Raw genomic sequence first — 72089 nt, 5'->3', positions numbered from 1 at the left:
TTGCATGTGACCACATGTAAATGTAAATGTGTATTTTTATGGTCCTGTAATCTCAGTGCTTTTAAATCCCAATTGCCCGAGGGCATACAGGGAGCTGAAGCAGAAAAGCTTGGTCAGTTTGTGATCATTTAGAGCTCGTTTATTTGCTCTTTCTGAGTGGATTCAGTTCCTGTAGAGGTTTTTGCCTTTTGTGTAATAGAGTAAAGATAAGATCTAGGAACCTAATTAACCCTGCAGGGCCTGTGAACAAGGCTCATTAGAAAACAGTCAAACACATTTATATTTAAATACCTTATTTATAGGAATTCATATCATATTTCTGAACAGCAGATATACATGCCACACACTCATACCTTTAACTGCTGTAAACCATTTCCTTAAATAAAGCTGAAAAATGCATCAAGTTTGAGCTCAAAGTCATCTGGATTATACTTGTAAATCGCCTATAGTTTGAAATACTACCTAGTAATAAATTGAAGTCCTGTCTGCAGGACACTGTAAGCTATAGTGTCCTTTCACCTGCACCCAAAAAAAGTGCATGTTCCATAAAACCAGCATTATTGCAGTCCGCATCCTGACCAGTAAACACCATTGCGAAGCAATTTCTCTGGGGACTTACCCATCTGTCCAAGGCTGTGACAATAAGATAGCTGTGATCTGTGATCCATCTCTGAGGACTTCTGGAAAGTCTTCATAAGGAGTCAGAATAAGGTTATTGAAAACTTCATTCTGAGGTTACTTCATATTGCTGTAAACATTCTGGGTCACACAGTAGCAAAGCACAGGTTCTGGTACTCAGTGCCTATAAATATATATAGGTGTATATATATAACCTTGTCATACAGGTTCCAGTTATTTGAGAACAAAAGTATCCTCAGCAATTCTGAATTCTTCATCTTTCCCAACCCTTCTTTCCTTCCACCCCCACCCCTCATCACAAAGAGAGCAGAAAAGCCATGCAAAGAGAGATCTTCAGGAATATCTGACCCAATTTTCTTCTCTGAAGAAAGGTGTAGGAAAAGAAATGTTTATTCATGGACACAACTGGTTCACAATTTGTAGTTCAAATCCACGTCCTCAAAGGGCCAGCATCTGACGTAGCCTGTCGATTGAGGACTTCAGGAGCCAACCGCCTGATGCTGGTGATTAATCCCTGCCTCGTATGTTGGTGCATTACTGGGTGCAGCTCTATATATGTACTGTGCACATGGCGGCTTAAAAACCAGAAGAATTAGTCTAGCTTCTCGTGACATCTTGAATGAGTGCCTGAATTCAGAATTAGGCCTGTTCGGTACTTAACTTTGTTGTAAGTGACTGCCTGACCAGTGAGTAGGATAAATGATGCCACTGGGACTGAAATGTATCTTAAAATTAATAATTTGCTTAATGATTTTCCTGGAGAAGGATGGGTTTAAATACAAATTTAAGGGCATTTTCTCCTGCCAGGCTTGTGAGAGTGAAGATCCCGTCACAGAGATTCTAACCGAGACAGACCTACATTGTGTTATGGATATTTTAAAATCAAAAACATTATACATTTAATTTATTTTAAATTCTATCTCCAGACACAACTGGTAAAAGCAACCAAATCTTTATACCGTAAGTTCTTCAGGAAAGGAACTAGTTTTGTTTGGGATTTATACGGCATTTAATAAAACAGGAGCCAGTCTAGGACCGGGGCAACTACACTGTAATGCTATACAAATTAATATAATTGTGTTTTTTAAAAAAATCTTAGCTTAAAATTCTGTTTCAAAGGCCTGAAATTAGTGTTTTATTAGCCAGCTTAAAAGCATGCTGTTTAAAAAAGACAAAACCTCAACTGCTTCTATAAGTAGATCCATCATTTATATTGTGAATCACTTTGGCAAGAGCAGGAAAATCCCAAATCAAGTTACTCTTCAACCTGCACTAATAAATCCTGTGTTGACATGAATTCTTTTTTTCAGTGCTTCATTTTCAAGGAGTCATGTGGTTTTCTAATAATCAGTCTTCTTGTTTCCTCTTCGTTCTGTTAAACAAAGCAGCGATAACTGCAAAAGCATCTTAGGCAACACACAGCAATTCCAATGCAGCACTGAGAAGTATCTCTGTGAAATCAAGTTTAATGAGATATCAAAATACTATGTCTGCAAGTCTTGGCTGCTGGACAGTACTTTGGAAAGCAAAGCCAGTTTCCTTAGTCCAGATTAGTCAACATCAGGTTCATCGGTCTAACATTTCACAAAATATTTTCCCACATTTGTCCGACTGCAGTTTGAAGGGTGTAGCTGACAACATAAATGTGCCCTTAGGTGAAAATCCCTAAATATTTCCCTCGGCGATCTTTTTGTCTGGACATTACCAATGCAGATGTCTGTAATCAAGAGATCTCTATGGACCTGCTAATTATTCCCTAGGCTTTTCCACTGGCAATAAAAATCCCATTTGTCGCAGCTTGTTTGCAGAACTGCTTCCATTTCCACAGTGGTGGCATTAATTAGCAAAAACCTGTGAAAATTGATGGAGTTTATACATTCAAAAAACCCCACTAAGCATTGCTCCTAAATATTCCTATAAATTCAGCCATGGCAACAAGCCCTGAAAGTCCAGCTTTCTCAGTTGGAACAATTTTTCATGCTTGTAGCAATAAGTGGGAAATAATGGGGGTCTCAGATTCACATTAGGAAAGTTGCTTCTGTGACCTCTTCATGCAGATGGATGGTGAATTTCTCAGATAATAAATCAAAGTTTCCTGATGGTACAGTGGCATCTCTTGCTGAGGCCCGTAGAGCTGCTGGCTGCCCTCTATTCAAAGGCAGCAGGCCTCTGCCCTGCAGGATGCTTTCTCTACAAATCCTTCAGACATGATCAGAAGATATTAGGGCCTCTATCAACTGCCCAGGCATTTTGGGGAACAGCCAGCATCCTGCTGGGAAATGGACACTTTTCAACTTCATTGACATCTGTCACATATACAAAGAATAGAAAGTGATCAGGAAAAAAGCCACATTATGACTTTCCCATCAGCAGGGCCAGTTAAGTCTTTGTTCTTAAAATATATTTAAAAGGCCCATCAGAGCTACCTTGCTTAGTAGTATCTTTATTAAGAGAATCTTACCTCTGGGTTTTAATGACCATAGACCGTTTCTCTGTTTCTTGGCGCTTTTTGGATTCGGCTGACTTTCCTGTAGGAATTTCAAACAAAACCAAAACAAAACAAAAAAGCAGCTGTGATGCTAGTTTTTCCATGCAGTTTTTATTAACTTTCTTCCGAATAAGTCCCTGCAAGGAAAACGACACCAATTTTTATTATCAGAAATATATTTATTAAGTGACAATCTAACTCCCAGAATAGCAATGCATTCATTTTTTTGGAGTTAAAGCTTTTTCCCAAATGACCCTAAAATAAGCATGGGAAAGCAGTACTGTAAATACAGTAATGAACTTCAAGCGAATATACTTTTTTCTGTCAACATATTACCTATAGGAGAAACCACTTGGGGATAGGGCTGTCAATTATTGTACTTATATAACACAAGGATAAAACTTAAAGTGATGCTCTCTTGCTATTTATAATCATTTTCAAGTGTCTTATATGCAGACCACGAAACTTCAATAAGAATTTCCCCCCCTCTGAATGCAATGCATATGCACAACTACTTTTTCAGTTCCTTCTTTATGCAAGTATTTCCCTCAAAAAGCAAGAGAATCCAGTAGGTAAAGGCACCTGGTAGGGAAACAAGTATGTTCAACCATAGCTCTGACATGCTATGGGACGATGGGCAATTTCTGGGACTCCATTTCTTCAAAAGCTGATAATGCATAATGTAAGTGCTTTCATACAGCATTGTGATGCCTAATGCTAAAAGGAAATTTTAATTGCTTTTGCACTTATCACAGAAGTCAATATAATCTTTCATTCTGGGTTTTCTCTATTGACTTCAGCAGAGTCAGAGTATTTTATGTCATGGTGACTGAAAACAGTATTTGGCCAACTGGCTTCAGTCTTTTTACTAGTTCTACCCAAGTCAACTGAACTCAACTGTGAGGTGAATGAAGCAAGCAGGACTGGGCTAGAGATCAGTATTTTATACAAAGACAAAATTGAGCTTGATCGGGCAGAAGGATGGGAGATAATGTACTTAACTAAATAAAAACTGGGGGAAAAATCTCAACATGTCTGCTCAGCTGCAGTGACAAAGCCCTAGTACTGCATAGGTGCCTGGGGAAAGGGATTTAGCTGCTGGTGGCTGGACAAAGAGGAGCAGTGGCAGGCTGGGAGCATCAGTCACTGAATGCTGACCATGGTATAATATCTGCAATTTAAGATTAGATGTTAGATTATATGAGTAACGGATAAGGTGGACTTAGTAATGGGTCCTGGCGAGCCTTACAGCAAACCACAAAGCCCAAAGCCAGCTGGTGCACTGGTTTCCCAAAGTAGCATGAGAGCCCAAGAGTCATACAAATGAGTCACACCTGCTTAAAGCCATCGCAACACAGAGTGATGAAGGGCAACCTGGTAATGGAAAGCAGTCTGGAACCCTCCATTAGGTGATAGATTTTTAATAACCTTTCCCCTCCCCTTCTAGTTAGAAGACTTTTTTCTAAAGGCTGAGTCTGACTGAGCAAACTTAGCAGCAATGTCAAATTTAGGAGTCTTCAAAGTTTTAATGGAAAACACTATCAAATCCTGTTGGGCAGAAAATGTGCTTTTCATGAAGAAAACTTCTTTATTAAAAATTAACATACTGAAAGCATTAACATAGTGTTTAAAAGACTAGGCTCATTCCAAACACCTTAAAACAAAAGTAACTACAACATTCCAGAACTAGGTTTTCATTCAGTCAGGAGTTTAACAGTTAAATACCTTTAAAGGTCCAAAGTTTAATGATTCAGACCCTGGAATGACTTTTTAAAACTGCCTAATTCTACTAAAGCATGCAATGTTTTATAGGAAACGGCCTTTTCTGAAATAAAGCTGCAACTTCCATCTTTCTGATTATGACTTCATGGACTACCCACAGAATGTAGTTCACTGCACACTGCAGTTCTGGGTGTGTATGAACATGGCACAAGGCTGATGGAGCTCAGTTTATCACCATCAGTGCGACCTGTGCTCAGAGCTCCAGTTTGGAGCACAAGATAACCCACTGAAGTATTTAAGCATACACTTCATATTCTAGGATACAAACAGTGCAACCAAAGTCAAAGAGTCCATTCAAATGCTTAAAATACTCACAACCTCAAGCATTTTTCTAGATGAGCCTTAAATAGCCCCTGTCTTGCTGGATCAAACTCTGATGTAAGGGCAAAGAGATGTAAAATTGCAACACAGCCAAATCAAGTGGAAGACAGCAGTGAAGTAAGTCAGTGGTCTTCCCAGTTAATGCTAAAGCTAATCCACATAAAACATTTAAAATGTCAATGCTTTAATTATGTATTTACTTTACTTTCAAAAAGGGAAATGATTTGAAATAATTCAAAAATGGTCCTGCTATTTCTGATCACAGCTTAAGTATTGCCAAACTGAGATTTTCAAAGGGTTGTTTTGTTTTCTGTTTATTTTGTAGAAACTGACAAATAAACTATTGTCCTTCTACTCCTTCTATCAGGCTATATCTTATTCTAAACAGCTGCACTTTTTATAACATTATATAGAGGACACTTCATCACCAAGATTTGAAACAATCTAGATATTCTGGAATATAAATACTCAAGAATTGTCCTTATTGCAAATATCTACATATTCTAAAGAAGCACATTTAATCCTAACAATCAGTGCACAGTTAAACTCTTCAGGCAAATAACACAGATTCTGAAACACAGGCACTTATGGATTTTGATTTTATATCATCAGGTTCTTTTTCTACCATTGTAATATAGCTTCAGGAATAATCTGATCCTATTGTTCCCACATGCCCTGTATATAAGAAACTGCCATCCTTCTTTTACCTATTGCCTATTGTCTTATTCCATGGAGGGACTTCTGGTTCTTGGTTTGTTTAGGAAAATCCTACAGAATGCTGAACATGCCTTACTGTCATTAAAGCACATTTAAAAGCTAAGGAATGTCTCTCCTCTCTCTGGACAAAATAATATCCTCCATGTAAATGTGTAACATTTTAAAACTCCTTTTAGATATGTAAAAATCTGGCAATCTTTTCCCCAGGATTCTCTAAAGAAAATGTGGATTCTTCGTACCCTTTTGCTATAAAGGGGAAAATTAATTTGTCCTCTGACATTCACCCTTTGCAATTACTCCAGAAGATAAGCTAATGACCCAAGATTTGCAAGGGGACTGTCCCATAGTGCGCTCCCAGATCTGCAAAGGCCACACAGAAGGTTTCACTTGTCTCATTAACTTCCCCACTGTACCAACCAGAAGTTTATTATACAGTACTTTTCTCTTTCAACTTTTACAGTTCATATACCTCAGCAGGAGCCTGGACACAATGACCCAGGACGCCCCTTCCAGTCCTAGGTTCCTATGAGATGCATGAAAACAAATCACAAAGGTCCAAAGCAGTATTTTTAGAAACTTTAGATTAGATAAAGCACGACAATGGAACATATAATTGCAACAACAACCTTCAAGGTAATACGGCAGACACAAACCATATTGTGTTATGTATAAACTATACAAACATTTCCACTTGATTTCCTAAGGAAATGAGGCTTATGCAGTCATGCCGTCTGTCTGTTCGTGTCTCCCTCTAATAACTTTCAAACCTACTGGCATATTTCAATGCAAGTTGTCAAGGGAGAAGCAAAAGCCTTGGAGATAATTATGTTCCTACAGGTCTTGCCATTGCACAGACTAAAGAGACCTAAATTAGTGCCCCCAGCTGAGGAAAATCTCCTTGAAGGAGTGGGATCAATGGTTACTTGTCCAATCAGTACAAATCAGCTTATTTCTAGCCTTCAAATCAGTACATGTGTAGCTCCACAGCAGATGCAGCAGAAGCTGCCTTTTGCCCTTCTGGTCATGAGTGGTTCTGGGAAGGATCTGGGGGTCTTACGAAGGTCCCTAGAAGGTGCGTGAGAGATGGTTCCATAGGAAACTGAGCTTCTGCTGCTCCTGGAACAGGCCCTTATATTTTTTTCACTAAACGAACAGAGTAGTTTCTGATTTTAATCCCTTGGCTGGACTATTTCTGCTCTGTCAGTTCTTCCACTAGCCTCAAAGCGCTAGGAATCCAGAGCACAGTCATTCAAGAATGCTTGGTCATACTACTGGCCGCATTTCTCATTAGAGAGAGAGAAATTTATTACTGGGCTCAGGATTCCCTCAGACCTTCCAGAGACTCTTCTAGAGAGGGCACGTCCCATTCTCCTAACCTTCCAGTAATTTATTAAACCACATGAGTCCCTGCTGACATGCAAGGTTTGCTCTTTCTCACAGGAAAGTTAAACCTACCAAATTTTATTCTTTTGCCACCCTTTGCCACCAAAGGAGGGTGTCCTTTGGAACCAGTTCATCTTCCAGCTCCCAGTTACCTTCCTTCCCCTCCCTCCTCCCTTCTCTCTTTATTCCCAGATCACATAGACTAATACTGCCATATTCAGAGGTGTTCTGAGACACCTGTTAAACTCATGCTAAGTGGAAAGCAAAATGAGAAGACACTCCTTGAAGCTGTGCTGCTGACATGCATCATATGGAAAAGTTTTGTGAAATTGGCTGACTTCAGCATCCCATGGAGCATTCTAAATCCCGTCACTGCACTTGAAAACACAAAAATTTTGAATTAATGCATCTGGGTGCATGAAAAATCACCCTGAAAAAAAAGAACTAATGCTCTGAAAAACGTCTGACACGGTTTTCAAGCCACTTAAAAAGAGCAGGTATTGCAGCAACTTGAGAACTAAGCAGAAGAAAAAGAAAGCTTTAATCCGAATGTACCTTGAAGTACAATACTTATGGATCCAGCAGGGCCTGTCCTCTTAAGTTAACAGCTATTAAGTACCTACCCACAGGGAAGAAGGACAGATTAATTGCATGTGAGATAAACAGAATACAGATGCCAAGTTGGGGAGTCTTTTAAAAGTCAGATCAATTCAGTCAATAAATTAAAGACCGCAATACTTTACACACTTGGGATGGAAACTTCCAAGTTATCTGCCACTTCTTTTGAGGAATTACAGTATGCATAAAGGATTTCTAGAGATTGTGATTTTGAAAAAGGTTTATGCTTGGATTCTTTGCTGAAGGTGAGTTACTTGGTGGGGATGCAGTCATATTTTTAAAGGATTCACCAGCAGACATTATTTTTAGTAGCTGTTTAACCATTCTGCCAGAAGAACATTTCACCTTAGAATTAATGAATGGATAATGTTGTTAAAATGGTGTTTTTCAAGAAGGATGAAGCAAAAATGAAACTGCAATCAGGACATCTGAACAAACAACACATCATCCTCCAAACCCAGTGATACAACTCAGTTAGACACTGTTGCTGAAGTCAGCCTGTTATTTGCATGGATATGAATTGTGAGAATTGCACTTTTCTCTTTTTAATGAGTTATTGATTTCAGAAAATCACTCAAGGCAGAAAATCCATACATTAACAGGCTGGCTTCACTTGCCAAGATGTGTTATTTTATAGCACTACTGAGAAAATTCAATGCATAAAGTCCTTTCAGCTACTCTAGACAAGACAGATCGATGTGTCTCTCAGATAGACATCAATGCTCTACAGCACTGATCAATAAGGAAATACCTGAGAGACTCCTCCCTCAGAGGGATTAAGATGTTTACACTTTTTCAGTATGACAAAGACCTGAAATGCAGGGGGTCTAGGGGTGAAGTAGGTACCCTGTTCATCGTACACAGAGCTCTTATAGATTTCCAGCAGATTTCCTTGTATAAGAAATTCCAGGTCTTGAAAACTACAAGCTTGTGAGAATGTAAAAGAATATACTTTTAAACTCAACAGGATGTTATAGCAGATGTGTTTTTGAAGAGAAAAAAGATGAAAAGCAGCAAGATGCCAGAAAATAGAACTCCCTTAAATTAGTTGAAGCACACAAGCTATATCTGCAGTTCAGGAAATCATCCCTACTGAGAATAGGTGTTTATGCACACAATTATACATTGTCCATAAGAAAGAAGGATTTCAGCATGTGTTTAAATGTTGTCAGAGTCTGGATTGGCAGCCTTCTATAAAATAAATGTGTTCAAATACATTTAGAGAATATTCCTGAACTTCAGAAATGCAATGGTAACAAAGCTCAAAAGAACTTTCGAGGATGATTTTTTAGTCTGGGCTCACTTTTTTTTTTTTTTAAATCCTACACCCCCTACTCCCCCCCCAAAAAATATAAATTAAGTATAAATTAGATTGCTACTTCAACTCTCTTAGGCGTTAAATGTACTCACTTCCTTGTGACTTGTTAACTGACAAATATTTCCAAGTTAAACATTGATTTTCCTTTGCCTCCTTTCATTCCTGTCTTGAGCAATCTCTTGGATTGTGGGATTACAAAAGAAGTACTTACATTTACATACATCACTCATTTCAGGTTTCATGGACTTCGGAATCATTAGGTCTTTATACAGTAAACCTACAACAGCCAAGTCAGACTGCATCTTTAAAGAGTGCTATTGCTTTGAAATTGAAGTAGTTAAAGTTAGCAGAGGTGCGATCTGGCCCACTATCTGGCAGGAAATAGTTTTGCAGAGATAACTAAGTGGAATTCTATGGTATGCAAAATACATATGGTCACATTAGATAGTCTTGAGTTTTCTTCTCATCTAAAATCCATTAATTTAGTTATGTTTCCTTGGTAAATGAAAGAGGAACTTTTGACGAGATGCAGATATATTTGCATCTTCACTAAATTTCTGCTGTACCTCTTGAACTCAGTATTGTCCCAACTTTGGACTAACTTCACTGTGATTTTACTGCTTTCTGTTTATGAAAGTAATCACACGAATAAAATAAGCACAACATCCTATGAAAAACATTTAAAAAATAAAATGTCAGTGAAGTAGACAAAGTCCAGAATAAAAATCTTCTGAATTTTGGGTCTGCTTTGCTACTTGCTCCCAAGAGCCAAGTTACTTGTTTCATTTTTCTGCCTCATTTTTTTCTTAAAAATAAGAGAAAAGCTGCCTGCTTGCTTTTCTCTCAAGCATATTGTAAAATTTAATTGATTTTTGTGCTTGCTTGGTTTATTTAGTTTACTCAAATTTAATAAGGTCCTCATCCAGCAAAGCTCCTAAGCGTATACCCCACAAACAACTGTACAGCCTTCTGTAAGAACAGAACACCTTGAACCTGACCTTGACAACTGTGAATTTTTGTCTTGCACAGAAAGTGCACTCACTGAAGTTTACCAGTGCATTTAGGGGTTCTTGTTCAAAGGGATTTCCCCTCCTACACTTGCAATGACACTAAGGGGTTCTTGTTAAAATGGATTTCCCCACCTACACTTGCAATGAGACTATCTCTAAGAGCAAACCTGCCCTCCAGCTTTGCTTCTCTGTGCACAGTAGAGACTGCACTGATGGATTCAGGGAACAAAAAAGCTGGTTGGAGAGAGATGTAAGGGACATGAATGGGGCTTTATGCTCTTTCTGCAATGAAAAGAGCAATGATAGAAAACGGAAGAAAAAAAGATTTGAGATACTACTGTGGGTTCTTCAAATTTAGACAAGAGTCACCTACTCTGGTTTCTAAGGAAAAAAGCAAAAAGGAGCCCAGTGGCCATAGACCATAAGGGGTATGCATACCCCAGAATTTAAGTGCCTAAATGGCACATTTAAAGTTCATGGAAACTACCTTCAAGAGGCTCTGATATTTGTCATTCAGACTCTCATTAGCAAATCAGGCTCCAGCATTAAGTGATGTTAGTATTAGGAGCGAAGGAGGCTGTTGATTAGGCCGAGTACTGTCTCCCTTTATTTGGAACAACTTCTGAGAACTGTAAAACAATAGGAATAAAGTGAACAAAAACAATAGTCCATGTGGAAGAAAGAAGAATTTAAAAATCCCATCAAAGTCAAAGCCCTTCTGAAAGACGGAGTAGAGAGAAGGGAAGTTTAAGCAGTAACTTGCCTTCCTAAGAAACAGGAACATGTTCTCCTTTCAGGTACTGGCTGATTCTGAAGGCATAGATGATTTATATAGTTTAGTCAACTCAGGCAGGGGAGGCAGATTATTAAATGTACATGAATACTATACTGAAACAGTACAGAAAAAAAGATGGAAATATTCTGTTACTAATTGACAGCTGGTATGAGGGTCAAGCTGATAGTGCAGGGCGGGGAAAAGAGAGAGTGAAACATTTTTAAAGGATTTAGGAATAACCCAACTAGAACTTGCCAAGAAAAGAAAGTCACTCTACCCAAACTGAAACTTAGGAGGCAGGGACAGTTCTGACAGATATGAGAAACAACATACAGAAAAAGCCCTGTGGCAAAAATATCGGAGTTCGCAAAAACAAGACATAGTTTGTGAATAAGAGAAGCCAAGACAACATCTGGTATTTGGAAAAAGATACCAGAACTGCAATGGCTCACATCATTTTGGCATTTGCAAACTCTTGAAGGGAGATACTGGAGAAAGTCCAGTACAAAGTCAATGGCCATTGAATGACTAGCTCAGAAAAGGTTGTAGGACACTAGATAATGCTGCAGAGGATCAACTGGCTGCTGAAGAAATGGATTGCTTCACTCAAGTTGGACACAAATGTGCAAGACAGTTTGATCCCAGAAAAAGCAATATTTGCGATACCTCATCAATATTAGCGACAACCATAGAAAAGAGCCAACAAAAAGGCAAACCACTTCTCTTTACTAAGGAAATGTAAACTAAGCACTGAAGTAGATAAACTAGAGAGATATATTGTGTAGCAGTACCAAGAGAAAGTATCTGCTGTGGTAAAAAAACATGTTCCTGGATCTTCTTAAGAGTGTACATTCACTGCAAGGTTACAGGACAGAAACAAATGACGACTTTGACATAAACTTTCAGGGGCAAGCAACTTCTAAGTACACAAAAGTCAGAGCCCAAACACGTGGTATGTTACACTCCTGGGAAAGTGTCCTGGAAGCTACTAGAATATTTGAATAAGATAATTGTTTGAGAATAAGTGGAAGAGCCAAGAGTCAGTTCAATCATCAGCTCAGATTAAGGGGAAAAAATGAGTTCTTCAGCCGTGCATTAGCACCTCCATTCTCCCCCAACAAAAAAAAAAACCCAAACAAACAAACCAACCAACCTGAACCTCCAAATGTGCTCATTCAAGCAGTCAAAGAGATCAGATACAGAGATCCATTGGGAGAGTAGTATGCAATATGAAGATAATACTCAGTTCTCACCATTCAATACTGATCTGAGAGGACAACAGCAGGGAACAGACCCGAGGGCAAACCACAGTGAAAACCAGGAAAAACTGAAGGTACAACTTAGAGGTGCCAGACCCAAGGTGTGACTGCAAACCTAAATCTGAATTTCCTTGGGAATTTCTATGGTGGGTACCAGCACAGCCTTGACAGCTGGGATGCTGCTGTTTCTGTAGACTCACAGCTTGTTGTAGTGGCACAGAGCATCCTGAAAACTGAATGAATATTACTAATTAGTTAATAGATATTCAGATCACATGAAATGCTGTATTAGTTTAAAGTTTCGTGGGAAACTATTTTTAATATAATTTATTATAAGCAAGTTGGAATTTCACATGTCACACAGTCTCATATTAAGGCAAGCTGGGTCTATCAGATACCTTGGCTCCAAGCAATTTCCGCATGGCAGAGGACAGGATGCTACTCTTGCTCTTTACATGTTTCTCAGTGGTGATAATCCTCTGCCAAAACTTGCAAGGTTGTACCTACATCCTATATCAAGTTCATGGTGAATGAGGTAAGGCTCTGCTCACTCTGATGTAATCTGAAATTAATGGGATGGACAAGTGATCAGATTAAAGAAGTGGGTCAGATCTGCCACTGGCGTCGCTCCACTGACGTCAATGGAACTAAGCTGATTTACACCAGCTGAGTATCTGACCTGAAGGTTTCAATGTATTTAGACAAAATAAATGAAAATGCACATAAAAAGCTCCCCTTGGAAGATCTCAAGTCCAAAACCCTCATTCCTAAATAGTAAATAAATAGCAAGACTATAGACATCATTCCTTGCAAGTCAACAATGAACAGAATAAAGTTCAGGCCACCCTAAATCTTTAATTGCCTGTTACACTCCTGAGTGAGAAAGAAACTGATAATTCAGCACAAAATCACCTTAACTCTGACCCAAAGCAAATATCTTAGCCGTAACCGTTCCTGGAATGAACAGGTGCTGTCCTTTGCCTCATGAAACATTAACTTCAGTCCACACCAGGCAACTGAGGCTACAAAAAAAAGTTTAGCTTCTGCCCAGAACTGGGTCATACCTTTATTGCTGAAGAAAAGCAGTGTTTGTGGTCTATATACAGGAACGCAAACACTTTCTGAAAACAAATCTACACGCACAGATAAACTTTCAGGTGTTCCTCAGACATAAGTTCACACTCCCACATCCTTATCCTAACTCTAATACAATTTCCTTTGGAAAATGTCTTTATAATTGCTGTTCTTCTAAAGAATACTTTGAAAATATTAGTCAGACAACATGTGTGCATTGTAATACTTCACAACTTTGTCCCTGATGAGGAAACTTTTAGCTGTTAATAGTGTAAAACAACCATAAGAAATGGAAAATCAGGCTTATTGTAATGAAATTATAAAGCATACACATTTCTTTGCATCTAGGAATAACAGGTCATATCCTCAAATTGCTGGAAATCAGTGTTGCCCTGCAGAAATTACACAGCTTTGCCACTCACACAAAGCGAGTGTTTGCTGTGGCGCATTTATCATACCAAAAAATAAAATACACCCCCAGTTATTTAAGGATAGTGATCTGGAGAAGCAGAAATTCAGGCAAGTTATTTTCACCAATTACGCCAAGCTGTATGTATTCCATACAAAAGCACTCTCATCTGTGTTTCCAGTTTACTTCAACCTTAGCAATTCCTAGGTGCTTCTGTTCACACTGTGTTGGCTTAAAGCACTGATGTTTCTGCTGAGGCCTGGAACAGGGTTGGAGACTTTTATCATGTTTTAAAACTCCATCAGAAATCATACGTTCATGAAACAGTCAAATTGTCTTGCTGGACATACAAACGTAATCTGGCATCTCCCAAGTCTCTACTGCTTGTGTTTGCCACAAACTTCGGTGTGGTTTACATATCCAAACTCCCTCCAAAATATACATAGATTTGTTTGTATTTATATTGTTGGGTTTTTTTCCTCACAGAAAAATAACTATTTTCCACTCCTACACTTCAGCCTTAGTTTTGAGGTCTTACCAATTCCAGCTTTCTGCTGTCCTGGGACTCAATCTACACCTGCTTTGTACAGAAAGGATGAACAAGGATGCAAACCTGGGAAGGCTGACTTGGCAGTCTAATATTTTCTTCTCTACATGCAATTATCGATGCCTTCTTTCCTTCTGTGTGTTTGTGCACCACAAACCCTCCTCTCCAAACATCTGCCCTGGGTGGTTATATGCAGAATAAGCCTTGTGTTGAACTTAACGCTGCCAGCATTCCTAAAATGCTACAGCTAAGCACAGAATTTGACCTATAGCCCACTGGAAGAAAAGTTCAAACACAAAATGAGATATCCATTCCACAATTTCCTTTTCCCAGTGTACCACAGATTCTCATCAGATAGGCAGTAACAGACAGAAACCTTGCCAGTTTTTATTTTATTTTTTTATAACCCATAAAATTTCTTCAAGCAATTGTACAGATTTCAGGCTTCCCTTTGATCAGTCTTTGCAACAATGACTCCGGGCCTTTGCCTAGGTATGATTCCTCAATCCCAGTACATACAATGGAAGTGCCCTAGTGCACAGAAAGCCTTCTCATTAAAGCTCTAATCTGTTCCACTACATTCTTGCAAGACAGAATTATCCAGCTTTAAAGCATGCCTCAATAGTGAGCCGTAATAAGACTGATAGAAACAGCTTAAGTAATTGGATTGCTATATGGTATTGAATGTCTGACAACAAAAGATATCAATCTCTATTCTACTACTGAATCTTTGTTCCAGCAATGAATTCATTTAGTAATGCACTTGGAGGCTTGCAGTCCCTGCAGGAGAAATAACAGACTGCGGACACAAAAGCAGGGCCATCTGATGAGCAGAGAGAAAGCAACTGTGCCATTCCAAGAAGTTAATTACAGTGAACAAAAGCGCAAGACTATGACTTGTTGACCATTACCATAATCACATTACTATAGTCTTCTTTTATTCCCAGTGGCAGAGGGTCTATTCTTTGTTTCCATTTGGCACTGTGCATCATATTTGTGTTTTGTCACCTGAAATGTATTGTAGAACAGACCTCCCTCTAAAGATAGCTGGAAACGTCACACTTCTGCTTTGGTGCTGTTTCCTTTACAATTTATTCTTTCAAGGCTGATTTACGAACACCGTAAGTAGATTACTTTTTTTTTAGCTTTGAACAAAGACAACGGCTCCCAATATTTTCTGCAAATGAAAATTTGTAAGAATGATTGCCTGTGAAAGCTTGTACTTATGATACATGATACTTCTATGATTTATGTGTATTATTGTAACTCAGACATGATAGAATGGTTCATGACATATTGTTTACATGCACACCACTTTTGGAGCTAAACATACCCTGTACTTGCATATATTTAACAATGTTTTAAATCCTTATGGTTACTCCTGATTTATTTCACAGTAAAGGTCCCATCTAATAACATGTGAGAAATATTTTTCTTCAGATGAAAGCACATTCTAAGACCTTTAAAATGGATGATTTGATGGAAATAGCACTGGGATCCAGTGTTTTCTTATCTATTAGACATAGTAACATATGAGGGGGCTAAGATACTTAGAATCAGGGGAGCTGGGTGGCATCTGTGTCTGAGAAAACCCTAAGCTTTCAATTCCGTGTGCCAGGGGACAAATTTTCAACTGATGTATATCAGCCAAGCACAAAGTTAGTATATCTGGTTTCAATAACGCCACACATTTCACACAAAATATAACCAAAATAAAACATAGCTAGATCTCTTCTTCTTCAAAGTAGCTTAAATGGCACAGTGAATTAATTCCCAACCACTTAGAATTACTCAAATGGTGCTGTGCCAAAAGCTGTATGAAGTTATTTTTTTAACATTACGATTGGCTTCAGTAGAGCAATAATTACTTCTCAGTTTGGAGGACACAGAGAAATGGGACTGCTTGCAATGGAAATGACCATAGCAGTGTGCATTCCTCCCAGAAAGCTCCAGAAACAAGATCCCCAAGTGCTCTCCAAGAAAAAGGGAGAAACGAACAAAATCATGGGAGAATATCAAGATCACCAACTTTCTCTTGTGTTCAACCAGTGGCCAGGGAGGAAATGGGTAAGTAGCAGGAACCTGCCTGCAATCCATCATGGATTCATAGTTTCTGTACAAAGAGCCCAATATCTCTGCTATTTAACTTAACGTAAGGATCATAAATTAGCAGAACAACACCTTTTAGCTAACCAGCCAGGGTATCAAGAATGCTGGCACAGGAGCAAATGAATTGCCTCAATCAAACCTCAAAAGAAGCTCTAGTCTATCCAAACCGTACCTCACCCGTGGTTGGTCATGGAACACCTTAACTAGTCATTACCGCCCACATCCTGCCTCTGTAGTGAATCGTCTCTGTCACAGTGCAGCTCCCAAATGAAGGACAGGGAGGTTGACTGAAGAAGCATGGTTCTCCAGACCTCAGCTGACCAGTGTAATTTCTACTTTGCTAGAATGCATATCACCCAAACCGATGCTTTTCACACCCCAAAAAAATCCCTTGTGGACTAGCCAAACCCTGAAAAATTTCAACCAAAGCAGGACATGCTATGGAACAAGAAAATCCCCAGCAGAGCCCTGGGGAGCCCACTGGATGACCACAGGGCAGTCTGATAAAAATCACCCACCATTGACTGGAATCGCTCTCTGTGGTACAGTCTGACACACCACAGCACATTTCCTGTCATACGCAACCCATATTCCAGCAACAGCCCATCAACACCAAAAACCAAAAATACCCCTCTCTTTTGAAGCCTTTCTCCCCTCCAGAAGGGCAATACGCTACAGAGCACTGGCCACAGAACCCAGTGTTCAGACATGGAAACTGAGGAGTAGTGTGGCTTACTGGTTAGTTAAACTTGGAGACGACCATGGGGTCTCTGCTCACCAGGGCCTCTCCTCTTTCAGCTGTGAATTCAGGAATCCCCCAAAAAGTTGTGTTTGAATTGTGACAGCTTCTATATCCAGGCCTGACTTCTTAATAGCAGCACTGCTGGTTTGGAAACACTAAGCAGCATAGACACTTCCCTATGTAGAATAATGATTAAAATCAGCAGTGCTTTAGGCTCTCTTGAAACTTGCCGAAGATTTATTCTTTAAACAAGAGAATGATTTATTTAAACAATTATCTTCAGGCGGCTTAAATTATGTGCTTTCAGGGCTCTTATTCACCACAAAATTAAGAACACTGGGTGCCAGCCATGGAAGCCCCATGATCCTATGAGACTCGGCACTGACAGAGACTCATCCCGATACGGGAGAAAGAGCTGTCTCTTTCCCAGGGCCACAAAATGCCATCCCTGACCTTCTGCTTGGCTCCACCATTTGCACAAATCCTTTGGCTTCCCCCTACTTGACCTCCTGCAAGTTGCAATGGACATATAAGGCACATGGCTCCCCAGGACCACAGTAGGCAAGCTCTGGGTCCGTGTCATGACAGAAGAGCTAGGCTCTGAAAGGATTGACTGATTACAAGCTAGATGCCCCAAAGCAATACCATTTCCTAAGAGTATGTTTTAAAATGCTCTAAAAGACTAAAGATTTTTCAAGGAAGAAGTAGACTTCAATGAGCAGGAAGTTTCCACCAGGAACACTGAAAGCATTTATTTTTTTTTAAGAATAAAATTTAAGAAAGCTTTTCCTGCATCTTACAAGGGAGACTCCAGCGTCAGCTAGCAGTCTAAGAGTGTATTTATCACTATGTAAGGCTACTTTCTGGCTCTGATGAATCAGGCTGAAAGTTGAGAGGGAGAGAAGGTCTTGGTGAATTCTTGCTGATAAATAAACTCCTCACCTCCAAGAATCTCAAATCCAAACTTAAATAAAGGGGTTCTTGTGTCAAGCAAAGTTTTGGAAGAATGACTCATGCCTTTCCCCCATTGCTGGAACCCAGATCTCCGTTTCATACAGAAGAACTCTCAAATGTTGATTTGCCTTTTCCCTTCCCACTCCATTATTTCTATCTCCCTTGATTTCAGCTTTTGCTCCCTTTATAGTTTTACAGCTTTGACTCAGTAAATAAAAGCCAGTTGTTCTGTGTGTACTGGACTCATTCCTGTTCTTTCCACCACAGACCATGATCACTTGAAATGAGCCATTCACACTGCCTAATGCTCAGTGTCAGCAGCAAGACACTCTGAAATACGGAGAGCACAAGCCTTCCTAAAACACATACTCCAGAATTAAAGATACCCGAACGTAAAGGAAACATTAAAATTGTAATGTGATAATTCTGTAGAAGACCACATGCCCTGAACCAACAGATTTTCAGTACCGCTATGCTATGAGTCACTATCAATTTACCTCCAGCAGCAATATGAAAGATCATGCTCAGTCTGAAAAGTCATGCTCAGTGTTGCAGCTCTCCTGCAATTTAAATACCTTTATTTTCAGTCAGCCATAAGTATTAAGTAGTAGCAGCACAGCATGCCTACCTGGCTCAGCCAAGCCATCGTTTTCCTAGCAACAGAATTCATTATACTTCTACTTTGATAGTCTAAAACCTAAAAAATTAGAGCCTTGGATGAGATAAGTGTTGTAAAATCTTGTCTAGACAGTTGTTTATAATATATGGGCATTTAGTATAAATTTTATTCTTTTCCTAGTACAATAGTGTTGGTACGTACGTTCTTTGTCTGAAATACTGAATCCACAGGAAAGAGAGAAAAGAGAAGAAACAAGAGGGCTCCAGAGATTGGCAAGTGAAGTGGCTAGAAGCTCAAAGAAATATCTGGAAAAAAATAGGCTGAAAACACGAGGGTTATCATTGTTAAATGAAAATGAGATGAGAGTTACAGAACAGATCAAACATACAGAAAGTCCATGTCCTCTTCAGCCTCTCTCATAACAAAAGACAAAGGTTCTGCCAATAAAGTTGAAAGAGAATATTTAAAACTGATTTTATAAAAGTTTCAATATGAATAATTAATCTGTGGAACACACTGCCAGAAGAACAACTGGGAAACCAAAAATGCTCCATTTCAAAATGAATTAGTGTTATTTATGACAAGATACAACTAAATTGTTATAAAGCCCATGAATCTGATCCAAACTACTAATTAAAGGCTCAGGATATTTTTTTCCTTTAGGCAAATAATTGCTTTCTAATTTCTTTGCCCCTTGTACTGACCAATACCAACAAATGTTATCACACTGGATATCTTATCTGGTATGACAGTGTTCATGCTTCTCTATTGCTTTCCTTCTTCTATAACTTACTTCTCTATAATATAGTGGTATTAATAGCATTTTCCTTTTAAAAACAGTCCCTTTCAAGCTTGGAGTTGTTAGAAATCACTTGAATGCAGGACTTCCATTGTGAAAATGCTGCTTATATGAAAATTATTCTGATTATAGCTTTTTGTTGACAAAAAGCCAATGACTATTTTGAGTGTGAATACAATTATTGTGCTAACATACGTAAGCGTAACAGATACTGTGAAGGAACCACACTGTAATATAAGCAACAGCTATATTAACGGTTATGTAAAAGCAGCTGTTTCTAATGTTTAAGGATCTTCTTTACAGGCTTTTGTGCTTCTGGAAGTTTGGGGGCAACTGTTTATTTTTTTTGAAAAACCTTGAATTATAGACTAATCAGTTTTAATTGTGGTCAAAGTTATCAAATATTTAATCATGTTTTAGAAAGCTGTGTGCTGATGAAAAATGTGTAAAATAAAAACCCCACAGGTCCTTTTAGATCAGTTTTCAAGCTATGTTTATCAACACTGGTTGAGTCATCAGAATGAAAGAGTAGCCTTGTAGTCAATCCATGGGGCACACAACAAGGTATTTCAGCAAAAGAACCTCAGACAATTGATGTCTTCAGTTTCATGTTAAAGTATATATTTCATTTCCTGCCTGGGTTAGTTTTGTGTAAGGTCTGGGCTAAGTACTTATTCCTAAGCAGGCTTTCTTATGCACTTTAATTCACTCTATGCCTCTATGCCATGTTTCTGTCCCAACTACTTAAACTCAGTTTTATGGACTAGGGATTGTCTCCTGTTTAACATAATTGATCTCTGATACCAGTTATCAGTGCTAAGCACAGCCATTACAACCATACTGGAAGCTGTCTCATAGGAGTCAGCCTTTCACTCTTCATCTCTGTACAAGGCCTTCACCAAGAGATTTGTTGCCCTTAAAAAAATTCCAATTCCAATATGACTTTCCATATATCTGCGGCCAGATAAACACAGTGGGACAGTATAAAAGCTCCTGGACTCAATAAGAGATTTTCTAGCAACTTTGAAATACTCTGCATAATATTACTCAGAAGTTGTCCAGCCTGCTTTAGGCTGGACATGCCTTTCATCAAGGTCTCTTCATCCTTTCTCTCATCAATGAACTTCCTCCCAAAACTCTGCAAGTCCAGCGTCTTCTCCTCTGGTGACCAGGATCACTCAGCCATTGGATGTAGAGCACTGACCGAATTTCAGATCTGCTGGCCATGTGTCTACCAAGAACAAAGGGGGTCACAAAAGTAATTTTTTTTCTGTACTTGGAAGGCATCACCTTGGGAATAAATTTTGCAAAAATATTCCTCTAGAAGCAAGTTTCTCTTAGGAAAGCTAGCTTGGGCATAATCCTCTTTCAACAACATCGACCACATTTTTTGTAACCTGAAGTCACAAAAATAAAGACCACATTTGAGTAAAAAAATAGAAGTCACTGTATGGATGTATTCTTTTTAGAATGCCGTCTTTTTTTTGCCAGTTCAGGTCTGACAGCTTTGCATTTTGTCACTTGATGTGGATAGGTTGAAACAACCTAAAACCACGCCATGCACAAACTTCTGTACAGCAACGAATCTTCCAATCACTTGCCATCAATGACTGTAGTGTGCTCACCCTGCCTACTGAGCACCATAAGCACTGTTTCTAAGGGAAACATCATGCTTAGAATCACAGCATAGTGAACTGTCAAGTCTTATTTCCCTTCTTAATAGGTTAGGAAACGGGCTGACACTTTTTTTTACAAGCATCTAACTTGTGAATTGATAGTGGCTATTATTTTTAAGGAAGCCCACTCTGGCCACAGTACAAACATCCCTTTTGCTGCAGGCTGCCCCTTTGTATCTGATGATACATGGAGCCTATTGAGTGGTCCACTGCTCATACACAGATGAGCTTCCCCGGATATAGAGCTCAAACTTTCACTAGTCTCCATTCAAGTTAAAAGTGGCCATGTTAAAAAAAGTTCAAAGAACTGGCAAACAATTCCAGAGTCCTAGAGAAATAAAATTTGCTAGAGGAAATCTTCGTCTGGTGTAAACAAGCCTCTCTTGGTATAGTGGGAAAGCACTGTTTTCCACCTACCCCATAGCTATCCCAGCGGCATTGTTTTCCATCTACCCCATAGCTATCCCAGTGACGGTCTTCAGAAGAGTAGCATTTCTACAGTAAGTTCACACAATGAGCATGCATCTTTTCGTGCACAGCCAAGGGGAAGATGGGAAGGTGCAACATATATCCTATGACCTGTACAGGATGCGGTGGAGCCTGCCCTTCCTGATGGCAGGCTGCTTTGGAAAGCAGAGAGAAAAGGGACTACTCTACTCTTTTTTGTTTAAAAAAACAAAAAAAACAAAACCAAAAAAGAATCTTTCCAACAAGCAGGAGCAGCATCAATCCAGCTTGTGTCCTGTCCTCACTTCCACAGAGCCCTCGGGAACCTGCTCTGCTCCAGCCTTAGGCAGGACAGACCAGGGTGCTTTCAAAAGGTATATGGCTGTAAGAGATGAGGGGTGAGAGGTGAGAGACACATTCAATTCTATGTAAAGAAATGTGGCTCATAAAAAAAGTGTTTCCTTCTCACATGTTGGCCTAGATGAAATAAATTACCTTCTGCACAAGAAAAGAGTTGTTTCCTACCAAAGGTGAGATAGATACCACATGTGCAGCTTCTTTAGTTGGAGAGGCACGTGGAAGGAGCTAGCAGGACAAAACAGACAGGGAGAGGTCTGCTGGACCCACAGGAGGGAACACAGCTATCCCAGAAATCCTAGTCTCTTCATGGCTGTAGGACAAAGGACCCTTCTCCCTTCTGCAAGGTCCTTCCTCTTGTATCAAGAACTCTGTGAATCAAACCCCTGAGAAGTTCAGGAATTATACGCCCATCATGAAGATGCATTTAAGAAAGGACAGGACAAATCATTAAGCTAAAGAGCGACTTCACTGCAACAACTGCCAAATCCCTATCGATTCAATTTTTACAAGCACTGATTATTGCAGCAACATATTTACTTAAACATAAGTAGAACAGTGAGCTTAAAAATATTTAGCAATAACTTTCGCTTTATATTTTCTATTACAAACAGTTCTGAGGTAGATTTGTAATCTCATATATCACGCATTAAACGAATGCTTTCCAATTTAACCAGCTAATACTTACATACAGTAAGAATTGTTCTGTTCTGAAAGTATGAAAGTTAAACTACCTAAATATGGAAAGTTTAGTTACGGAAGATGACTTGATTATGTGCTTTAATAGCATTATGGGCAAGCAGTAAAACAAACATGTTTTGCCACAGACTTAGGCAGAAGGAGGCTCAGGGAAGCTAGGGGGAGAGTAGGAAAGTAAGAGATAAGATAGAGTGGTGAAAGGCAAAAGTTGCTATCAGTGAGATCTGGTGTTGAGTATGTCCCTCATATGTTATTTTGCAAATACAACGGACATGCAAAAACAGGCTGGAAAAAATCCTCTGGGGAAAAAATCTATAGCCTTCTATACCCCTCTCAAGTATCTTCTTTAGCAATCTTGCATTTGGTTTCAGTGTAATGTGAACAGACCTATCTGCTTACAAAAGCTCCCCTCTTCCCACCAGCCTTGTTTGTTATTTTATGTGTTTCTGCATCATTTGCAGAGTTTGCTTTGATCTACATTCCTCCTGGATGTGCGGTTTCCTTTTCGGCTACTAAAAGGAAAACTGTTTGGTTTGAGGATTTGCTTATTTTGAAGCTCCGCTGGCCCAAAATACCTATTTTTAATCCAAATGAGCACAGCTCAGTGCTTTCAGCCCTTCAGCACTGGTTGCCTTCCTTTCAGGAAAAAACGTCTTTGAAACAATAAGTGACCTCTTCATACTCTAATAAAATTGCCAAACTGTAATCCTAGCTGGCATAAATGAGAGCATTTTGTTTGCTACAGCTGAGTTTGAATATTTAGACTCACGCATAATTTGATCCTTGAATTCCTTTTATGTTAGCACCATCCTGACATGGTCAATAATTTGTTCCACATCTGACACCCAACAACATATACCATGATGCTCTAAAACATCACCAGAACAGCTAATTATGAATTCTCTCAATATTTCTCTATTACAGACTCAATCTGTCTTCCACTGACGGCAGAATTCCTACTGCTTCCAAGGGTTGGCTGGGCTTCGGTGCATTTGTAATATAACTGTAAATCTGCATACAATATGTGATGTTGAATGTAAAGTCTGAGCCATTTTAATCCTTCTCCTTCTCTAAGAAGCATCACAATGCCACCACACTAGGAATAGTCCATAGACAAAACATGGTTCATAAATAACAGGTAAACAATCTTCAAATGAGAAGAGAAGACAGGACACATCCTTGGAATAACTCTTTGACTGGGAAACAGGATATATTCTTCAAGGACCTTGCAGGAATAGTCCCAGAGGACAATTAGAGATTAGATCTTCTCTTCTATGGGGTTAGGCCACAGGAGTTAACTTGGGAAACAATTCAGATAAACAAAGCGCTAGCAAGAGGAAGGACACTGTTAGATTTTGCTTCTGTGTCTTTACTAGACATGGGCCTTCATGTCAAGCTCCACATTAAGAACTTAGTTTCAAATGTTAACAGGGCATTAACTGATATCACCAATGTTGAAAAGGAGCAAGCCCCTGAGATTCTGGAGACTAATTAGCTATTGTGAGAATATTCTTAATGAGATAGCCTAAAATTAGAGTATCCTGATCCACTGACTGAAAGTAAGAACAAATGTGGTTAGTATTCCCCAGCAAATACACAACTCCTTCTTTAAGAGCATGTACAGAAGCTTGGAGATACATGCTCTTTTCATCTGCAGCCTGGTGTACTGTATGCAGGCAAAGGCAGACATGCTGTCTATGGATAATTTCTGTTTTAAGAAAAAATTGCTGAGGGAAATTTGTATTCAAGCGCATGTGCGTCCACAGACATCGCCACATGTAGAGCTGCATAAGTAGCGGGGGAAACAGCATGCCTACTTTGCTAGAAGAAAAACATTCCTCATAAAAACACAGCTATGCCCACTTTACCAGAGTAAACATTAAGAAAACAGCTATCAAGGATGAGTAGCCGAAATGTCTAAGAATAGTTCCCATTTTTCATACAGATATATATGAGGGGGGAAAAAAGTAAATGCATGGAGCAATGCAAATACCCACCCTTGTAAGCCTATATGAATTTTGAAGAAGCTCTGCTGGAAGAAGAGACACATATATAGAAGATCTGAACTTCTGAGCTGCTCTGTATCCAATTTAAAATCAAGAAAATGGAAGCTATTTCCTGCTACATGTATGTGGATGAGGTCATTGCAGATTCCAATGTAAAACGTGGCGATTTTCTGTACACACTCTTTTGAAACACATTTCTCTGTATCTTTAAAATATAAGACTTCAATAATTAGGACACATTAGAACATAGTGATGGCGTTCTGTGTGATTCATTCTGTGAAGCCAGGTTCCCCGACTCAGAAAGTGAGAGGATTAAAATATCACAGAAGAGAATTAGTACCTGAGGCACCCAAACAGTAATGCCAGTGGATGATCCACAGAAACACCTGGTTTCTTTTTTCTAGATTTAAAGTATCTAGAAATAGATATGAATTGTAAATCTCAGATAAATAAGCTAGAAGCAGGAAACACCACATGTTCCAGCTGGCAATGTATTACAAAAGCAGCATCTCAGGGTTACCCCAAAGCAGACCCCTAAGAGCAGTGTCTGTCCTGCTGCCCGCAATGCAGTGCCTCGGCTGCGCTGCCTGCCATCTTCTGCGTTGTCAGTACCACAGCTTGCATCGTTAACACTTGAAACTGATCCACTTCAGTGATTAGGCTGATCCAAGGACACGGACAGAAGAGCAGGATTTAATGGGCGGGCAGGCAGGAAAAGTCTTTTAACACTTTAGAAAACATTGACTTGGTAGAAGGAATTGGCTAGCTCAAGGGATTAGTAATGAGATACTGAGCCCCTTAGCTCTAGGTCACCACACTGAATCTGGTCCAGGTCAGTAGAAATCAAAAGCTGTTGCTGTTCGGTGGCCTTCAGGAAGTCAGTTGGTGGTCCTACCTCAGCTACTACTGGTAAAATATCTGTACCGTCATTACCGATAACAGTTGGCAGCACTTACAGGAAAGGTTTAGAACTGGCATGGTACAGGAAAAAACTGAGCAGAGAAAGATGTGCCAGCAAACACACTAGGCTGGGACTCAAGAAAAATGAGAAAACAAGCTTCCTGATCGCCTACAGATTTCCAGTGTGACCTGGAGCACCAGATTAAGGCATTTATGGCCTAAATGTTTCTGAAGGGCAAAGCAATTGCTGTAGTTCAGGTCCCCACCTTTAAAATGAGAGTAACTAGCTCACAGGGTTACTGCAGGGAAATCCACAGTAAAGGGGTGATTAGATACAAAAGCTAAACAAGAAACCAAGACAGGTGAGCAAGCCTTTTCTACCTAAAATCAGCTCCCCTAACTCTACAGCAAGGCATTTGCTGACTATGCACAAGGCTCCCAGTCGCAAAGCTCTGTATTTAATGTGCTTAAAAAAACAAATTCCCCTTATAGCAAAGAGTACCCTCCAAAATCCCCCACATTTCCACTGTTGCCCAGCAGAGCAGCATCAAAGAATCCAGCTGCTCCCAACTTTTGTCCCACCTAGGATGAAATCCTACTGTCTATGTTGGGCAGGTCAAATAGATTATCATAATAGTCCCTTCTGGCCTTAAAAACTATGAAATTGGAGAGTGAATCACAATGTATTGGACACTATTGAAGGCAGGATGGTAGGCGGCATAGCTCCGTAATAGGGTGTGATATGGCAGAGTAAATCCGATGTTCTTAGGCCATGTGAAGCTGGGAAACTGACATTTTGCCTTCTTTGTTGCCCCTTTGGGACACCGAGAGAGATGTAGGTTATTATAATAATAAGCCCAGTCCACTCTCAGTGCAGCCTAAGAATATTGCCTCTTACAGGAGTGAGTGCGTGAAGGATTGAGAAACACTAGTTATTTTCAAACTGGATTAAGTCTTTCAAAAGCTAATAGGTTTCCAATGAGCTGTGGTGTTGCTGCTGCAGCTGCTCTAATTTGAGAATAAAAGAATGCAGGCTTTGTGTCTAGGGACCTGTTATTGATCTGAGCAAGGAGGATGGGAAGGAAGGGGGTAGAGGAGGGTTATCCTCCTTTCAGCTGGGGTGGGGGCGTTCTTTTCAAAGTCACATTATCTGCTAGTAACAACAAAGCCTAACCCCATGACATGCTGCTCTATACAGGATTGCACTTGTTGAGAACTAAAAGCATTAGAGAAAAAAACCTCCTCTGGCAACCTTGCGCAGCTAACTTCATTGAGGGCCCACGAGACTCAACAGATGGGTCTCGGGACTCCCTCATTAGGAAACATGCCTGTCCCTTTGCATCTGGTGCCCTGCTCCACTCTGTGCCACACACTCATTAGCATTGCAGGCTCACAGATTCCTTAGCACGTGCTTCCAATAAATATTGGAAAGAAAGGAGAGGAGGGAAGCCACTGCTTGGAGCAGCAAGATGAGGGGTCACCCACTAGGCTGGGAAATCCTTCTACACACACGAACACACTCCCCTGCAGCCCCAGAGGAGGGAGGACAATAAAAGGCAGCCAACCACAAACGTGAATTTATAGGGACAGGTGTGGAATTGCTTCTATTCATGCTGTGGCAGACTCTCATTCATTCTCCTCTGCCACAGTAAATAAAAATCATCATTATATATATAAAAAAACCCCAGCCATTCAGGGCAACACACAGACTGTGGATCTGCAAGAGTCTGTGGCCGTTTTCGGACAGAAAGCGGATGCACACTGGTTAATGCCATTACCTTCAAAGAAATCAATTGGTTTTAAGGGTCCAGTTCTACAGCAGGGCTCTTTTTCTTTCAGGTCTTCTCCAAGCCTGTCTTGCCGCCACAGTGCCGCAAATTGGAGACGTCCTTCACCACACTTAGAGTGGTCCATGACTCAGGGCCGAGGTCAGGAGCAATTGAAGGAAAAATCATCTCCCGTGTGTTTGAAAACATTGTGAGACAGAACAGCTGACAGGGAGGCAGGAATGTAAAACCTTCCAGCTACTGTAGAAAGAGCAAAGAAAAACCTTTCATCAGAGACGCAAGGTGACAGGGCGCCGTATCTTGCTCATATGCCCAAGAATAAGGCCTTTTATTTGCCAGTTCTCCATGATGCCCCTAGTCTATTCTTAGTTCATTCCTTCTCATTCACTCTTGTTTCCACAACCCTGCTAGTAGTTGCAGGCACCTGGGTCACAGCTAACTCCAGCGCGGGACTGGGAGAAGCCCTAGCGATTAACTGCTGAAGTTGATATGGACCTTGTTCAAAATGCGGTGTTTCAACACCAAAACTCCCGAATTAGAGCAGACTCAGACCCTTCCGAGTGCTGCTGGCTCTAACATACAGTCCTGTCACATCTCTCACTGCATGACCAGTGGCAGAAAAGCCCTCAGTGCACATATACATAACACCTGCATGCCAGTGGCACTGTTGTAACATGAAGAATGGTCAAGGTTTTGGGCTTTTTTCCCCCGTGTAAAAGATGGACACAGAGAAAGCCATTCTTAGCCCCTTTGCCTAAGGCCTTGTCATTATCTGTACCCCCAAGGATGCTAGGCACCCTCTGGGGCCTATGCTTTATCTAAAAATATTTAGCTGATACAAAAAGGTTCCTTCTGCCAGGGAGCAGGCAGTGCCAAAGGACTAAGCAAGCACGGGTCTTTGTGCCACTGCATATACCCCTAACTCCCTGGAGAAACATTTCCCCTGTAGATCAGCAGGGTCACTCCCATCCACCCAACTTTGAGGCTCAACTCACCAGCCATTCCAGCAAGTTACTTAAGTGTATCCCTAACTTAAAGTTTTTTGTTCCTTGATTTAGGCACATTTATATTTTGGACTGAATCTGGGTTTTAGTAATCCTAACTCCTCTAAATATTTCTTCACACCAAACAAAGCAACTCCACTTATATTTCCCATGCAGGACTAAGTAAACCCAAGGCATGGAATATTAGATCAGCCATGGAATAACAGAGAGCAAAGGCAAGAAATCAGATACTGTACACCCAAATTTAAATTTGCTAATTGCAGCCCTCTTCTTTTTAGACATTTCCTTAGCAAAACGACACCCCTGTATTCTTCAGTCTTGCACCCTTAGGATCATTTGTGATTGAGAATGTATCAAACATATGCTATCATATGCATTTAACAATGAAGAGAAAACAATCTACATTAAAAGAAAACTTCAGACATTTTGATGCTTTCACAGCAAGAAAATGAAACTTGAACTGAGCAGTTACTGAGTAAAATTGGCTAAAAGAAGAACCCTTGCAGAAAGCTGTGAGGAAAACCCTGCTAGAAATTTGGAGCTCTCTTAAAAGCATCAGTTGTTTACTGGGGACAGGGCTCAGCCTAGGTTTTGGTACAGACTTTTCTACAACTGACAATAGCTGAGGTTACTGCTTATCAAATGAAAGTGTCATCTTGTCCGTGACAGATGTGCCAGCACTGCTCAGTGTCACAGTCTTTGCACCTACTGGAAGCGACTCTAGCTTGATAAGATGTACCCCTACTCAGACCTAAAAGACCGTAGTCTCAGCTCTCACACATTTTTAGAAAGCAGGGATTTGTGATCAAATCCCCAGTGTATAGGAATCCCACCGCTGGGGAGGATAACTGAAGGACAAAGCAATTTAGTTCACAGGTAAAAGTGGAGGCATCTGATCCTCGAACGGTTAACAGAGAAGCAACCAGAAAGCAGGTTTTATATGTATATAAATAAAGGAAACCGAAGGAGAAACAGTACTATTCTCTGGAATGGAGTAAGGTCTCAATTTTAAGCTGTAACAGAAAGCAATAATGTTATGGATTCAGTTAATTACAGCTGGATAAAACTTAAAAGCTCTACAATAGACATATTTTTTGGCTCTACAACTTTTAACTCTTTCAGGAACGTTACTGGTTCTCACTACAGTCATTTCTGAGTACCCCACAGTCTTTATTTTTTATTGTTTTCAGAGTATCCTCTGAATTAGATTTAGTGCCGCATTTTAATTCCAGGGAGGTAAGGTACAGAAAAACTAAGGTAGCAATTTCAAAGTCACAAAACGCACGTGCACAATATATACAACAGGGCTTTGAAATTTTGATTCTCTTAAGCAACGTGCTCCAGGAAAAGAGGAAAGTAAGGGCTTGTAGCAGCAAACTGGATTTGGATCTCTGGTCACCAGAGCATCTTCTTCTCCAAAATCTTTTGTCACATTTGGAAAGCTTGCCTAGAGATACAGCTTCAAGAAATCACCTGGTTCTGAAGAACGGCAGCTTTTATGGAAGTAGGCATGCACTGCTCAGTGTTTGGTAAACTGTACTCTTTCTCCTAACCTCTGCCACTTGCTCAACTTTCTCATGGTAGGTAGTTTTCTCTCCTGATCCATTTGTGAAATAGTCTAACACGGGGTGTGGCCTCCCCACAAAACGCTTTCTAATTAGTTTCTAAACATTAAATGATTATGGAAGTGCAATTGCCATTCCACTCAGGTGATGAAAAGCTTTACAGGAGTTCAGTCTCACTTTGTAATTAGAGAAATTAGCTTTCTAAGTTTAGATCACTCAACTGTGCAAATGGGTTCATCTGCTGGAATGTGTTGCTCTGAAATGTGTGTCAGCCAAGCAGCACGGCACAGTCCCTATCTCTGCCTGCACGACACTCACCCAAGTGGGGAGGTCAGTTCCAGTACAGCAAGAGGAAAATAAAGTGTTGTGGGTGTATTATAGGAAAGGCCTTATCTAAAAGCTCACTCATCCATGATTGACTGGAGCGATATGTTCTTCTCCTTGTAATAGGGAAGCTTAAATCCTAGATAAAGGATTATCCAAGTGGGTGAAATCTCCACTCTTTCACTCAGTTTGTCCAGAATTACATCTAAAACTGCAGCGAATGAATTTTAGAGGGTGGCTAACATCAAGAAGCAAAACTACTTTAAAAATCTACAGAGAAACAAAGGGCTCCTCTAGCCTCTTCATCTGCTGTGAAATGAGGTCGTCAAGCTTTATGAATTCTTTATGACTACAGATTCCGCATTTCAACTGATTCTTTTCCGGTAGCCCTTTCTACTGTTTTATTGGAGGCTGATGCAGGATCAGGCCCCCACGATTATGCAACTGTCTTGATCTGCGTTATAGTAGTAAACAAAAGTTTAGTCACTGACTTGAAAATGAGATGGATCAGACCCCTGAACGCCATTTCAAGCTTACCTTCAGGTATCACAAATCTAAGGAAATCCTGTGGGATTGTTCACAGCCATGATTCAATGAGTCACTGATCTTCAAAAGGAAATTACAACTTTCCTAATAGAAAGACTTGACTTCATGACACCTGACCCTCTTAAGCCAGGCGCTCCCTCTAAAGGCTGTGGTCCTCGTACCACCAAAATCCTGGGCATTCTCCCAGTGGCTTCAACGAAGCCGGATCTAACTCTATAATAGGGAACTGATTCAGGCCCCAAGCAAAGTACTACTGCCTGTAATACTGGACCTTGGCACACGAGATGTTTATAACGGCTTCTAAAGTGCATGTAATCTAATTATGTCAGAATACGAAGATTAGCAGGAAGTAACTTTACGCAATGTAAAAAGCTGAGTGCCAGACATTGAAAAGCATTCACCAGCCTTAAAGGAAGACACATCAGCTCCGCACCTCGTGTGACAGAAGCATATGCAAGCAGAGCGCTGCAGCAGGAATTTTACATGCACCAGTCTTGAGCTACTCAAAGCAACTACAATTCAGGCCCCCTGTGCACATGCAGCAATTTGTACATGGCTGCACACCTAGTGAAATGGAATCTTCAAAAGATCCTCAGGCTGAATAACGCATCGTGCTCAATTGGTTTTCAGCGGCTAAAGATCTGGCCTGGAGGGCTCAGTGAAGAAAAGCAGGAGATAGGACTTCAAGGGTGAAATTCTGGCCTTAATAAGTTAAAGGGATTTTACTTCTGACTTCCATGAGGTCAAAATTTCTTTGCAGGGCTGCGAGAGAGAGGGTTTGCAATGCACTTCTGCACATGACTCACACTCTGCCTTGGTTTACCTATCAGTAATACCTTGCGTCTCAAGACATTGGGAGGCTTAATTCATTAGTGCTTGCAAAGCATTTTAAGTTGTTGGACGAGTAATTCTGTTTAAGGGCAGCTACACTGCTGAGTCATAAGCACTGTGGGAACCAGAACTCTGGATTTCCTAAGGGTGGAGTAACCTTCTGCAGAAAGGCCAACTGCAGACCTGCCCTAAAGGTACAGAGCGGAGCGTACCAGCAAGCAGCAGGGTATTTAAAGGCTCAGAGGAGCACATGTGTGGCACTTGTGAATGAGTAACATGTAAATAGGCTGCGGAAGCTAACCAACACCCGCTGAAAAAAAGAAGAGAGGCACTGGTTCTTGTATCACCAAACTGCAGCCGCTTTGTGGATAAAACACAATGAAGGTTTACCAGCCTAAGAAAAGTTAATGGCTCCGTGTAAGGAGCAACCAATACTCTTAGAGATTCTGGGCTGAATGAGGCTGGAAGGAGTATTCAGCTACCGCGCACCTCAGAGGCGTGCCAAAATGGCTGGTACGTAATCTAAGTTTGGAACTCACGAGTGGCAAGCGATCTGCAGGAGTCTGACGGAAGCACGAGCTCGGTTCTAGGTCATGGGCACAAACACCGCCAGCTTCACAGCCTTGGGCCCTCCGTCGTGACCAGACAGACCTCATCACAGTCGAGAGAAACATGCACTTTGCTTTTGCCATAGGAAGTGAAAACAAAGGATATAAAATTAGGTCAGAAATCTTGTTTTCCTCTATACTCTGGTGTATAAAATAAGCCATTCACACATCTACTGCATTACATCGAGGTGAAATGGGAGATAGGGCCATAAGAATAGCTGTCCTGGGCCAGACCAAACGTCACGCAGGCCGGGTTCCTGTCTCCAGCGCCTCAGGAAGAACAGGACAGCAATGCAGTGACAGTTCCCAGCACACTCACCCAACTCCTTGTCAGGGACTTCCCAAACCACAGGCAAAGTTAGGGGCTGGTTCTTTGTTGTGGCGGTTTTTTTTGTTTGTTTTTGTTCAATGCCCTTTGGTGCATGGCTCTTCCTCCGGGAGCTAGTCTGAACGCCCTCTGCTACCGTGCAAACTCTTGGGCGTCCCAGAGTCCCGTGGAAAAGGAGTCCCACCCGCCTCTGCGCCTCAGGACCCTGCTCCTGCAGGGATACGGCTAACAAGGCCCAGCACTCACTTGGACGCCGGGCAGCGCCGGGAAGCAGGCGAGCCTGAGGGGCGGCTGCCGCCGACCGAGAGTGGGAGAAGCTTCCCCTGCTACAAGCGACCCCAAAGCCTTCATTTTTCCTTTCACTCAGCCCGGGGAGGCGATGAGGAGAGGGCCGGCGGCTCCGGGGCAGGGGGCTGCCGCGCCTCTCCTCAGCGAGCAGTGGGCGGCAAAAGCCGCCTCAGCCGCGAGCGCCCCTGAGGTGAACGCACGCGCCCGCCCGCTCGCCCTTCCCCGGTCGCCTCAGCGAGGCAGCGGCCACCCCACCGCTCCTCCCGGTAGCCCGGGAGGCACCTGCGGAACGGAGCTTCCCGCGGGAGGCGGAGCAGGGCCCGCCACCTCCCTCAGGAGGAGCAGTAGCGGCCGGGTAACTCTTCTCCTCCTCCTCTCTTACCGGTACCTGCCTTCCCCTGCTCCTGCCATTCCCCTCCCTCCTCCTTCCCCGCCTCATGCATATGGATGGGCGCATGCGCGGGCGGGCGGCCTCCCCGCCTGCCGCCCTGGGCTAGATGAAGGCGAGCGGCGGCGGGGCTGCCAGACAGGCGGCCGGTGGCGGGGCGGTGTGTGTGTGTACGCTGTGTGTATGTGTGTGTGAGTGTGTGTGTGTCTCGGGGGGGCGGGGAGGTGGGGGCTCGCCGCGCCTCCGCCGCGCGGTGGCCGGCGACCTGAAAGAAATAAAAGGATCGGGATAATAATCGCAATAATAAAATAAAGAGAAAAGGGGAAGAAAAGAGGGAGGCGAGAGAATAAGGAGAATAAAAGGAGGCTGGGCTGCTTTGCATTGAAGACCAGGGCGCTATTGAAAAGCGCTTGAAAAGCGGCGTTGTTCGGCGCGGGTGCGCGCCGCGGCCGGCGCGGTATATTAGAGCGGGGCGGCGGCGGCGGCGGGCAGCAGCGGCGGCGCCTCCTCCTCCTTTTCCTCCTCCCCTCCTGGCCCTCCCCGACCCGTCCCGTCCCGGAGCGAGCGGCGGCGGCGGCGGCCTGCAGGCGGGCAGCAGCGCGGCGGCGGCGGCGGCATGCGTGCGCCCCGGCGGGCAGCCGCGGCGGCGTGCTCCCTCTTCCTTCTCCTCCTCCTGGGGCTGCGGGCACAGGTACGTACCGGGGCACCGGCGGTCCCCCCCGGGGGAGAAGGGGCACTGGGCTCTGGGGTCCGCCGCGGAGGGCGGGCGGCGGAGGCTCTGCCGCCTGTCCCGCAGGGCTTGCGGGGGACGGGTGTGAAGCTCACCCCGAACCTGCTGCGGAGCCGGAGCGGAGGCACCGCCGGTGACTTCTCTGCCGAGGTGGCAAACGCACAAGTCCTCTTTGCAACAAGGCTTAATTCCTTAGGTATAAAAATTGCAATTATTGCAAACAGCTTTTTGGGGTTTTTTGGGTTTTTTCCGAATTTATTTTCTTTTTCTTTTCCTTTTTTTTTTTTTTTTTAAAGGGACTAATTTCAGTACTCTGAGTCCCAGCTGGGGAGGCTTTTTCCCCCGTCTCAGCTGCACCTCGGAGGAGGCAGAGGGGTAGCATTTCTAGGCGACATCGTTTTGCTGGGTTTGCCCTCGCGTGTGCACTCTTGGGTTGGTTTAGTTCTATGTGCTAAAGATTTAGAAGACTTCCCCGCACACGCTGTTTTTTGGAGTTGGCACTTAAGTTTGTTTTTTAGCATTAAAGGCATTATTTGCTTGGGGTGATTTATGAGCCGTTCTCATGGATGCCTGATAGGGAAGAGCTTGGAGTGGTTGCTTTTTCTCATGTTATGTGTGTGCTTCTTGAAAGCACACTTAAAATGAGTTTCTCCTGTCTGCAGAGTTGTTGTAGATGGCGTTTGGGAAAGAAGTGAGGTAACTGTCTGTTTCTTGTTTCTGTTTTTTTCTTTTTTCTTTTTCTTTTTCTTTTTCTTTTTTTTGTTTGTTTTCTTCTCCGGTTCTTTCTTGGGATTAACAGGTGACTCTAGCATCGGGACAGTTCGAGTTGGAGATCTTATCCATGCAAAATGTGAATGGTGAACTGCAAAATGGAAATTGCTGTGATGGCACCCGAAACCCAGGAGATAGAAAATGCACCAGAGACGAGTGTGATACCTACTTTAAAGTTTGCCTGAAGGAGTATCAGTCGCGGGTCACTGCTGGTGGTCCTTGCAGCTTCGGATCCAAATCCACTCCCGTCATTGGAGGAAATACCTTCAATTTAAAGTATAACCGGAATAATGAAAAGAACCGGATTGTTATCCCTTTCAGCTTTGCCTGGCCGGTGAGTTGTGTGGCCTGCTCTGGCTCTGCTTCTGTTGGACAGTCCTAGTTGAGATGGGCATAGTGAGTTGGGCTCCAGCACTCGTGCAGGGGTGAAGGGACCCGGACTGGGGAGGGAGCAGGCATCTTGGCAAGAGTGTCGGGAATCCGCAGCACAGAAATGAGTAAAATGTGGTGGTGTTTTTGTTTTTGTTCCCTGGGGCTCACAATGTGCAGCCTGTTAAATTTGAAAGTCAGATGTGCAGCGAGGGGGATCTAAATGGGTCAGGGAAGCAAACCCAATATCTCTGCACTTTACAGCATGAATAAGTCTCTTGAGACTTGGAAGGTCAGAAGTTCATTTTATTTTTTTTTCTTTTTTTTCCCCTAACCAGTGAAGTATTGGGCATAAGCCAAAAGAGCAGTGGGTTAGGGGCTGTAGAGGGATCCCATGTGAAAAGTGTGTGTCATAGCTGGCCTCCTTCCCTGGAGCGTGTTTGGGAAAGCTTCCTGCTTCTCCCAAGGGAAAATCTCATTGCACTGCTTGGTGTTGATGGGAGCTGCTGTTGCTGCTCTTGGTGAACTAGTTGCCAGCTTCCCTGGTAAGCTTGCTGTGTTTTAAGGTACTTGCAGACTCTAGGAGCTAAAGACTGAGAAAAGCCTGGCCTTAGCTTTTGGTCCATTTCACCCACTCCTCCCCACAGCACACCTTTTCCTGGCAACTTGCCTCTGCGGTCCGTAGATTCTGGCTTCCTTGTAGTTGTATGCAGAACTTGATGGCTCAAGGAGGTGGGGCTCTTTGCCAGGCACTTTCCCAGCATTGCCCACTCTAGCAAATACTGGTCAGCTTTGTAGAGCAGTGAGATGGAGGACGATCACCCCTTCGTTAGCTGAAGCCTGCTTTGTTGGTGGTCATGTAAAGAACACTTGCTTAGACTTCAGTGCTGCATTTTTATTCTGGGATCTCAAGAGCTTTGATATGGTCAGCTCTGCAGAGGAGTCCTCTGCTCTCTGCACAGAAACTGAGGGCTGCCTTTCCAAAGGGGCTATCACCCAGGACAGACCCATACATGCAGGCTCCAGGGCCATAGGGTTTCTGGACATAGAAGACTGCCACAGCCTTAGATGGCAGGAGGTGCGTTGTTTTGTGCCCAGCAGTGCTGTGCTGCATGCAGGCGAGCAAAAATTAAGAGTGACTGATCTGGGGGGCTTTTATGCACACACAACAGTCTGTCTTTTGAGATGGCTGGCTAGGATGCTATGGTATGAAAGCTGAAAACTCCCCAGAACTCCAAACTCCTAAAACTTATATTTAGGGATCACCTAGGAAACAAAACTGTTTCTCCCAACCCTCCCTTTCTCCAAAGGCGCTGAGCAGACAATTTCCCACCAACTGCCTTGGGATATGTTGATGCTCAGCAGTTTTGAAAATCCAGTCATCCTAACCTAGATGCCTAAGGTCATTTTTGCGAGGGGAGGAGGGCTCTTACGTGCACGCAGGGGAGGGGTGAATCTTGTTTCCTATCCTCTATCACTATCGCTGCTAGCAAGGGGGAAGCATGCATAGACTTTCCGCTCCCTCCAAAGCTTGGCCCTTCCCAGTCAGATAAGGACTGGTTGCCAGGAGGGCCTGGACTTTTGGGAGGGAAAGCCCACCCCAAAAGCATTCATTCCCTCGCCAGTTGTAGCGTAGACACCCACTTTGTAGTCCTATGGCCAAGTGCTACAGGCAGGCGTGCGCTCTTGAAATGTCCTGTGCTGCCTCCTACCTGCCTCCTCTGTCAGTTGTGACTTCTGGAGTATTGAGGGCTGGAGAGGAACAAGGGAGAAACCAAGTCTGCGTTTTTAAGGAGATTGTATTACAAAGTACAATAGCAGAGTTAACAAAAGTATTCTCTGTTGGAAGTACAAGTCCTTCCTTTCTTCTTTTCTTTTCTCTTTTCTTTCTCTTTTTTTTTCTAACATGAAATGAGATAAAACTGTTATCAAATATGCCATCAAAGGAATAAAGGGCTTTGTAAAAATCTGAGGTATTTGAAGCTCAGCCAGTGGCTGCAGTGGTTGTGTTGCAGATTTTGACTTTTTTCAGAAAAGTCAGGTTCATCAAGGATTTTTTTTTTTTTTTAATAAGCCCCCAACCCTGCTCCCAGTAATTCAAGTGCCTTGAATCTGAAGATATGTGTATGTATATAAAAATGATGTGAAAGCTGAACACGTACCTTTTAACAACCCCTCTCTTCCTAGGGTTGGGAAGGGAAATCTGTGGGTAGAGGGTGGGTTTGGGGGGGTGGGGACCCTGGGAGAAGTTTCTTAAGCTTGCCTGCATCTTAGTAAAAGAAATGCTTCTATTGTCCTGTTGAATCTAATTGAGCACTGGAATCCTAGAGCAGCAGCAGCAAAACACAGTGCAGTCTTTGAGATGTGTAAAAACTCATCAACTTCAGACACTCTAGTTCCTTACACGGGAATTTTTGCAATAAACTCTTGCATATTCCCATGCAGAAATGCACTTTTTGAGATTGTGATGATAGTCTGTTTGCAATTATCAAGCCTGCCTCCCAGCTTTAACTTCCATAGGACACAGCTTTTATGCTAGCCATTGTAACTTTCAAATGGCATTTGAACAAAAGAATATCTAATGTGGCAAAGCTCTTACTTTGTACTAAAATTGTGTACACAAATCTTTTGGGGCATTTTGAAAGCTCTACAGATAAAGTAGTAAACTTAATTAGTCAACTCAAATCTGATGCTGAAATTTCAGAACTTAAAATTTCTTTAGATGGGTGAATACTGTTGACTTTAGTAAAAGCTCGAGACTAGCATTGCGTTACCAATGTGGCTAACCAAGACAGTTGTCTTAGAATCCATCCAACTGAAAATTACAGTAAAGATAGTAGGAGCTAGACCAAAATGTTAATCATATTGCACCTGAAAATTCATGCTCATCTCTGAATGCATATTGTTTGTGCTCTACTGTCTGAGGAAAGCTTTTCTGGGATGTTCCAGTTTGAGTCAGTAACATTAAGAAGTCTTGTTGCCTTGACTACTTTAAAAAAAAAAAAAAGCTCTTCCCATGTCAAGCTGCCCCCTTATGCCGTTTGTGAAAAATAGTTATATTGCATTAGAGGTCTTTATTCATCATGCAAGAGGGGAAGAAAAGAGAATGGTGTGCTTTAAATGTATTGTTAGATTTGGCTTGTAGCTGTAATGTAGATCTGAAGTGTCAGAGTCTTATTAATAACTTATGCAGTTTGCTCTTGTCAGTTTTGATATGTACTCCTGTGAGTAATGGGTGTGGAGATGGTGGGCCATAAATTAATTTAAGTGATGGGAGGTTTGAGTAAGTTGCTAGGAAACAGGGCAGCAGACCAGCATAAAGGAACTAGAGTGCATCAGAGAGCTGCCCCTGCAGTAGCTACCAATTCTTCAGTAAATTGAAATGATGATGATTTAAAAAAACGCCCACAAAACCAACAAACAACTCATAGTAATGCTTCTTGCATTTGTTTTGAGACTAGTGACTTTCTTGACAGGCAAACTTGGCTTATAAGGCCATACAGAAAAGTGTGTAACAAAAGAATTTCCATGTTCCACTTGTCAAAGTCTGTCTCAACAAGTTTTGTTTCATGGTAGACACATGCTTTTCTCTGACATAAATCAAATCTCTTGCCTTTCTTAAAGAATCCAAAGTGTGATGTGTGCTGTACCTTAAGGGAACTGTGTATGAATTAACAAAGCAAAGCTTAGCACTAAACTTTGCTTTTATATAAAGAAAGATCTTTTTGGGGTTTGGCGAGACTGAGTAAGAAGGAGGTCAAACTTGGCAATTCCTTTGGTATGCATAGCTCCAATTTCAAACGGCCTGTTTATCCTGAAATTATGATCCTTGTAATTATTTAATATTGGGGCCAATTGCACCAGCACACCAGGAAACTACTGAGGTGGAAAAAAACCCTCCAGCATCTAAATGACTTTAGCGTAAAATACAATTAAAAAGAGTTTTGAACATCTTATTTCAACCTTACTATAAAAAATAAAATAGCCTTTCCCCTTTTTAATCACAAATCTTACTGCTACTGGTTCCTGAAGATGTAAAATATGTTTTCTGGGTAGGCATTGGTTTTCTTTCTGGCTGGAAAAAGATAGTGAAAGACCTTTAGTGTTTTTTAAGCTTCATGAACTTTTTCCCCCCGACTTGACACAAGATGCTTCCAGAATGCTAATCTGCAGCTGATATTAAAGTAATAGCCTTTTGAATTTTGGAGAAAAAAAATCACTTTATTCAACTGCCTTTTTTCTTTAAAGAAAAAAAAAAAAGGAAAACCTCCACAATAGTAGGTCATAGGCATAAAACTAAAGGTTATTTTTTTATTCTGTTTTTCCCTCCCTCCAGTTAACTTTCCAAAAAGTTGTAGAAGCAAATGCTAGCAGTTCAAGCTTTTCTTAAAGAAGGCCTAAGTCATCTTAGAGTATGGGCAGATGAGAAGAAATTTTTATAATATCAAAATGCACATTAATCAAATCTACACCACGTAATTTATTGTTGACTAATAATTTAAGAATAAATCTTCAGTACTTAAAGTGCAGTGTTTTGCCTAGGATTACTATCCAAAAAGGAGCTGGGAGTATTAAGTGACATCTGAAGCATAATTAGCATCCACAAGTCTGTGTTTTCCCAGGACTGCAGAGAAGTGATGCATCCATTTGGAGGTTTTGGGCTTCTTACATGTTCTTAAGAGTTATTTATGTTCCAGTCAGTTCAGAACTTCCATCTTCCTGGTAAATCCAGTTGACTATATTACCATAATATGTCTAAAAATAAATCCTCATCCTGCCTGCTCCCAGAATTTCTGTTCTTGTTATAATAAAGGCCTGCTCCAGTTTAACTTCAGTGGCAGCTGGATTGGGCCTGGTGTTGAGGCTTATTCCTAAACTTTCTCAGTGCGCATATATTCAGCACTGTCAGCTTGTTTATGCAGCTGGAAGTCTGCATGTCTGAAAATGAATTGCATAAAATTGATGCTTCATGCTTAAAATTCTAGTTAACTCAAGGAAACGTAGCGCTTCATTGCAGACTGAAGGCTGCAGTAGAAGTAAACTAGTACTGAAACTAGTAAAGTTGGGCCTTAGCTAATTGAGATGATGTGCTGTACAAGAGGTTTGCACTCTTGTACATGGCACTTTGTCCAACTTCAGTTCTTGGGTCTGATGCCCTGTAGTATGTGCAAAAATCTTAAGCTACAGTTCTTAAAAGTATTTCTGTGTAGATAATACCAATGACAGGACTGCTTTTGAAAGGTCGAACTAAACTTGACTTAGCATTTCTGCTGATGGATAGAAGTTTTATATGTTAATTGACACAGTTCTAATAATTGTAGCTGGTAATCCGTATGCCCCAACATGGGGAAAGATGTCAAAACTAGAAGCTGTTGCATTTATTTCTTGTTAGTCTGTGGAGCTCATGATTCTGTGGTCACTGTTGTGCAGCATAAATTACACTCATTATTCTTGTAGTATTCAGAAGAAACTGTAAAATGTGGATAGAAGTGGTTAAAGTGGTTTGTAAATAGTCAAACGTCCAGAGTTCTTTACCAGCTCAACCCAGTTCTTACGCACTTAGGTAAATAAGTAGAAAGGCTTCTTGTTCAGGCTTGCTCTATGTGAACCTGACTGTTTTGCTTGGCTGGCTACTAGGTATTCTCTCTATTAACCTTGCCACCCTTTTGTAACTGGTGCATTTAATTATCAGTGGGATGCTTTAAACAGGTAGGGGGACTGATAAGAGCAGGTAATCTGCTTGTTGGGGAAGGTTGAAAGCAACCATTGACATCTTGGCCTACCTGCTAGTTTTTGACAAGTGGGGCTCCGTGAGAAAATAACTCCGTAACGAGATAAGGTCCTGATTAAAATGCTGTTGTCGTACGATGCACCCTGGTAGCTGAGATCACTTAAAATCATTAGTTTAAAAAGAAAAAAAGAGATGCTATACTTTTTTTTCTTTACATTTTTTTTTTTTTTTTGAGGAGGGAGGATCCCAAGTCTTCCTGCTCTATCCCAGTACATTGTTGGGTTAATGCATGCTAGTTTCATGATTGGAATACATTGTAGTCCGGCCACCCAGACAGAAGCATTGACTGCTAATATTAACCAAGAACAATAGTGTGGCCATACTGACTGCAGTGAGGATTACAGAACATAATGGGGCCTATCCAAAAATAATGCTAATATGGGACAAGCAACAGGAAGCAGCAGTAGACTCAGCATTGCTCGGCTCCCAGACAAACCATGGACTTACTTCACACAATGGCAACTTCAGCACATTATGTATTCACAGGATACTCATTATTCCAGCAGGCTTGCCAGATCAGAGATCAGCCTGGTTTACTGGATGCTTAAGCGTATGCATAGTTTGGATAGCGGTACTTTTGTGTCCTTCATCGTTTGGCAGGAGGGTGGCAGTTGTATCGCAGAGAAGGTCTTGACTTCAGTTACTGGCTTGGCTTCTGCCAAGGCAGAATCAGGGAAAAGTCTTTCCTGGAAGCTGGTAATACAGTTAATTTTTTTCTGTGTGTGTTTTCTTCTTTATGTAGCAATGAAGTGTTTACTGGCACTAGCAGCAATGAAAGAACTACTCAAAATAAGGACTAAAGGAACAGAGTGCTCTGTTTTCATCTGGGCATATTCTGATGAGGCTCTTTGCTGGGCTGCCTGCTTCAGGTTCAGCCTAGCTCTTGGCCATGGACTCAGAGGTGTTACAGCTTAGACTTCGTTTATATGCACAGGGTTGAGAGAGCAACAGCTTTATAGGGTGTTGCCTTATCCTTATGTAGGCTGGCCCAAAGAAGAGCTTCCTGAGGATGCTGCATTTGACAAAGGGTTAAGAGGGTTAGGTTGTTTCTCTCCTCTTCCCAAATACATTCGTACCTCCTCTGGATGAGGAACTGGTTGTCTTGAACTCCCTTGGAGGAATATTCTGTTGTCAAAGTTAACTGTCTGACTGTGGCATGATGTTCTGATGCATCTGTATGGCATCATCGTGACTTGTCATGTGGCAAGAGGGGTACCGAAGTGAGAGTCCTGATGACATTTAGAGGAAGTGGTTTTGTGACTAGCATTAATTCTTCTTAGAGATGCCCCTCCTCCCTGGCCCTTGGGCACTTTGAAATACACCTCAGTTTCCCTTTTCCCTATCTCATCCCCTTCAAGCTGAAGGGAGGAGGGACTGCTGGAGCTCTTGGCAATTTGCTGTGACCTGCTGTGACAGCATGCCAGTCTCCAGTGTGCCATTCTTCCCTAAGATGCAGGCAGGGTGCGAGCCCCATTCTCACGCTGGTCTTCACGGCTGTGCGTGGCTGGCAGAGCACGAGGAGAACATTGCTGGGCTTAACCTGTTCTCCTTGTTTGGCAGAGGAGGAGCAGGCGCAGCATTCAGAATGCAGACTTCCCACTGCATTTGTCTAGTCATGGTTTCACATGCTCAGCAAAGCTCTTGCATGGTTTAACCACAAGGATAGGAGGGAAAGAAGTTTGACTAGTTGCAGCCTCTTTCAAAAAGGAGGCAGTCCTTTCACATGAGCCTGATGTTTTAATCTTGCTCTGTCCCACTGACTTGCAGAATGCCTTTAGAAGCCAAAGTACAAAACCATCTCTTTTGGGTGGATATCTGGATGAAGGGAGGGAAGAAGGTAATCAAGCTGAGAGCTTTAAACAGCTTCTGCTTACCTGGAGCGGCCAGCATTTCATTTAAATAACCAGAAAAGAGATTGCATTGCCCTTTTAGAGCCTTAAAAGGGACAGTTTCTGATGGATTTCAGGGTCTTCAAAGTCTTTCTTGAGTTGTACTATCAATGGACCAAGACTAAATTGACATGTCTTGTCATTGCTTTTGCACATTGGTGCTTGCTTTGTTTTTTGGAGAGTGAACTTAACCATTTCCATCCTCTCGTAGCTTAACTCATGGGAGTTCTGCTTGATTTTGACCATGCTGCCTTTCAGTCCTCTGGGCTGATCAGACTGTGGATGTTCTGCAAACTGTGCTGGCTTGCTGTTCCTTTCAAGCTGCCTTTCCTCTCCAGTCAGAATCCCTGCCTTCTGGTCAAGCTCAGGTTTACAGTAGCTAATTGGGTGTGACTCTGGGAAGTTCACTGCTGCCTTGTTGCCTAGGACATTGCTTTGATGGAATAAGGTGCATGATGTGGAATTCTTGTGTCTGGATATATATATATTTACTCAAAGATGGGCAGAGGTCATCTATGGGCATGGGAAAACTTAAACCTCCACGCTGTAAGTAGTCATTCCTGAGATATCTGAGTTGTTGATCTATAGAGTGGGGATGATATGCACCTTTAAAAAAATCTCAACAGTGCAGTCTTTTCACAGAACTGTTTTGTTTTGGTGGTTTTTGTTGTTGGGGTGTTTTTTTTGGTTGGGTGTTTTGTTTTGGTTTTTTTTTTTCCTTGGGGGGTGGTGGAATTGGCTGGAGATATACCATAGCTGGATTGTGGAAAGGGGCTTGCTACTGTTGTGGGGTTATGGGTGTCTATGTGCCTTTTGTTTAGAAGTGTCCCATCTTGAACACAAAGTCTTTCCTTTCTTTGCCCCATGCTGTGAGGGACAGAGCCAAGAGATTAAACTGCCATTCTTTGTATCATCCCTTTTCAGGACAGGGGTTCCTCATTTAAAATACTCAGATGAGGTGAGATAGGGCACGTAAAACAAGAGAATTGCTGGGGTAGGTCCATTCCCCCTGCATTTTATTTCCATCCAGTTAAGCAGAAGCGTCTTCTGTCTTTAAACAAGCTCCTGTGTGGTGTTGGAAAGTGGTCACACAAGTATCTAGCAACAGTAGCACTTAAAGCTAGGATTCAGCCTTTCCTTTCCTTAAGGGCTAGGTGTGTTGGTAAACAGTCCTGAGAACCAACCGGGAACTGTTGCTATGAGTTTAGACAAAATATCTTCCAAAACAATTATGCAAGGCCGAAAGGAAAACATCCTTAACTCTATTGGAAGTAGTGCTAGTTGCCATAATTCATTCTCTGTATCATAATATTTTTTTCAAGCTTGCAGTAACATGTTGTGCTTCTTAATGTTGGTAATTAAACCAGTGAGGAAGCACCCAAGATAGTGCAATCTATATCTGTAATATGGCTCAGGAATTCTATTCTGGTTTTGTTTGTTTGTTTTCTTACTTCTGACTTGTGTAAGGACTTCTTAAATCTGCTTGATACAGTGTTAAATGATCATGTTGTATTTTATTTTATTTTTCAGAGTTTCTTTCAAGTTAAGAGACTTGGTCTAGAATAGTAACAAATAACACATAACTTTCATGAAATATTAACCAAAAATGGTTTTGGCCAATGGAGCCTCTGCATAAAAGTTTGGGCACATGTCTCTGCTTGCCCGGCTTTGCTTGCTTTTTGAAGCATTTTCCCACAGTTATCAGTGAAAGAAATGGAATCCTAGCCTGCTTTGAATATGAAACATATTTAGGCAATATTCCAAGCCGGTGTCCATCACAAACTAGGTTTTCATTCAGAGGCTGCATGCTGTGTCCAGTCGTGAGAAAGCAGTCTGCTTCAACTGTTTTTTCTTCTTTTCTTCTTTTCATTTTTTTTTTCTTAAGGAATTTGAGGTCTGCCTTACATTTGCACCTTGTAGCAGCTTACTCTCAAGACTGTATTTTGGTTTCTGTTACAGAAAAGGTGTTAAGCGCTGCAGACTGCAACTAAGTGCAGATACAATTAAGAAGCAATAAACCTTACGATACACAGCTTCGATGGCAAAGCATCAAAATCCTTCATGGAGGGTTTTATTTGATCTGTTATTGTTCTGCTCACCAGAAAGATGTTAAATTTATTAACTAATTTATAGTTATTAGTATACTTTTTACTTTTCAAGTCACTTTTTTTTTTTCCCCTTACTGTTCCTCAGTTTTTTTTGTGGGGGGAGGGGTGTTTTGGTTTTGAATCATTGTGTAAGTTTGTATATGGCTGGCTAAAGGGCAATTTTGAAAGATACAGCCTGGATAATAATATCTCAGAGTAGAGCTGGGGGAGGAGAAGATGTTTTAATGGCTCTTGTTCTCAAGTGAGGATTGAAGATAAAGGTGGCTTAGATGTAATAGCTGGCATCTTTCCAACCCATGGAGTCACTTCAGTTAGTTTATGCTTATGATTATTATTACTGGAGTGCTAGTGAGCTTACTGGCGAATTAGTGTGTCTGTAAATGTAACACGGGGTGGATAGCGCATCTTCCCTTTCCCTGCTCTTTCCAACAGTCTGATCTTAGCCTTTGTTTTACAATGCTTCTCTCTCACCGCCCCCTTCCCATCTCCATCAGTTCTTCCCTCGGTTACCTGATACTTGTGGGAGCTGCGATGGCCCTCGTGCAGACAAAGCTTTCAAAGGGGGTGCTGAAAAGCAAAGTCCCTAGAGATCACGCTGTCAAGGCAGAGCACAGTAATCTTAGCAACACTTCTTGCTTTCAGGATGCCTGGGGGAAGGGACATCAAGACTACTTTTCTGTAACTAAAATTCTTTTGAAGCAGTTTTTGAGGGTGAGGGTCTGGCGGCTTTTTTGTTTGGTTTTTTTTTTGTTGCTGCTGTGCTAGCCCAGTGCTTTCTCTCTTCCATGTGCAGTTCTTCCACACATGCTTTATTGTGGCTACAGCATAGTGTCAAAGGCTGTACTTCCTGGCTAAGTACATAAGATGCATTAATGATGACAAAGATGAGCTATCCAAGGTGAAAGGTCTTCTAAGTCAGACTGGATAAGGTAGCTTATGGGGTTTCAAGAAGCTCATGTTTGTCTCGAGTATAATCTATTACCTATTTATGTTTTCAACTATTTCTCTTTAGGGTGGAGATCAGGATTATTTTTTTTTTTCCAGAATGTTTGTTGGTGTGTTTTTTTTCTTGCAGTTGCATGGGGCTTTGAAACTAACTCTTATTCCTCTTTTGCAGAGATCCTACACGTTGCTTGTGGAGGCGTGGGATTACAATGATAACTCTACTAGTAAGTATTCATTCCTCTGGTTTCCTTAGTTCGGACACCTTGATTTCTTGTCCATTGAAACGCTTTTGGTAGTCTAACCAGCCCACTGCGAGCAGGGCATGAGGAGAGGAAAAAGCTCTCCTCAAGGCAACAATTCAGAAAAACTACTCCAGGCTCTGCAGCAGCCCCTCGCCCTCACACTGCCTGTAGAGGGTGAGTAGCTTGCTCACCTAGGCACCAACAGTTTGATGCCTAAAAATAGATGCTGTTAATTCCCTCTTTCTCCTTTGGGAGGATAAAAGCCAAGGGGTTTCTTCAGGATTTTTTGTTTGGATTTTTTTTTTTATTAGGAGTTATATTTGGAAGCCTAAGTCCTGTTGACTTGGGATGTCTCTATAAACTATGTATTTCTCAAAACTGAACATGTTGCTTTAAAAAAAAAAAGTCCCATAAGACTTGACTGTAGATAAGAAACAGGAGTGACTACCAGCTCTTCCTTGGGAGTTGGATGTCTAGGGATTTATATTCAGGGGCTGAAAAACATTTACCAGACACTACCTGGTACAGCTGGCTGGAAATCAAGGGTGGGAATCTTTTGCCTGGAATGTCTTTGGTTGGTTTCAGAAACTTTCTGCTAAGTTTTTCCTGTTGGCTAGAGGAAGCTGTATAGAGTTTCTTGGCATATGAACCGCTCTGCTGTTACTGAAGTAGGTGGGCAAAATTAGCTCTATTTTCAATCTAAGGCTTTAATAGTGTGTGGTAAAAGCCACAGGAGAAAGTACGAATCTGAACTCATAAACCTTTTGTTGACACAACAAGCCTTTTCCTTTAACAAGGATGCAGCAGTGCTGTGGCCCATCTTACACAAATCTTATAACAGCTTCTTGTAGTCTGCTTTGGAACGCCAGCTGACAGCCGCACAGTAATGACTTCATGCTTCACGAAAGAAGGGCCTTGTAGAAATGCACACAGTGCTATGGTTTTATGTTTTAATTGGTGAAGAGAACACTGCTTGGAAACTGCCTTTGAGTCTGGGAACACACACTCACAGATCTGTTTTTTAGTATTTTTTTTTTTTAAGTATACATGGGGTGTCCTATTAGTTCTTAGCTCTAGGAGGGTTATCCATTGCAAACGATTAATGTGACCTGCCTGTGATAGCCACGGTTTGCTTTACAACCTGCCACCAGCGGAGTCATACGAGCGATGGCTGGGAGACTTGTTGGCTCTTGACTATGGAGTGTTTTATGGAGGAGCAGAAAATAGATTGCTAAAGCAGCAGAGTTTTATTAAAAATGGGAGATGCCTGAATTCAAAATGAAGGTCTTGTTTACAGTAGGATCTAAGAGTTTTTTCAGACTGGGTCTCTGCCACTTTTACTATTATTAGAGCTCATCTTTTTTCATGAAACAACTGCGTTTCCAAAGCTACACAATGAACCCTTTCTTTGCTTTCATGTTCTGGAAGTACAATTGTCTTCAGACAAAATTGCCTCATTTCTCAGCAGTGCATTTGACCAAGTGCAGACATGTTGTTACATATGTTCCTGATTTGCATTCCTGCTCTAGCTTTGCTGTCACATATCCATCTGTAGGTCACTTCAGTCACTGTGCTGCATAAAGCTTTTCCTTTGTACTGCATCACTTTACTTACAGTCAGCTTTCCCATCACTGAAGAATAAGTCTTGAAGAACTAGTTAAGGAAATAATTAGAGCTAAACAATTGTCATCGTATAGAGTGATGAGTTTTGGGTTTTTTGATGTCTAGGATTTTCTTTTACCCTAATTACCACTGAATTGTAAGGACTCTGAGTGAGCTCTCAAAAAAAAAAAATAGTTTAGTAGGCCTTGTGTCACTTTTCAATAGCTCTAGCATCCTCTGATCAATGCAGTCCTTAGGAGATCCTAGAGTGGATGCTTCCTTCCCCCCTCTACATTCCTCTCCTCCTACGTTCCCTTTACCACATACTCTCTCTTGTCTCACTTCCAAGAGTGGCTTGCAGTTAAATTCTGGCTCTGTTGAAGCTGATGAGAATCGTGCTTTGTTGGAGCCAAGATTCAACTTAAATGGTTTTCTTACTCTGGTTCTTGTCTAGATGCCATCATGCTACTGTCGCTTCATACATAAAGCTAATGGGGCTGACATTGCATCTCAAACTATGTCAAAGAGGTATTGTAAATTACTGGTATCGGTTGCATGTGAATTCCAGTCGGGTATAAGAGACTTCAGCACAATGTAAACCAAGCCATAGCTGGAAGTTGTCTGAAACAAAGACTTTCAAAAATAACCGGTGTTCCTGGCCACCCAAACTGCTTAGAGGAGTCTGGGATTTTTTTGTTGTTGTTTGCTTCCTGATGGTGGGTAGTTACAATTTCCAGAAATTGGAGCAGCACTGAAAAGCAAAGGTGGGCAATCAAAAGGGCTAATTTCCTTATGCCCAAAACCTCTGATACAATTGCCCACTGAATAAAAAAATGGATTAAGAGCTTTGAAGTGTAGCCACAAAAGTGAACGAAACCAACCAACTCTCTGACAGCAAAGTGCAGGGTGTAAAGATGTACAGAAAGCCTCTCTCTTCCACTTCATCAATTTCTAATTGGTTAATGTTTCCTCTAGCCTTTCTATCAAAGCATGGCATCCTGAGTCAGATGATGTCAGGGGAGTTGGGAAGATGGCTTTCTCTCAAGCCTTGACTGACTGCTGCTTTTTATTTACTTAACCAGTCTGCTGCTTTGGGATCGCTTACTATAAAGCGTTGTTGCAATGCCTTCCCCGAAGCCTGGGTCAGCAGGCTTGTGTAAGTGCGCACTGACAGGTGGGAATGGGGAAGGGTGGAGAAATTTTTGTACAAGAAGGAACATGCCGATACTTCATTGTGAAAACTCTGGGTGATGGCTAATGGAAAGGGATTTTAAGTCTGTGAGACCTTACTTGAATTCAAATGTATGGTGGTAGCTTTGTAACATGTATCAAATGAAAGACATCTTAGCCATGATCTAAAGTGAAATCACAGCTGGTTTTCATCTGCGCCCTTAAAAAAATAAAGTCTAGTGGACTAATAAGGATGTCTTCATTTGAGTTCAGCCTGTGGTTAAGGGCTCAAAAGAGCCAGTGGCTGGAGTGAAATGTCATAGGCATACAGCAAGGACATGCTTCCTAATGAGCTGGCAGATAGGGGAAGAATGATAGAGCAGGGGCAAGAGGAAAGATCTCTTTTCCAAGGCGATTGCTTTTCTAGTGCCAAGGACTGAAATAGCTGTCAGTGGTATGTTCCCAACGGGGAACAGGAAAAGACTGGAAAAGCAAGAGTGTGTATGTGGAGCGGGGGGTGGGCAGGGGACTGTCTTGCAAAACTAAATTGAATGTCACTCCCCTTTTCTTCTGCCACTTACAGGAGAAAAGGATAGAGTTGTTTTACTCGCAAGAAACAGGATGTCTTTATGCATAGAGTCGGTATTTGGGGAAATGCATTTGCTTTCCAACTGTGCTGTAGATCGGGGTGTAATCTTGGCAAGCGCAGCAAAGCCATCTCCAGCACGCATGAGTGGAACTATAATCGCTTGACTAGCCCCATTCAAGGCGAATAGATATGCATCTGCTTAAGTACCTCTGAGAATTAGTCAGTAATCTTGTTGATGAGATCTAAGAGCCTTACACCTGCACAGTACAGGACATGATATTGCTCTGGATATACCAGTATGGAAAAGTCCTTAGGCATCCACATTACTTGTGAATGGGATTGAAGTTAATAAAGGCCTGTGTGCATTTGGAAGTCTTACACATAGATGTGGGGTTGGGGGCTTAGTGCCAATGAATAATAAAAACTGATTTAAATGGAAAATATTATAGAACCAGAAATACCAGAAGGTGAATAAGTTGTTGCCCTTAATTTCACACTGTAAACGCTTAATGAATGCTGGAGTCTCGAGCAAGGAATACCCCCCAAAAAGAGTAAATGCTTACAATGTCTGTGTATTGACACTCCTCTGTGGTTGTGCAGCAACTGCTTTGACTTAACTTTATTCCAAACTGCAGACAAGCAGGCAGGATCTAGTGGGGAATTGATAATGCGTATCTGAGGCTTGAGAAGTGTGTTTGAAAGTTCTTTTTGAAAGCTACAAAATAAGATCCTTAGCAATCCATTTTAAAGTATTTTAGATTAAAACCTGCCCATGTGTCATCTTAAGCTTTATGTGGCAACTTCCTTAGTCTTCAGTTCTGCCTTATGTAAAATCCCCAAACTTTCCTTTGTAATTGTTGGAAGAACAAGCTGAACATCAGTACATCTTAATTCTTAACGCTAGAATGTGCCAGGACTTCACACGCTGCTTCCTAACACATCATTGGCAAACTGCCCTTCTACCTAAGATTCTTCTGTCGCTGGATTACGCTCCCATATACAGAACAGTGTAGCCTGGATACTTATTTTTGGGTTTGTACTATGTCTGCAAGGATATTTTGGCTGTTTTATGATAAACTTTCACTCAGCAGTCAAGTGCTTGCTAGCAGCAGGTCGTAAGGCAGTGTCAGATCATTTAAGTCACAAGACCTGGACTACAAAGTGAAATACCACAGATATATATACAATGTTCCAAGCTGATGTGAAATATTATTATTTCAAGCCATAATTTAGACAGTTGTGGGTCTCTAAAAGCCAGAAGACTTTTGCTGGAACTAAATGTCAAGCGCAAAGTCTAAACTTTGAAACACGCTATAGCGAGAAGAGGGATCTATAGCACATATATGTAGTAATTCAAGTTCTCTGCTTTGAGCTCTGGTAGTCTTGAATTTTTAGCGTCAGCTAACATCTGAAGAGAGAATGTCCACAGTATTTCTCAGCCAAAACCTGGTGAGATCACTGATGTTGACTAATGCCAGAGTTGCTAGTTTTCGATTTCTTGTTTACACCAGAGTCCCAGAAAGCTGCAAACCTTTTGTGGTGACATTGCTTTATTAGGCTATTGCAGTACGATGTTTTCGTAAATATTCCAGTTAAAAACAAAACTAGTACCATTAATGGAGAAGCCTGGAAAACCGTGTTATGTACCAATTTGTTGCAGCTAGAAGTAAAAGCAGCTGAATCTTCTTTAATCATGATCTGTATGATTCTTACTGGATGTCCTTACAGTGCAAAAGAGATAAGTGACTGGCAGGAACCTATCAGTCCCTTTTGATTTCAAGCTTTGTTCAGTTTGATAATGCTGCATGTGTGTTTCAGTTAATGGTTTGTAGCTCCGGGGCAGCCTTATCTTACTTTCTAAAACAGAAAATTTAATAAAACCGACTGGCTGCCTCAGAGAGTCTGCCTGCAAAGCTAGAGAGCTGTGATGTGGGAGGTAATGATACCTAAACCAAGTGTTAACTCTGATATCTTTTCTGACTTCTAGATCCCGATCGCATTATTGAGAAGGCATCCCACTCTGGCATGATCAATCCAAGCCGTCAGTGGCAGACTTTGAAACATAACGCAGGAGTTGCACACTTTGAGTATCAAATCCGTGTAACTTGTGCAGAGCATTACTATGGCTTTGGCTGCAACAAGTTTTGTCGACCAAGAGATGATTTCTTCACTCACCATACCTGCGACCAGAATGGCAACAAAACCTGCTTGGAAGGCTGGATGGGACCAGAATGCAACAAAGGTTTGTGATGAGTGCTCGACCCCTAAACGATCAGCAGGCTTGGATAGGATTTGAGTGCATCGTATCCAGGTTGCCATTCAGTGGTCAGTTTGTGCAGACAACAGGGCTGATGGGACAGCAACTAACTCTTTACACAAAGAGCTAGGGGCAGCAGAAGACTAGTTTCTGCCTCGTTTTAAAATCTTGGAGAGGTCTGACAAGTACCGGGCACTTAGCAGATACGCTCTTTCTCTGATTATCCACATCTTTGCCCTTGGGAAGAAAACCCAGCCCATTGACTTCAATGGGAGTTCTGCTGCTGACTTCAAAAAGGATTTCCCCTTTGGTGCAGAACTTCAAGACAAGCAGGAAGGAGAGACTTGTTTTAGAGCTGACCTGGCAAGCGTAAAGCTTTGGTGTTTGAAAAGTCCCAGGCTGTTTGTTCTACCCGAGATGATGTTTAACATGTTTATTAGGGAATGGCAACTTCCTAGGTAACTTCAGAAGGAGAAAGCAGCACTCTAAATGGGAACAGGCTATCAGCATGTCTTGCTGACTGAATTTACCTGCAATTTGAATCGACGCTCACCTGAATATCCTGTCTGTTCAGAGATATGGCTCAAAAGTGAATCCAGAGTAGTTAAAAGTTGCTTTGAATTAGATGTAAAGTCAGGGAGAGTGGACCAGTTCACCTGCAAAAGACAAAGGAGGAAACCTGTAGACTCGAAGAGACTTGAGCTCTCGAAGGCAAGACGCTTCTCTTGCATAGAAACGGCTCTTTGAACAGCATTAGGTATGATCCCTCTGCAAAGCCAGCTGATAGATTTCCTATCACAGGGAGCCACCTACCTTGGTTTGCCTTCCAGTAGACTTGATACGAGAGAGTTATTAAAACCTTGGATTTAGTAGGATTACAATGCTGGCTAGAAACATTCTCACGGCTGTGAGGATGCAGGAAACGGGCAGCATGCTGATACTCTTCTTTTTTGTTTTAACAGCTATTTGTCGTCAGGGATGTAGTCCCAAGCATGGTTCTTGCACAATTCCAGGAGAGTGCAGGTAAATGCTCCCTCTCCCTCCTCATTTCCCCCTACCCCCCCAAATAAACAAATGATGCTAAACACAATTGGATCGGGTAGGGAGGGTGTCTTCGGAGTCATGTTTTTGACCAAGGCACATTATTCATGCTGACTTGCCCAGAATAAGGGGGGAGCAGGCTTTTAATGCACTGATAATTTTAAGAAGCTTTTGGTTTGTGAAATGGTAGCACTGGTGGGGGGGGAAAGCGGGGAGTTATGGGATAAATCGTATGAATGCTGCCTAATGAGCACTAACTAATTGTTTCTGCATAAATAGTGTAAATGTTCTACGGGTATGGTTTGGGTTTTTTTTCGACAGCCTGATTAATAGACTTTTTCAACTACTAGCTTGACGTACAGTGTGGCTTTTCTCTCCTCTTCTTCTTTTTGTTGTTTTTCCCTTCCTCCCTCCCTCCCTCCCTCCCACCGCCTGGTTTCTTCCATCGGTAGGCAAAAGTCAAGCATTCTTTAGGATGGGATTAGTTAAATCTCTCCGTTCCTTTACCATTGTGAGCCAGGCTCCAAGTGCTGAGAGGTTAATAGCTGGGATGAAATCTTGTCAGTAGGCTCCGATGAATGCAGAATCTTGCTCCCGTGCTTTGAAGCCCATTTTGTCCTGGCAAAGAGGCAATGAAAAGCAGAGTTTATCCGTAACCCAACAATTAAATATTTGGAATGCCTCAAAATATACAGCACAGGGAAGTTTTCTGCTTTACTAATAGAGGGTTAATGGATATTGAATGTAGACATTCTTTATCAACAAACTGGTTGTAAATTGTTTCATGTAACCTTTTATTATATCTGTTGACAGGGAGCTGAGGGCTTCTGTGGTTACAAAATGTTGATATTGATCCTTTGTAGGACGGGTTAAAAGTGAAGCTTGGGTATTCATGAATAAAACTCAGAAGTCTGAAGGAACAGAAAGTAATTTTTCTGCCTAACAGACACGTTGGTGGATTCTCTATTGCTGGAAACTTTTGCATGAAGCAGGCTGCTTTTCTTTCTAGATAAGCTGTAGTTCAAACAAGAACTAAATCTGGGGTGTCAGACAGACTGTATTATAAAAGAAGTCAGTCTAAGAAGTCACGGTAGTTCATTCTTTTTCTCTGTCCCTGTAATCTATGCTTCAAAACCAAACCAAAAAAAAAATCATTAAGGAACATTCTGAAAGTGAGGTAGAAAGTAACTTCTCATCTTCCATAAGAGACATGGCAAAGTGAAAGTCAAGCCACAAGATGGACTGTTGCAGTTCATGTTCAGTGATTTTAATGTTTAGCAGTGCTGTTATATGCTGGTTAACCCCCAGAACACCAAATCTAAATCTTTTTTTAATTAAAAAAAAAAAAAAGAAAGCCTAGCAAGTAGTAGGAAGTATTGGGGGGCCAGATGGCGAGAGGAGTGTATCAGTCAAGGCTACTAGTGATTTGTGCTTCTGTCATCAGAATAAACATGCCTTGTAGGGGTTGCTGTCTCCCAGTCAGAACAACAGGCTTTGTTTCCAGATTTTTTTTTTCCTTTCTCTTTCTAAGTCTCTTACCTCCCACTCACTGCCCAGACATGCACTAGTGCTCTTATTTACTTAAGGTGCAACTTTCCCACACTTGATTTGCATAGTCTTGAAACAATGCTGTCCTTCTGGTGCTTTCAGATAACTTCTGCTTGACAAGTTAGACCAATATCTTTAAAGTGAACACAGAAACAAGATTCCATTTTCTTTTAAGTTTTGATGAGTCATATAGCCTGTATGTTACAAATGCAACAGAGGTTAAAAATAACATCCCAGCAGAAACTGCTCTGGGTTCTGGTACAACAGACAACTTGCAAACATTCTTAAAATATCCTTTTTCCTTTTGGTGCGAGTCACTTTCTTTTAATGCAGGCAAGCCAACAAAACCATATTTACTCATGAACCACTATACAAGGAAAGTTAACTTTAAATTTCTCATGAGAAACTGCTGCGTACATATTATCAAACAAGAGTTATTACCGTGAATCTTTTTCTGGAATTGATATCGAACTTTTTTTTTTAAATGCCCATAGCCTTATCCAATTTTGTTTGTTACACTTTGAAGCTCAAGTTTGAAGAAAGTCGTATCTTTGGCTCTAAAGCTCAGGGCTTTATTTCTGTGTTGGATTGTTGTTTTTCGTTGTTTTTTTTTTTTAATTGTTTCTCTTTACACTTGCTTTAAAGAAAACAAAAAAAACTCACCACCCCTTTGATTTGGCAGAAAGGAATAAAATTCTCGATTTGGATACCTGTTTTTGCAGTTGAGGTCCCTTGGTTTTGCTTGTGTGCAAGCTCCCAGGCAAGTTGCTTTGAATGCAACACATTAAAAGCATATGTTCCTAAATGTTGATCTTTGTGCATTCTTATTATATTCCCTATACAAAAGGGTTTTCCAAGAGCTACTTTAGAGAGTTTGTTTTGCCTGATCTGATTTTCTTTCATGTTCTTTGCACACAAAGACACATAAGTTGGACTGACTTTTTCTTTTTTAACACACAAACTAATAAGAATTTCCCATTGGCTTTGAATAGGCTGCTATCAAAATAGCTATTAAAAAAAGAGTTAATTAGGATGCAGTTTGTCACCTGAGATTTTTAGAAGGAAGTCAGACTTACCACTAGCTGTGTGCGATTACTCAGTGGATAGATCCTTCTAGTTTTTTCCCATGAGAAGAAATTGCCAGTAAAAGAATGGTGGGGGGTTTTATAAATAGAAAGCTTAGCCGACTTCTGTGCAGATGAGGTTTGTTTTCATAATTTAGAGACGGCTTAGTGCATAATTGCTGCTGATCAATTACTCGCAGGATCTGTTAATGAAATACAGTGCCTCAACAAACCCTTGCTTTTCATTTTCAACTTGTTTTCCTTGTTTCTATCTATAGATCCACTTTAATTTGAAGAATCCTTGGTCTCCCTTGCTAGTGAGAACTAAATGAAAGCCAAAATGAGCTTTCCCTTAAGGAAGCTTTACTTTAAAGAACATCTTCCTTTTAAGTATGGAATTCAGGTAGCTCATTGATAGTAGCAATAAATAATTTAAAAAATAATAAATTATTCTCCAGACATGAAATTAAAGTTTCTCAAAATTGGATATGTTTTAGTTAATCCCTGGAAAGAGGTTAACGTAAATCAAACTCTGAAACACACTGACAACTGATCATCTTTGAACACGTGTAAAAGCCCTGATGCGTGTTGTTTCCTTTCATCTCTTACTGTAGCCCAGTCCATACTTGCTCTTATGTCTCCTAGTTCAGAATAAGGTTAGTTTCTGATAGACCAGAGAACTCCTAATGCTTTGCTGCTGCCTTGCTGAGGGCTCGGAGTTGATTTTTATGGTTTTGTTTGTCTTCCTGCAAACCCAGCATGGCTGAAATGCCTGGAACCCTGTATTCATGAGGATCTCTGGATAATTATTGTTTCCACTGACTTTTTCTCCCCCCCCCTCAATTTATAAAGCGCCCTGTCAAAGTCCAGAGATTGATTTGTAGTGCACACCCACCCTCTCTGCCACATTTGTATGAGGCTCCAAAAGAGTATTATTGTGTTGAATGGCCTCATGCTGGTTCTCTCAGAACAGTTATTCTTTTGTCAGGACTCTGGTTACAGAGACCTTGGCAAAACTACTAAAATGTTTGTTTACAAGAAACCATCAAACAAACCTTGAATAGCTTCTCCCCTCCCCTCATCCTGCCCTTCTCCCTCACCTCCCCAGTCTTTCTCCAGGCTTTGGAGTTCCACACTCAATCTACACAGAGCAATTCTAACGGGTTTTTGGTTTGTTTCCCTGTTCTGATTCTTTTTTTTTTTTTTTTTTTTTTTGTCCTTAAACGAAGGTGTCAGTATGGATGGCAAGGCCAGTACTGTGATAAGTGCATTCCACACCCAGGATGTGTCCATGGCACTTGCATTGAACCATGGCAATGCCTCTGTGAAACCAACTGGGGTGGTCAGCTTTGTGACAAAGGTATGCTAATCTTACACATAGCCAACTATAACACTTGAATTTTAACACTGGCAGACTCAGCAAGAAGAGAGCATGTGTCAGACTGACCAACCCAGCCTCTTGAAACATGGTGGGAGTTTTTGTCCTTCAGCTACTTAGTGTTGTCTCCTCTGCTGCTCTGGTGTTTGTTAGCATATGTGGTTAACTTTTTTCCGTCCTACTCTTGTGTGCAGATGTATCCTGTAAAGGCTGTGGAATAATGGAACAAAGCGTGCATATGGTGATGTTTCTGTTCTTTTCTAACTGTGGCTTCAATGCGTCTCACCTCTTACAGATCTGAACTACTGTGGAACCCACCCACCCTGTTTGAATGGTGGTACCTGCAGCAACACTGGCCCTGATAAATACCAATGTTCCTGCCCTGAGGGCTACTCGGGACAGAACTGTGAAATTGGTAAGTGTTTGATGTAGCCACTGAGCTGCCACTTGGCAGTTACTTCTCACCAGCTTTTAGTGGCTGGTTGGGGATATATTTTATGAGGTTAGGGAAAAGTCAATTTCTAATATTAATGTCAGGGCTGGCTACAAAGATCCAGACCTGCTTGTTCATGCTTCATCACAAGCAGTTGGTATCTTTGAACATCAGCCTTCTGCTCACTGGAGAGATCACTGCAAGTTACCTTGTCTGGCTCTGACTCAAACAGGCGCAAGTCAATGTGTTAATGAATTTAGCTCAGAAAATGACTTTCTACTGGCTGGGAGCTTTTTGAGTCACAGCTCTCACAGGAGTGCAGTACGTCAAGGGCGGTGATGGTGTGTTCAGAGCAGAAGTGTATGGAGGGAACGGGGGTGGCTTCTGGTGACACTTCTGTAGTCTACTGTAACGTACCTCTGTCCGGGTGCAGCGGAGCACGCCTGCCTCTCTGATCCTTGTCACAATGGAGGAAGCTGCTTAGAGACGTCTACGGGATTTGAATGTGTGTGCGCGCCTGGCTGGGCTGGACCAACTTGCACTGATAGTAAGTCCTTTCGGTTCTGAATGTAAAATGTGCTAGTTTGCTTTTTAGATCTGTCTTTCTAATCCCTGATAAACTTAGAGGGCAGCCTGCTTAACCTTTCCCAGCTTCAGTATTGGCTCTTGGCAGCCATTTATACCACGGCGCACTCTTCTCCTGCATACCAAAGTTTTTGTTAAATGTAAGGGGACAGAATGGCTAATGGCTTCTTGAAAGAAGCAGAACATTGAACTCTTGTAGCATTCTGGCAAGTTGTTAAAATACTGTTTTGAGAGACTTGCTGGATCACAATCAGACTTCTGCTTGCAAAAAGGCCATGGGTGTAAGCTTCTTCCTCTGTGCTTTGAACCCCCTTTCACACTACTATTATTTTTAAAGGAGGCTTTTGCTGTGATCAAGAGTAGACCTAGAAATTCCAAGCAGAAGTCCTGTTGCCTTTCTGTTCCTCAGGACAAATCCTAGTAGCAGCAAATCAAATTTGTCAGTTACTGACATTTGCCTGTTTGGGAACAGAGCTAAGCCTCTCCTTACTCTACGTTACAGATATTGATGATTGCTCGCCAAATCCCTGTGGTCACGGAGGAACTTGCCAAGATCTAGTTGATGGGTTTAAGTGTATTTGCCCACCTCAGTGGACTGGCAAAACGTGCCAGCTAGGTGAGAACTGCTTTTCTCTTCATCCTGTGTTGCTCTGGGAGGCGGAAGATAACCGTGAGAGGGATCATAGTGCAGCAGCAAGGGCAATCGTGCCCTTTGTGTTAGGCATGTTTATGGTTCCGAAACCTATGGACATATTCTGGCACGGGGAGAACATTAGGTGCCAGTGTTTGCAGAACTGGGGTCTAGGACAGCCTCGAAGCATCGAGTGGCTTCCTTCTGTTGTTGTTTTGCTGATGCACGCTAGCAGTTGAAGGAAATAGTTAACTAAGCCAAACAGACATACTTTAAACCATAAATGAACTGGAGAGGGTGCATGTGTATGCCTTCCAGTCCCGCCCCCATGTGTATTTCTTCCTTTAGCCTGTAAGAAAGTCGCTGTATCTCTTCAGCCATGTCAGCTCCTCCAGGCCGAGGAGTTCACAGCTGGGTTCCAAAATGTGGATGATTTCATGAAGAATGAGCTGTCTGCATTCTTTACACGACACACTCATCTCAATGACCAGGCTGCAGTACTCCTTCAAAATGCTCTGTTGAGATGGGGGGGGGGGGGGGAAGTTGCTCTTAACGAGTAGCTGCGTAATTATCAAATAATTAGCGTAGCCTGTATGTTCTAATTGCAGAGAAATTGAAAGAGACTTCAGAGACTAATGTATGATTGACTTTTGTTCGTTCAAGTCACGCTAATCCATGCTGTATATTATGAGTTCCTCTTGGATCTGAACGACCTGCTGGTTATTGCTGTGAAAACCGGCTGTAGGCTTTGTTTCTTCCCCCCTCTTGTCCTACAAACCCTGCATTTGGCCATTCACGTTGTTTTTTCAGATGCGAATGAATGTGAGGGCAAACCCTGTGTCAATGCCAACTCCTGCAGGAACCTGATTGGCAGCTACTATTGTGACTGCATTACTGGCTGGTCTGGCCACAACTGTGATATAAGTAAGTGTCTATATCCTTGGGCTTATTAAAGGCCGATCGTGTGGGTACATGTATGTACACACGCCACTGAGTTCTAAGCTCAGATTTAAACATCAGGCAGAGTCCCAGCGGTTGATGTTTTTAGAAAGGGAGTAGTTGGTGTGCAATGAAAATACACAATTTTATCAAACTCATTAGTCCGTAACACAGCTATATTCTGATAAAGTGACTAAAACAATGATGTGAAGTTTCACTGCCTGTAGGAGAAGAATCATGAAAGGTTCCCACCCAGTATAATAACCTTATCTCAAGGAAGGCATGCAGGAAACTTGACAAAAGGTTTATCTAGCTGCAGTTTTAGAGAGACTTGAACTCTCTATCTAGTGTAAATACATTTTTGCCTTCTAACCATGCTAGTTTTATTACAGATATTAACGACTGTCGTGGACAATGTCAGAATGGAGGATCCTGTCGGGTAAGCCATTCTTGTTCTATTTTGGTTTCCATGAGACTTGCAACAGTAACGAAAACATTTGAGTCTACACACAAATAGCGTGGAAAATAGCAATTAGCTGGTATAAATTGTCATTTCTTTGAGTTGGGGGGAGGGGCTGTATCGTGCTACAGCATGTCGGGGTATGGCTGTAGAACAGCAAGGGCAAAAAATATAACTGCGATAAATGACTCGTTTTCACTGCCGGTGTCACCAGTGAATGGGCTGGTTGTTGTGCAAACTACCTATGGTAAATGTAGATACTCCACTTCAAAACATGGATTAATGTATCCTGCCCGGAAATCAAGAACATAAGCCAGTACTGGTGTGTTTGTTTGTTTATTTTTCCCCCTAAATGTTCTTGCCTTGTTTTAATTTGAGCTAGTTTCATATGTTGGTATTGGACATAGTAAAAGGATATTTTTTTTTAACTGTCTTCTTTCTCTTTTTTTTTTTTCTTCCTTCTTTTATTTTCTTTAATAAGAATGTATCAAAAGGGAGGAAAAAAACCCTTAACTCTAAACTTTCTTGTTCCTTCCCAGGACTTGGTTAATGGTTATCGGTGTATCTGTTCACCTGGCTATGCAGGAGATCACTGTGAGAAAGACATCAATGAATGTGCAAGTAACCCTTGCATGAATGGGGGTCACTGCCAGGATGAAATCAATGGATTCCAATGTCTGTGTCCCGCTGGTTTCTCAGGAAACCTCTGTCAGGTAAGAAGCATGGGTGAAAGGCAGGCCCTCAGCCAGTGGTGTTTCTACCAGCACTCAGGATCTGTACACTGAATGCCTTGCATCCAGTGAACCATAGTATAAAGTTGTACTTGATATCGCTGTCAGCCTGCCAAGAAAGGGCTTGATTAATATATACTGGGGCGGGGGGTGGAGGGAGCGCAGAAACCAACAGAAAACCCTCATGGGCTGCTGAGGATTCTTTTTGTTAAACAGACCGCAAGTTGTTTGCGTGTCAGGTTTTGTTGTGCGCTAACTATTAACTTTCAGTGGCTGTTTAATATCAAGAGCCCTGTCTGCTGAAATAGTTGCAAGTCTAACTAAACTCTTTGCATTATGAACAATTCATTGAGGCAGCAGATAAAAAGGTCAGATTCCACAATGCCTGCCTGTCGTAGTGAGGGGAAGCTATGATAAAACAACTGTTTCGCTCAGCCTTTCTCCCTCTGCTTTTTCTCACCCCCTACCACCTTTTTATTTCCCTTTCCTCTCTACACTACTTACAGCTGGACATAGATTATTGCGAGCCAAATCCTTGCCAGAACGGTGCCCAGTGCTTCAATCTTGCTATGGACTATTTCTGTAACTGCCCTGAAGATTACGAAGGGAAGAACTGCTCCCACCTGAAAGATCACTGCCGCACAACTCCTTGTGAAGGTGGGCGTTACCTTGCAGGTGAACGGGAATGACTGACAATAGTTCCTGCCCCTCCCTTGGCAGAAGCCACAAGGCAGCTCCAGTAGTGCAGTCAGTGGGGCAGTCTTTGTGTAAAGAGGCTGAATTTTGCCCTGTGCCTTATGCCTCTATTTCTATGAAAAGATGAGTACTATTTGTAAATATCAGACAGTGTTGTGTCAATGTGGACATAAAACACATGTAGCAAATAACCTGCCTTGCTGAATTTATTCCAGGCCACAGATGTGGTCCAGCAACCTTCAGATGAGATGCTGTGATTATTTTATGCGCAAACACTAGGTACAGTCCTTTCATTTTAAAGCAGCAAGCGTATTTGGCACTACTTAGGTTTATGGTTGGACTTGGTGATTTTGAAGGTCTTTTTCCAACCTAAATGATTCTATTACATGTCTGTCTTTTAAACGTCCATCACTGGAAATTAAAATGTTGCTCTTGGCTTAAGAAATCAAATAGAATGGGCAATACTCATGCAGGTCTGTGCTTTTTCTACAGTAATTGACAGCTGTACTGTGGCAGTAGCTTCTAACAGCACACCAGAAGGGGTTCGTTATATTTCTTCAAATGTCTGCGGTCCTCACGGAAAATGCAAGAGCCAAGCAGGTGGGAAGTTCACCTGTGAATGCAACAAAGGATTCACTGGCACCTACTGTCACGAGAGTAAGAGTTAAAAAGAGACTATGTTTTACTGTCCCCTACTCTTTTTGGAAAAAGATTCCATCTTTTCCTCCCAGACTGCTGTAAGGTTTCTTTCTTGTAACACGGTGAACCTTGGAACTGCTTTAAGTTTTCATATCCCGCTTGGGTGAGGCAGATTGGAATTTGCTAGGCCTTGGGGAAAGTTCACAGTAATGAACCTTCTGGCCTTGAATTGTATGTTTTTAAAAACCTTATGTATACAAGGTCTGAGGTAGTTAATAGTGGGGTTTAACATGGATCTGAAGGACTCCTGATTTGTTTTAATTTTTTTTTTAAATAGTAATTGTTGAGTGACAGGCTCATGATTTTGTGTACTGTTTTTCAGTTACTTCTCATCTTGCTTACAACCCTTCCTCTCAAAACAGTCTGCAATAACAAGATGACTTCTGGTAGTTATACTTCGTTTGATTTTTTTTTTTTTTTTTTTTCTTCTTCCCCCCCCTCCTCCAAACTGTTGCAGATATTAACGACTGTGAGAGCAACCCCTGTAAAAATGGTGGCACTTGTATCGATGGCATCAATTCCTACAAATGTATTTGTAGTGATGGATGGGAAGGAACGTATTGTGAGACAAGTAAGTTTACCATTCTTCAGCATGCAGAAAGATCTCTTGGAAAAACATCAGGAAGGAATGGCCAGTCCTGTCTTTAAGGATAGTGACCAATGCCAATTCAACATAAACTCTGCTTCGAAGGCCGCTGAGGACAAGGTGTCCTCTTTTTCCCTCCCCCTACCCTGCAACCCCCCCCACATTGAGTCACGGGCTTTTGAATGGGAGCTAAACACAAGTTAGGAAGCTGGACTGAGCGTAGAACCTGGCTCTCCTACTGTTCAGTTTTCTGCTCTACCCTTTGGATAACTTTCTGCAAGAAACCCTTAGCATTAGTACACACACCGCTTTAGGAATGGCATGTCTGCCTATTGCACCTGTATTTTGTCAGTCTTGGGAACAGAAGAGGAGTGAGCACTCAACTCCTGTCCTCTGACTGATAGTTTGTGTAACAGACCTTTTCATTTCTTTTTCTTTACTGAAAGAAGATGCCAAACAAAATGAAAAGAAACTGGTGGAAAGTTCTTCATCTCCGTGACAGCACTTAAAGCTTTAAAATACTGACTTAAGTGTTTAATCCATGATTGAAGCACAGGCCAAAATTAGGGACAGGACATGCACCTTTCAAGCATTAAGTGTTTGTCAGTTCTGTAAACACTGCTTAGCTTGTTTTCTCTCCTTAACGCATATCTAGATATTAATGACTGCAGTAAAAACCCTTGCCATAATGGAGGAACTTGCCGAGACTTGGTCAACGACTTCTTCTGTGAATGTAAAAACGGGTGGAAAGGAAAAACCTGCCACTCCCGTAAGTTCAGCGTTTCCAAAACATAACAGGCGTGCTCTCTTAGGCTGCTTAAATTTGTTGCATTGCATGAAGAAAGCCCTGGTATTAAGGATAGTTTTGGTTCTTCACAGGTGACAGCCAGTGTGATGAGGCGACATGCAACAATGGAGGAACATGTTATGATGAGGGGGACACTTTCAAGTGCATGTGTCCTGCAGGATGGGAAGGAGCCACTTGTAATATAGGTAAATACTCCTTATAATCACCAGGAAGCAGATGCAGCACTGAATCTGTGACCTCAGTTTTTCCTCTTGGCTCGGTTTTGACGGCTTTCTAACAACATAGCGGCAAATCTTGTTTCTGTTACAGCAAGGAACAGCAGCTGCCTGCCAAACCCCTGTCATAACGGTGGTACCTGTGTAGTCAGCGGGGATTCTTTTACTTGTGTCTGCAAGGAGGGCTGGGAAGGACCCACGTGTACTCAGAGTAAGTCGTCTCTGCTTGAACTTTTCCAGAGTGTTGCATGATGAGAACATTGGCTCATCCTGTCACCCTTGGAGTCGAGATTGAAACCAGAAGGGAAAGCTTGTTTGATGTGGGCTTTAGCATCACCTGAATCTTTGTTTTTAATGACTTTATGTGATAGAGCCTTGACCTGGGCATGAGAAAGTTGCAAATGAGCTAAGTGGAGACAGATGTTGTCTTGTTTTCTCCTGCATTCTTCTTCTACAAGCTGCTCTGTCTGCTTCCACTTTTTTCTTTTTTTTTTTTTCTTCCCTTGTTAGATTCTTTACAAGGATCTCTTCCTGTGTACATGTGTTCCACAATGTAGTTAACAAATTTTGTGGTAGAAGCCTGGAATCAATTTAGTAGAGAATTTCAGCATATTTTTGTTAAAGTTGAGCTAAGTGTAACTTGGGCACTAGGGGAAGTTTTGATCATTCTTTACTGACAGAAGAGTTGTATTAGCCAAAATCTGCATATTTAATGTTGTCTGTCTTGGCTTTGCAGACACAAACGACTGCAGTCCTCATCCTTGGTAAGTTTAATATGTTTATCTTTCATCCTTTGCTTTTTTTTTTGGATTTAGAATTCTAGATTCTTTTTATCTGTGGCAGTTTCTTTAATGTATATAATGACTTTTCCTTATAGCTATAATAGTGGCACTTGTGTGGACGGAGAGAACTGGTACCGCTGTGAATGTGCTCCAGGCTTTGCAGGTCCTGACTGCAGGATCAGTAAGTGTTTCAACGGCGCACTCTACCTTGATTTTCGTCTCACTTGAGTCTTGTTGCGAGACAATCGTGTTAGTTAAGAGGTAGACCAGATTAATGATAGATGTCCTGTGTCTTCTGTATATGTACTTACATCTGTAGCAGATGTGGGGAAGGCAGGAATTGCACTGAAACAGAAAGAAATCTTAAAGTTCATTCAGCTGGAGCCGAAACCTCTTGGTTCAGCTGAGTGGGCAAAATGCCCTTCGGGATAGTCTTCCCGAAGACTATTGTCTTAGATAGTATAGAATGTATTAGTGTGGCATAGGTCTCTGCCTGAGATGAAAGCGTGCCAGCCAAAAACCTTGTCAATTAATAATCTACCTACAAGCCCTGAGGTGATGTATGCACTTCCCTGTAATTTAATAATAATTACAGGTAGGACGCTAACACTTTTTTAATCACAGCCATGGAAATAGAAGTTTCATAGTAGCAATACAACTGGAAAGGGGTTTAACATTGTCATCAGTTGAAGAATCTAGTAGGGGGACAAAACTGGACTATGTCAAAGGAGAGGAAGTGTGTTTGTGTGAGAAGGAATGTGTCCTTGCCCTTGAAAAGCTTAAGTAGCCATAGGGGTCAGGTTTTGATCTTTCAGTGCCACACAGCAGAAACTTCAAAGAACTTGCTCTGAGATCATACTGGTGCTGCTAATAAGAATCTATCTCTGAGTAGACACTAGGAAATGAACATAAAGCTCCCGTAGGCAAATCTCTCATATGTTTGGGGTTTTTTCTGACAAAATAAACGGATACTATAGAGTAACTCTTCTATTTCCTCTCCTTCCCAATCATAGATATCAATGAATGTCAGTCTTCACCCTGTGCCTTTGGAGCTACATGTGTGGACGAAATTAATGGGTACCGCTGCATTTGCCCACCAGGTCGTAGTGGTCCAGGATGCCAAGAAGGTATTCCAGATGCCATTGCTGGTCATCATACTTGTAGCAGGACATGTATAATTGCATGTTAACAGGTTTGCGGTTGTATGGGTGTTTCTTGGGGGGGTGTTATTCGTTGTTGTTTTAAAGCAAGTATATTTATTGAAGAAACAAACTTACAGTGATAAGTTTAGATGAATATAGGAAAGGGTTTTTTTTCACTTTTTTCCTATTTTAAGTTGATAATTCTGTTCAATCTCTCTTCAGTTACAGGAAGGCCTTGCATTACCAGCGCTCGAGTAATGCCAGATGGGGCCAAGTGGGATGATGACTGTAATACCTGTCAGTGTTTGAATGGAAAAGTCACCTGTTCTAAGGTACAGCTGCGCTCTGCCTTGGGTTATACTCTCTTCTGTCCTGTAATCAGTGGTTACTTACCGGTATTTATTCTCTTCTAGGTTTGGTGTGGTCCTCGACCTTGTGTCATACATGCCAAGGGTCATAATGAATGCCCAGCTGGACACGCTTGTGTTCCCGTTAAGGACGACCACTGTTTCACTCACCCCTGTGCTGCAGTGGGGGAATGCTGGCCTTCAAATCAGCAGCCTGTCAAGACCAAATGCAATTCTGATTCTTACTACCAAGACAACTGTGCCAACATCACCTTTACCTTTAATAAAGAAATGATGGCACCAGTAAGTAGCAGAACACGGCTTTCTGTGCTGTGGCACATGCATGCTTGCTTCCCACAGCACGAGACAACTTTTTTGACCGGTAGAAGTACAGTAAGAGCTGGTGCTCATTTATTATAAAAAAAAAATAGAAGGTATAGAAGGATTAGTACAGACTTCTACCCTAAATGCTTTTGTGTTCAGAGAAGAACAAAAGCTGGTTTGGAGGGAATTCCACCTCCTCTTCCCTTGAGAACTCTTACTTCAGGGCAAAAAAGTAATTCTTGTATCTGTGTGTTCGTGTGCATGTATATTTAAAAAAGACCAACATCTTTTTTGTATCCTCCAGGGTCTTACCACAGAGCACATTTGCAGTGAATTGAGGAATCTGAATATTCTGAAGAATGTTTCTGTTGAATATTCCATCTATATTACCTGTGAGCCTTCACACTTGGCAAATAATGAGATACATGTTGCTATTGTAAGTATTCCTGGAATATTTTTAAACGTCTTAGCAGTTAATTGCTTGGATATGTGTACAACATGTGGATTTCATAAAAATCGTAATTCCTGGCTTTGTCAGCACATCTTGTGGTTTAGTTTCCATCCCAGCTCCCTTTAAGAACAGGGAAGAAATCCTGGTTACACGTGCATACCTGAAGGCTACCATCTGGTAGCAACTGTAACAGGGTAGTAAAACATTTTTCTGTTATACTCTCTTGAGCACTGCTTTTGGGTTTGTATGGGGTTTTTTGTCGTCTTTTTAAAAGTGGGGACAGAAATTCCACATCAGTTTCTGCCCATAGCTGGGCTTTTTGCTTGTTTCTATATTATTTTTTTTTTTAAGTACTGAAAGTACTGAGAGCCTTAACTGATTGTGAAAGTTCATAAATAGCAGATTACCCACGCATCTGATCTGGCACTTGGCATTAATTGTATGACTTCTCCTGTAGTCTGCAGAAGATATAGGGGAAGATGAAAACCCAATCAAAGACATCACAGATAAGATTATTGACCTCGTCAGTAAGCGTGATGGTAACAACACGCTAATCGCTGCAGTCGCGGAAGTCAGAGTACAACGGCGACCAGTTAAAAACAAAACAGGTAAGCTTTTCCTTGTCTCCAAACACTCGTACGCTCGCTGTGACTACAGTAGCTTTTCAAAGGAGGCGAAGCTTTTCTCCCTTCTGGGATTTGTAGCAAGTCTGACAATCTCTGCCTTTTGGCCCTGTTAACTGGAAACAATAAGAAGGCTTTGCACCAGGATCTTACTACTTTTTTAAAAAAAATATTTCCAAAATGCTGTAAAACAGTGGTCTGTTAAAAGGGCTGCTACACTTCAGCCCTCTTCATGGAGAAATAAGGAAGAAGAAAGCTAGTGAGGTCATGCTGCCTGGCTCTGAGAGCTCCCATGTATACTTACCTGGTGATGCCACTGTCCAAATGCGATGAATTAAATGTTAAGGTCAGAAGTCTCCATTACTAGCTTTGCACATACAGCCAGGCAAGCGCTGGTATCTCACCGACAGCCGCCAGTGGAGAGAGAAATGACCGCAGTGGGTATGGGAGGCAGCTGCCTTCGGGCGGGAGATGTTCCCTGGGATCTGTGGCAGGGCAGGGGAATGAAGTGTGACTTGCTCTGCGTACGCGAGGAAGGCATTTTCCATGAGGGCTGTCAGACAGCAGTCATGAGTCCTGAACTCACTTTAAACACCCTGTATTCTAAAAGAGCTGAGATTATCCTTATGTTACTGTCTGGACCCCAGTGAAAAAATAAGGATTAAGAACTGAGATTTCTTTTCTTCATAGGAAGCCTTGACTGGAACGCTTGGTCTGCAGCAGGGTTAACTGGTCTCGTATCTCTTCCAGATTTCCTGGTGCCGTTACTGAGCTCAGTCCTAACAGTGGCCTGGATCTGTTGCCTGGTAACTGTTTTTTACTGGTGTATTCGAAAGCGTAGAAAGCAGAGCAGCCATACTCACACGGCGTCCGATGACAACACTACCAACAACGTAAGGGAGCAGCTGAACCAGATAAAAAACCCCATTGAGAAACACGGAGCAAATACTGTCCCAATTAAAGACTACGAAAACAAAAACTCTAAAATCGCCAAAATAAGGACACACAATTCAGAGGTGGAGGAAGATGACATGGACAAACACCAGCAGAAGGCCCGATTTGCCAAGCAGCCAGCATACACTTTGGTAGACAGAGATGAAAAGCCCCCCAACAGCACACCTACAAAACACCCGAACTGGACAAATAAACAAGACAACAGAGACTTGGAAAGTGCACAAAGCCTAAATCGAATGGAGTACATTGTATAGCAGACAGTGGGGTGCTGCCATGCAGGGCCTTTAAATATCATTATAAAGGCACTCAAGAGCTTGTAGTTCTTAAACTGTTGTGTAATATTTGAGTCTAAGGCTATTATTTACTTAGAATCCCTGTGTTAATTTAAGTTTTGACAAGCTGGCTTACACTGGCAATGATAGTTGCTGTGGTTGGCTGGAATACCAAGTGCTGCATTTCACATCTATGCAAAACTAGTCAAAAGTGCCCTCACGTAAATTCAGCTGTAGCTGATACATCACAGAAACGTTTCATAAGGTATTACATAGCCTTATTACTCTTCCTTAGTGTTAATTTTTTTTTTTCTGCCAGATGTCCCCATTTATACAGTTTCTTTAGAATAATACATTTTATTTATATTTATTGAATTTGAGTTTTTTGTATATTGGTTTTATGGTGACGTACAACTAGTTCTGTATTTGAAAGTGCCTTTGCAGCTCGGAACCACAGCAACTATCAAAAATAAGTTTATTATTTATTTTTTTATTGTATTTTTGTTGGGGGCGGGGGGGAACTTTTGTCAGCAGTTGCTGGTAAATGAAGAATTTAAAGAGGAAAATGTGTCAAAAATAGAAGTTTGTATAGATATGTAAATAATTCTTTTTTATTAATCACTGTGTATATTTGATTTATTAACTTAATAATCAAGAGCCTTAAAATATCATTCCTTTTTATTTATATGTATGTGTTTAGAGTTGAAGGTTTTTGATAGCATTGTAAGCTTGTGGCTTCTCTATTTTGAATTTATTTTCTTGTTACATGTTGCCTATATGCCAAAACTAAGGTGTTCTAAAATAGTTTATTTTTAATAGGATGGGCTTTCATGCCTTGATGCTGGTTTTTGTACAATGTCAAACGTTTGAAACACCTTCCATAGTATCACTTTAAGACTATTTGTAAGTACTGACTGAGGCAGTTTAGATAATTAGACTAGAAAATTTTTTTGCTGCTTTAGACTTGAAAAACGAGTGACAGGCAGATAATCTGCTAAGAAGCAGTTTAAGGGAACAAAACTGAGCTATTACTTTATGTAGATGAAATGTGAGTGGTTGCATGTAATTAAAATATCAAATTAGCGTGTGAAGTTGGAAACACAGCAATCTTATTTTGTAAATTCTGATTATTTTTTTTTCACCATGAATATGTAATACTGAACCACTTGTAGATTTGACTTTTTTTGTAATCTACTGCATTTAGGGAGTATTCTAATAAGCTAGTTGTTGAATACTTGAACAGTAGAATGTCCAGTAAGATCACTGTGTAGGTTTGCCATAGATTACACTGCCCGCCTTAACAAGTGAGGAAATCAAAGTGCTATTACAACGTTTAAGATCAAAAGGCTTATAAACATAGTAATCTCGGTGGTTAACCATTGAGATCATGAAGATACCTTGTATTGTGATATTAGTGTTATATGAAAATGCATCTTTGATGTGTTGTTCCTGGCAATAAATCTTGAAAAGTAATATTTATTAAATTTTTTGTATGAAAACATGAAAGAGCGTGGAGATTATTGAGCCTGGAGCCACTCCCAATTAGTTAGTTGTGCAAAACCAGTGGCAGGTGCTGGTTTACATTTCCAAGACCTGCCACTGCTTTCAGTGTAGTCAGTTTTTTGTTAGATGTTGATACGTTCCCCTCTGGCTCTGAATCAAATTGAAAGGGTTTGAAAGCAGCATGTCCCTTGTTCCCAGTGACTTTTGGCTAACATACCTCCGTGTACTTCTAAGAGGAGGAGGATGATGATGTGACTGGAATGGTGCAATGAGTTTACTTTGAATGGGCCAATGAGCTACCACCAGGTAGTAACCAAATCTGAGTAGCTAGGCAAGATACAAACTGCTGACCTGGATGGGAAAGGATCCATAAGATTATACTGATTTCTAATGGGCAAAAAGTGCTTTGTAAAGCATAAAATAAACTCTTGAAATATTTAACACAACAGCTTTCAATGCTTAACTCCTGCAGCCCCTCCTACCTATGAGGGGTTGCTGTCTGACATATGGGTTAGCTGTCTGGAGTCTTTAGCACACTTTTGTGATGAAGGTGCAAATTCGTTTTGGTAAGGTGCTAGTACAAATCTGAAGGAACAATTAACAGTGCGTAACAAATAGAATTGAAAAATATTATAAAAATAGCTTCAGGCTGCTTTTTGTACTTCAGCTTAAACCAACCCACTGCGAGGTTAGGCCTCTTCATCCGTATTTTGTTTGTAGTAAACACAGATACTTTATATAAAGATTGCTGCGATATGAATATAATGAACACGTAAAAAATCTGATAGCGAGACATACTCTGTTCTGTACCTTTTTTACAGCTGTCAAAAAAAAAAACAACAAACTGACAAAATCTATTTAGTGTTACTTCTTATTTCAAACTCACTTTAAAAGCGATTCCTAACTTGCACTGCACCGTGCTGAAAGGACTGCTCTTACTCTTCACAATCACATGCCACATAACTTAAGTACTGGAGAATCATCAGTTTACTGCCTGCTGAATGGGAAGACAACAAGATTAGCTTAGCTGACCAATTCAATAATTCCTCATCAAACAAATCCCATGAGCATTTATTTCCCTTTGTTCCTTGACTTCTACAATCTGCAATAAAGCAAACACATTGTGTCTAGAAAAGCCACTTAAAGATAATAGAATCTTCCACCTGCCTCAGAAGCACAAAGGGAGGCTATTAACTGAATGCTTTTCTGTACTCTTAATGTTGAATTTACCATCTTCCTGAAGTCTACTGTTCACATAGGTCTCAAATTCAATGATGCAGAAACCACTGACTGAAACATTTATACCTGAATTTGTAGGAATAAATCTGAGTCTGCCTTCTATTAAGCAAAAGAAAAATAAAAGTAGGGCTTTTGCTAGTTCCTGGGAGCATGTATTGGACAGGCGACTTCAAAACCTACTAAGGCAAATTCTATTTATAGAGTTAATCATTTAATACAGTGACAAAGCTGTTTCGATCTCTGAAGACTCAGTGCAGAGCCAAACCTGGGTTCCATAAGCGTCAAAACTTATCAAAGCCTTGAGCACAGTGTTCCTTTCTTTCCAGCACTACCAAGTACTGTATTGACCATGCAGTGGTTTCATTACTGCAACTTCCTCATGCACAACCTATTTTTCCCATATAACTCATTTCATCGCTATCTCATAGTATTATAAAATTAGAGCCATGCAAGATGTACAGGAAGAAGGAAAGAGAATTCTGAGAAATTGCTATAATTATCTTTTTAAATTATATCCTCTTATCTCAGTGGTAGCTTCAAAATTTACATGGGTGAACTTAACACAGAAACAGTCTTCCAAAGCCCAGAACCGCCACCAAGATGGGGGTTGCTATATGGAGTGTTTTCCGTTGTCATGAAAATAAACAGAAACATGAAGTTTAAGGCTTTCCCATTAGAATACCAAGGCACATTTATTTTTGTGGAAATTATACTTTGCCAGTTCACAGTTTACTACTCTGGGAAGATACATTCTGTTTAGTCAGGAGAAGTTTCCTGCTGCTACTGTGTGTTTGTTCTTTGGATCCTTATTCATCTAAGAACTGAAAAATGTGTGCTTCCTGAGCTGCCATTTAAACA

At 41.4% G+C, this 72089-nt stretch overlaps 1 protein-coding gene across 1 annotated transcript; it reads left to right on the top strand.

Annotated features, from left to right (window-relative positions):
• Positions 1-33933: 33933 nt before the first annotated feature.
• Positions 33934-69984, top strand: JAG1 (jagged canonical Notch ligand 1). Its single transcript, XM_074150370.1, has 26 exons — positions 33934-34008; positions 34847-35152; positions 46093-46144; positions 51511-51765; positions 52743-52803; positions 56663-56793; positions 57107-57226; positions 57678-57791; positions 58332-58445; positions 59271-59384; positions 59792-59838; positions 60399-60572; positions 61097-61247; positions 61779-61943; positions 62443-62556; positions 63227-63340; positions 63451-63564; positions 63689-63805; positions 64331-64358; positions 64472-64557; positions 65390-65503; positions 65741-65850; positions 65932-66168; positions 66494-66625; positions 67098-67248; positions 68014-69984. Exons 1-26 carry the CDS (start codon positions 33934-33936, stop codon positions 68469-68471), a joined length of 3654 nt encoding a protein of 1217 aa, XP_074006471.1. The 3' UTR covers positions 68472-69984.
• Positions 69985-72089: the final 2105 nt, after the last annotated feature.

The sequence above is a fragment of the Numenius arquata genome, chromosome 7 (genome assembly GCF_964106895.1).
Source record: "Numenius arquata chromosome 7, bNumArq3.hap1.1, whole genome shotgun sequence".
Lineage (NCBI taxonomy): Eukaryota > Metazoa > Chordata > Aves > Charadriiformes > Scolopacidae > Numenius > Numenius arquata.
Note: the sequence above shows the minus strand (reverse complement) of the source record. Positions and strands in the feature narration are given on the sequence as shown.

Coding starts and splice junctions, on each gene's coding strand:
- JAG1 (XM_074150370.1), top strand. CDS start 33,934: ATGCGTGCGCCCCGGCGGGCAGCCGCGGCGGCGTGCTCCCTCTTCCTT. Junction 57,792..58,331: donor TGGACCAACTTGCACTGATA/GTAAGTCCTTTC, acceptor TCTACGTTACAG/ATATTGATGATTGCTCGCCA. Junction 66,169..66,493: donor ATAAAGAAATGATGGCACCA/GTAAGTAGCAGA, acceptor TGTATCCTCCAG/GGTCTTACCACAGAGCACAT.